The sequence below is a fragment of the Patiria miniata genome, unplaced genomic scaffold (assembly GCF_015706575.1).
Source record: "Patiria miniata isolate m_02_andy unplaced genomic scaffold, ASM1570657v1 HiC_scaffold_29, whole genome shotgun sequence".
Lineage (NCBI taxonomy): Eukaryota > Metazoa > Echinodermata > Asteroidea > Valvatida > Asterinidae > Patiria > Patiria miniata.
The window spans coordinates 9,480,046-9,535,543 of record NW_024037068.1 but is presented as its reverse complement, the minus strand read 5'-3'; the positions used below and the strand labels follow the sequence as shown (position 1 = coordinate 9,535,543).

General features: G+C 42.8%; 2 protein-coding genes and 1 long non-coding RNA gene across 4 annotated transcripts; all 3 read right to left on the bottom strand.

The window, feature by feature from the left end:
* Positions 1-29,247: 29,247 nt before the first annotated feature.
* Positions 29,248-30,034, bottom strand: LOC119735810. The gene is made up of 2 exons (XR_005272227.1): positions 29,996-30,034; positions 29,248-29,454 (listed from the first exon to the last, which is right to left on the bottom strand). It is a non-coding gene; the product is annotated as an uncharacterized LOC119735810 (long non-coding RNA).
* A 196-nt stretch (positions 30,035-30,230) lies between these two features.
* LOC119735808 (omega-amidase NIT2-like) lies at positions 30,231-48,959 on the bottom strand. 2 transcript variants are annotated; one of them, XM_038209749.1, is made up of 9 exons: positions 48,839-48,959; positions 39,224-39,342; positions 37,301-37,421; positions 35,975-36,063; positions 35,523-35,616; positions 34,290-34,364; positions 33,756-33,834; positions 32,319-32,417; positions 30,231-31,046 (listed from the first exon to the last, which is right to left on the bottom strand). In XM_038209749.1, exons 1-9 carry the CDS (start codon positions 48,858-48,860, stop codon positions 30,908-30,910), a joined length of 837 nt encoding a protein of 278 aa, XP_038065677.1. In that variant the 5' UTR covers positions 48,861-48,959; the 3' UTR covers positions 30,231-30,907. The 2 variants fall into 2 exon arrangements, with proteins under 2 accessions (XP_038065677.1, XP_038065678.1); XM_038209750.1 differs by having other exon boundaries at positions 48,848-48,959.
* Positions 48,960-51,650: 2,691 nt separating this feature from the next.
* LOC119735807 (collagen alpha-1(X) chain-like) lies at positions 51,651-53,629 on the bottom strand. Its single transcript, XM_038209748.1, has 2 exons — positions 53,396-53,629; positions 51,651-53,076 (listed from the first exon to the last, which is right to left on the bottom strand). The coding sequence occupies exons 1-2, from the start codon at positions 53,405-53,407 to the stop codon at positions 52,204-52,206; spliced, it is 885 nt and encodes a 294-aa protein (XP_038065676.1). The 5' UTR covers positions 53,408-53,629; the 3' UTR covers positions 51,651-52,203.
* Positions 53,630-55,498: the final 1,869 nt, after the last annotated feature.

Sequence of the window (55,498 nt, the reverse complement as noted above, 5' to 3'; positions counted from 1 at the left end):
TACATCATACATGCAAAATCAGCCGCAGATTTTTGGCCATATAGCCTCAATCCTGCAAAATCCTCCATTTTTCAAAGAGGATTTGGGAAGGTTGGGGCTAATCAAGTCACCACATGATATTGAACAGAGATACTTGATTTGTACACTGTATTGTAATGTAAAGAACATACTGAAATACGTAAGGATTTTTACCTAAAATATGAATAAATGAGCCCCAAACAAAATGAAATGCAGTCTTGTAGTATATTCAAATTACAGTGGAACGCCACTACACCGAACACCGCTATATCGAACATTCGGCTATTCCGAACATCATCCTTTGCTCCCGGTTTTAATGTACAAAATGTACCGAACATCCTTGTTGAAAAACAGTCAGCAGATTAGCCAAAAAAAAAAAAAAAAAATACCGGTTGTACATGTATTAAACACTGCTTAGGCCACTTTTAATTCCCGAACATCAAACCACCCATGGTTACATCGTGTTTGAATGCTGAAGAGCGATAAATGACTATTATTTCCCCCAGGAATAAATGGGAAAACCACCCGTTGCTAATGTTTTGTGACAACTCCTCGTGTGGCCGCGGGATGTGAGAAATGCCAGTTCAGTGACTTCACTATTGGTCAAAAGAGGGTACCGGCGGTTCAAAATCGCTATACCGAACGATCGTTATTACGAATATTTGCAGGGGATCCCACGATGTTCGTTATAGCGGCGTTCCACTGTAGTGGGTTTTTTTGAGCGGTGACCATTAGTGTGAAAACTCCTTATGTGAAATATGAAATAAATGAACATGATTTTTTTTTTCTTTCAATACAATTGAATTTACATAATCTGTATTCTATTTAAAAATATACATTACATTGATCAACCATTCCCTACTGTATCTTCAACGATTTGATTAAGTTTGTTGGCCTATAAACAACATTTCTTGTTCATACTGGCTTGTATAGTGGGGCAGATAGGGGAAATATTTGGGGGATCATTCTCTTTCATGATACAAGCATGGCATTTGGTACACAGTCAGAGTAGGTCTTAAGAAAGACATTTGGTTACAGGGCCATCACCGATTTGTCCTAAGAACAAAATTATAGGTAGAATAACGAGCAATTTTCAACATTTTCAAAATGGCTGCCATTGCTTGTTATTCTACCTATATATTTTTCAAAGGACAAATCTGCGATGGCCCTATAGCCAAATATCTTTCTCATGACATACTCTGACTGTGTGCCAAATTCCATGCTTGTATCATCAAAGGCACAACCCCATCACCTATCTGCCGTACTAGTACATTACATTTGAATTACCTGAACTCTTCCAAAAGCCTCAAAATTTTCTCAAAAAGTTCTGGATGACTTTGCAGAAAGGTAGAGCCCATCTATTATTAACTTTATATCCCCTTCAGTCACTCTGTGTACAAGAACACCCACTCTTGTTTTACTTTACTCTCGAGGACAATGCTTTGTGTGTCCCTTTGTCCCTGTAATATAACACTGTCCAGGACTGTTTCCAACAAATGTAGAACAAATACAGGAGTATTTTGATATTTTAAATACGCACACAACAAATGTTCGGTATCTTGTCAGCAGAAATTGCCAGTCAATTGTACATGGCTATAGAGAGCTGGATGGTTTTGTTTCAATCTCCAACAAGTTGGAAATCCGTAGGCGTAATACTCGCAGAGAAAATATGTTTACAACAAATTTTCGCTAAGTTTCTGTGTGTGTGTATTATTTTCCAGTTGACTGCCCTTTCAGGCCTTTTCACACCAGACAAATCTTGAGGAGTTAATTGACGTGGGTTGACGCCGGGTTGAAAACATACGGCGTTTCACACGTGAACATTATCAAGCCTGCACCAACCCTGCGTCAACCCTGAGATTGATTTCGCCCCGGGTTGATCCCAACCCTGCTCCAGACCAGGGTTGAGAAACACTCTCGCCAGAGTTCAAAACAGTATGGTAACCGAGGGGAAAAAAATTTGGTCTCCACATAACCAGTGCAAAAGGATATGGGTTGAAAGAGGGGTTGAAAAATGAAAACTCAACCCGGGGTGGCACTGGGTACGCCCAGGGTGGAGTTCAACCCGGGTTGAGAGGCTCTAGTGTGAATAGGGCCTAGGCCCGTGCATACCTGGAGGGCTGTACATCTATCTCAAAATTTGGGTATCTTCCCAGGGGCGGATCCAGGAACTTTTGCGGGTGGGGGGGGGGGGTGTTTTCATCAGCAAATCAATGCTGAAATGTAGACAGGTTTTGTTGTCCGGACACTTGTGGGTTAAAAGGGTACAAGTAATAAATCTGAGCAAAGTAAGAAAACTAAAATAAGTGTGACCAGGCACTTTCAGTGCTCTGCCCCTTTAAGACTAGTTTATCTCCGTGGTACAAGGAAGGCCCACTGGTTGCCCTAGCAACAGCCACCCACTGGGGTTCCTAGGCCCTGCGATGGGGTCAGTGTGGTCAAGTCTAAACTATCACCATTTCATTCTTAGCCATCAGCGTGTAAACATCCAACTATTCTCAAGCTCCAGTCATATAGTCAAGAACTCAGTGCTCTGATCCCATCCTTGTCCTGCTTTAATACCCATCAACCCTTTTTTCCTGCTGTTAAATAAACTTGTATAAAGAACCAACTTCCGGGTCACATGTGTTGTAGACAGCTAGGATACAAGTTAAACAAAAACAAAAAAGGGTGGGTGGCGTGATCGACAACACCGATGGAGGCGCTACAGGAGGAGGTAAAGTCCCTGGCAGCAAAGCTGGACGCCATATTAACTGGGAAAGGGAAGGCCAGCATGCCGAAGATACTTGTCGTGCCAAGAGGCCGGCTGACAAAACTGGCAGGGCGGCCTAAGAGCGACAAAGACCCGGAGGTACGAGAGTGGGCGGACGACATGCGCCGACTTACCAAGGACAGGAGCGCACCCTAGCATTGGTCAAACAAAGATTCTACTGGCCGGGGGTGGCTACAAATGTGGAGAAGTGGTGGAAGAAGTGGTGGAAGAAGTGCGAGTGATGCACTGTTGCCGAGGCCCCGGCTCCAAATATCAGGCCCACCATGGGAACACTTCTGGCTGAGCAATCTTGGTAATTGATTGCACTGTTCTTGCAAAAGCAACAGACGGCAGAGAGAATGTCTTGGTGATGACTGACGTGTTCAGCAAATTTTCACAGGCTATTCCATGTAGGGATCAGAAGGCGACGACCGTTGCTAGAGTCCTTGTCCAAGAGTGGTTCCAGAAGTTTGGGGTTCCACGCCGCATCCACAGTGACCAGAGGAGAAATTTTGAATCACAACTGGTAAAAGATCTATGTGGTCTATGTGGCATCGAGAAGAGCAGGACAACAGCCTATCACCCACAGGGGAACGGTCAGTGCGAGCGGTTCAACTGGACTCTCCATGACCGTCTCCGCACACTGCCACCCGAGCATAAGAGAAGATGGCCTCAACACCTTCAAGAGCTACTCTTCATGTACAACTGTACGCCACACGCATCAACCGACATGTCACCCTTCTTCATCTATATGGGACGAGAGCCAACCCTACAAATCGACCTGATGTTTGGGTTAGCAGAGCCAAAGACCAGTGTTGGAGGTCTCGAGGCCGGCCTCGGCCTCGAGGCCAGCCTCGAGGCCGATTTTCATGGCCTCGGCCTCGGCCTTGGCCTCGGAGGTGCAATGCCTCGGCCTTGGCCTTGGCCTCGGAGCCTTCCGGCCTCGGCAAATCGGTCGAGGCCGGCTCGAGGCCGCCTATTTTGATGTGTTTTCTATTCTAATTAATTTTATTTGTTTACCGTATCAAACCCGCGAGATTCTGCCGCAGTGGGTTCCGTGAAACGAACGCATACAATGTATACGCACGAATGAACTGGAAATGGTTGCATTATACGTACTCGTACTCACGTACGTAGCATCTTCGCATAGCCTGCGCTTCGGCTTTCCAAGTGCGTGCAAGCATTATAAGTGTTACCGCATGCCAGACTACATAAGTCTGGCGCCATTCCCATTTGCGTACAATAACATGTGGTAGTAGACTAGTCTGGTAGCAGTGTTGTACACAATTTTCTCGTTTCGCCTCTGTACCCCGACCTTTAAAAATAATTTGCGGCAAGGTGCGGCAAGCTTAAACATTTCTTTTTATAGGCCACTGTTTCAGTAAAAGTCTGAACTTTCTGGGTACGATCGTGTGTAGAAGTCCGTACCATTTTTTCCCCATAAAGATATGATAAACACAATTACGATTTATCAAGTAGATTTTATTTTTACACGGCAATTTCAATGAAAGTTCCGGCTCACATGGTAATGTTTGGCGCAAATGGTCAATATGGAAAGCGCGATTTCAGAATTCGTTTTTCCATCCAAATGAATGCAAAGTTCTGAATGAATGTTTTAATAATAGGAGTCAGTATTCCTCGTGGTACCAGGATACTTTTTTGTATTTTTAGAGCCATGTTGATACTTATTACATGTATAAGCACGGTTTGAAATTGACTAATTTTGCGTGGTTACAGATATACGGCCAAAACCTCTGGAATCCCTACCTCTTGCCATGATCATAAAATTCTTCGAAGCCATTGGATTCAAATCGGATGATCCGAGAATTCATGATCATTTTGATAAACTGAGTGAGTGATATAATGCACGCATGTTCCGTGTTACTTGGAGCGGGATTGGCCATTGCCAGACTTTGTCTGGTACCGCGGTATTAACGGTGATAATGCGTGGACACATCCCGTTGTACGAGCGGGATTGGAACTATGCTTTGCCCGTGCGTAACGGCGGGCCATCTGGCATTGTCTGGTCGCATCGCGGTGTTTGCTCGGGCGCGCGCCTGGACAGTGCGAAAGTCGGGGGGGGGGGGGGGTCGTAACTTTTTGGTTATGAGTGGTAAAAACCTGACTCAAAAATCAAGTTGTTGTTTATTTAATGGGGATTCCTATGATATTAAGCATTTTGAAAGGTTTTTAAAATAAGATTTATAAGACATGCTAAAAGTAAACGATGTAAATCTTACAGAATAGAAACTCAAAAGTTGGCCATTTAAATTGTTGTATCTCCAAAGGGCAAACACTTATGAGACTGATTCAAACGCCATTGATTTGTTGTGTAATTTGCTTTCAATTCAGTGATACAAAACTTGAGATTTCTTTCTTTAAAAAATTAAATTCGCCGGACTCCCTACAAGAGGAAACCCATTGCAAGCTGTAAATTTGTAAGCCAGGCACTCCAAAACTCAGTGAATTCAACTGAAAAGATGTTAAAACTCCAACATAATCTTAGCCTTGTTTTAGTGATTTATATTTTATTACGTGTTTTGATAGCTGGCCTCGGCCTCGGCCTTGGCCTCGGAGGTGGTGGCCTCGGCCTTGGCCTTGGCCTCGCGGTTGTGGCCTCGGCCTCGGCCTTGGCCTCGGAGGTTGTGGCCTCGGCCTTGGCCTCGGCCTCGGAGGTTGTGGCCTCGACTACAACACTGCCAAAGACAGCACCAGATGTAGATACTTGGGTGAAGCAACAACAGGAGAAATTGAGATACGCTGCTGCGTCGGCTCGGAAAAAGATGGAAGAGAAGAGTGCCAACAGGTGCAAGCGCAATGATGCTAAGGCCAATGATCAAGGGATCGCCATCGGTACCCGAGTTCTCCTTCAAAGTCACCCTCTTGGAAGAAACAAAATCTCAGATCATTGGAAGGCAACCCCCTTGCGTGTTGTATCACAACCCCAAAACAAGGTGAATGAGAGATTCGGCTGGCAAATGGCACTGGGCAACTGAAGAGAGGCTGTGTGCACTCGTCATGTAACCCATTGGCCTAAAGACCACCGTGCCTTTGACAAACGCACACCCGACCTCTTCAAGGTTGAGTGGGAGGGAGAAAGTATCGTAGCATTATGTAGCAAAACGTACTACTGCTTTGGGAAAACAGACAAGGTAACATGTAAAGATCGCAATAAAAGAACTTATGATACCACCAAGAGGCGCTACCTTGAAACGCTCGAGACTCAGCAGGCTGGTGAGGGGGTCAACCGGGGGCTCAGGATGCGCCAAGATGGGATGCACACCTACCAGCAAATCAAGATTGCATTCACGTACCTCTACCCCAAGAGAAAGGTTGCCGAAGATGGAGTAACGACAACCTACCTGGACCTATGATCAAAACTTTTAGGCTGCCAAGAAGAAAATGACCTGAGTGGAAGAATTTGCAAACGGCAATTTACGGCCTAGAAACTGACTGCTGAACTTAAGTCACACAGAGAAGGGTAATTCAGTAGAAACAATTAGCTGGAATTATATGTTAAACAAAAAATAAAAAAAACATAAAGTACATCCCATTAAAAACGCCTTTCAAATCATTAGCCAATTTTGTGTTTGTGGTTATTTATAGTCCAAAATAAGAGCTATTTGTTTTTTACATGTTATTTTGTAGAAAAAGGAGTTTAATTACAAAAACGTTGGGTGCTTTTTATTTTGGGGGGGGGGGGGAACTTATCAGAAATACAATGCACAAAGAAAACCTGATGTCAGATTCAAAATATTGTTTTGCTTTTGTCTTGTGTACATTTCAGGTTGGACATGAACAAGTTTCGGATAGATCACTACTTCAAAGGTTCAACTCATCCTCTTGGTATTCAGCTTTGTCATCAGACACCAGTTGAGTGATACTGGACTTAGCGACCTTCTGCTGATTCTAAGTTTGTTCCAACTACATTGTGTCCCCAAGTCAAAGTATTTATTCTACTCTACTTTTGTAGTTGATGAGGCACTACAAGTACATTTTTATTGTGATGACTGCCTTGAATATAAAGGCAAAACCCCTGATATATCACACTGTCCTGATTGCAATACGGTGTTCTCAAAATCTGAAAGTGAAAAGAAAGGAATTTTTTTCTGTACTTCCCAATTGAAGATCAGCTGAAGGATTCGTTCGAAAATCATGGTCTGGCCGAACATTTAGAAAAACCTCTTGACAGAGGGACTGTTGAAGATATATCGAATGGTCGGGCCTATAAACATTTGCAAAGAGATGGGGTGTTGGATGGCCAATATCAAGGGCGGATCCAGGGGGGCCAAAGGGGGCCATGGCCCCCCCAAAACGAAACCAATTTTTTTTTATTTTATGTGACATCGCTATAAAGGCAGGCAATGAGTACACCACCATCTTTTCCTCAAAAAACATTGGTTAAAGTGATCAGAAATTGCCTCAGATCGCACCACAGAGCATCTAGAATCCAAATTTTTGGCCCCCCCAAAATTGTGTTCTGGATCCGCCCTTGGCCAATATACATGTAACATCTCCCTCATGTGGAACTGAGATGGAGTTCCATCATTTAAAAGCTCCAAGTTTTCTTTGACCCCTGTCCAATGCATAATAAATGAACTTCCCCAAAAAGAAAGATCCGAAGATGTTATTCTTGCTGCACTTTGGTTTGGGCCAAGAAAACCAAAGACTGATACTCTGTTGTATGCTTTTGCAGCAGAAATCCAAAAGCTAGATAAAGAGAGTTCATTTTTAAACTTCAAAATCGAGTTTGTTGTTTAAAAATTAGTGCCCCCATGTAGAGTATAAAGAATACGAGATTGCACTTGGCATGCCCAGAGGGCAGTTGACACCTCAGCTGAACCTACGGCGAAATACCTGTTTGGCGACATTAGTAATGGGCAGAGTAGTGTCTTCAGCTTGTCAACCAACCGAAACATCAACCAGCATTACCCCGGATGAAGGCCTTGATGTTGACCTTGGTTCTTAGTCACCAGAAGATAGGCCACGAGTAGCCCAATTGCTACGCGAAAACCAGGACGTTTTCTCCCAACATCCAAATGACATTGGTTTCACCCAGACAGTCGAGCACGAAATCCCATTAGTTGATCCCACCCCTTTTAGGTTGCCATATCGACGCACTCCGCCGGCGCAGTTTCAAGACGTCAGACATCACATTGCAGACCTCCAGCAGTCTGGCATCATCAAACACAGTCAGAGTCTATTCGCATCGCCTATCGTTATAGTCCAGAAGAAGGATGGCAAACTCCGACTGTGTGTAGATTACAGAAAGCTCAATGCAAGAACGGTGCGGGATGCCTACCCACTCCCAAGAATTGATGAGGCATTAGATGCACTGGGCAAGGCAAAGAACTTCTCTTGTTTGGACTTGACCTCAGGGTACCGCCAAGTTAAGATGTCAGCCAAAGATCAACAGAAGACTGCATTTACCTCCCCTATGGGTCTCTTCGAGTTTACTCGAATGCCTTTTGGGCTGGCCAATGCCCCTGCCACCTTCCAGAAGCTGATGTCTACGGGGTTCGGTGACATGAATTTTGACAGTTTGCTGATTTACCTTGATGACATCATTGTTTTCAGCTCAACCCTAGTTGAGCATGTGGAGCATCTCCGCCAGGTGTTTGCCAGATTGGGCTGATTGAGCATGGGCTGAAGTTGAAGGTAGAAAAATGTCACCTTTTCCAGACCAGCGTACAGTATCTTGCCATGTTGTGTCCACCGATGGCATCACAACTGACCCAGAGAAGATTACTGCAGTCAAGGCTTGGCCAGTTCCAGGCGAATGAGACATAGCAGGATGGTCCAGTAGCCCCAGGCAGTGCAGCGGTTGTTATTTTTCGCAATACTTGTCTACTTTGATATGATCATACAAGTTTTGTGATGGGCCTAAAAAAATTATGGAAGTTCTTAAAACTGTAAACGCTGTTCTTCATGTATGTCTTTTCATCAACATGTATGTCTTTTCATCAACAATCGTCATTGTTCATATATTTCTGGTTTCTGTTTTAAGGTCATGGCGACCACCTGTCTAGCCAAGCGCGTCTCACTCTGGAAAGGCTCAAGTATTCGTGGTAGGCGAGTCGCTGACAAAGTATTTGAAGGCCAACATTCAGAGTCCATTGGTTGATATAGCTGTTCACACGCAACGCGGTGGAACAATTTCAAGCATTCGCAAGTGCTTACTTCATTCCGAGTTCCATATTCCAGAAGCCCCAGACATTGTGCTTATTCACATTGGAACAAACAATCTTGAGTATGGGTTTCTTCAAAGTAACATTGAAGAATTCAAGCTGCTTCTTGCAACACCACGTGAGGTGTTTCCCTCGGCAAAAATTGTTGTCCGTGCCATCCTACCCCGGTATGACAGCGAGGCACTAGACACATCTAGAATGCATCACAATGTAGCAATTGGCATCTTGTGTGCCAAAGTTGGTTGCAACTTTGTTGATTTTGGCGATCAGTTCAGTAGGTGGGCATACGCCTGGGATGGCCTGCATCTCAACTGGGATGGAAATGCTCTATTCGGAGAAGCTGTACAGAGATACCTCCAGAAAAAGCTAGAGGTTAAACCTAAAGCGACCCCCCTTTGTTCCACCTGAACTAAAGAAATTAGTTCATCAGTACACAAGGAAGAAGAAGGGTTCTTCACAATCGCCATCCCCAACAAAGTCAGCATCTCCACCCTCCCCATCTACTGCCACGACATGCTACGCAAACTCTTGTCCAACAGCCCAGCAACTCAACTTCCTTGCCAAGTCTGTCGTCACCGACTCCTGCCAGTCCAACTCTCGCCTCGCCACCTACTCGTTTGCCAAATACCGCCTCAACTGCTGCTAAGAAAACTCCCAACCCACAAGCCCCTCCTTCGCCAACTTCTGCCATGCAAAGGCCTTGTCTCACCTTCTGTTTTACCACCTCCAGCCTCACCATCAAATACCACGAAGTCTGTCTCATCTTCCAGGCCTTCCTCACGATCGTATGGCGAAGCGAGAAAGCTGACGCCATCATTGGCTACTGTCCGGAAGAAGCTGAATGGAATAGTCCCACATGAAATAATTCATAATCATGAAGGAAGTGACACCCACATCTGGTGACATGTAGGAGAAACTGCTTGTCCAACTGTACACAAATACTCATTAGATCGGGATATACATGTAGGTATGATTGGATTGCCATTTAATCATCCAATGTTAAATGATTTGCATTAAACGACTTATAAGACGAAGGTGTCTTCATGCATAAACCATGCTGTAGATTTACTAAGAATGACAACCGAAAGCATGGCTAGCCTTCTTGCCATGAAGGTTCTCCACATGATCTGTGCACAAATTGTCTGTATTATTACATTACCCTGTATTATTACATTATTATTTTTTTCCAGATTAAATCACTGTCTCTCTTAACGGGAGGAGAGGACCCGCCAGTTGGTTAGGTGCTTGATGAGAGCCCTGGTAAGAAGAATAAGAAGAGCAAGGATGTCAAATCAGGAGGAGAGAGAAAAAGAGAGAAAAAAATCTCGAAAAAGCAACACCTGGATGAGGCCAGTTCATGAGGTGACACCTCCAATCCACCAAGTGGCCAAAGAAGCTTGAGTACGATATCGGCATCTTCAGTGAGGTTTATCCTACACAATAATAGGGCTGATTTTAGAGCCCTTAAATATAAGAAGAAATAAGTACTTGACATTTCAATTTGCATCCTGCATGAAAACATTGCAGAACAAAAGTGTTTAAAAGTTGAAAAGTTTGCTAATTCAATAGGTAGTTTGTTGACATTAGTTGTTAGGAAAAAAGAAGAGTTGTTGAAGTTAAAGGGAATATACATCATTTGCTTTTGCTGTAATTTTCAGAAATGGATGGAAATGGGGGGTTGGAAATATATAGCAAATATAGTTACACTGACTTTTTTGAGGTTTAGGGTTCGAAAATGCTATAAAAACCAAGAAAAACAATCATTTTCCTGTAGTCTGATTCCCTGACTCCATATAAGAAGAAACAGAGCAGTTTACATACATTGGGGAATTGTAAGGTCAGGGAACCAGTCTAGCTGGCTTGTACCCGTTCATAGGTGTGTAATCGATTGCAAAAACAAGTGCGATGGTCAATTGGGGCCAGTATTTGAAAAAAAGCCAGTTTTTTTCCAACGCTGGTCGGCCGACCAGCATTGGAAATTGATACAAAAATACCACTTTTCTTGAAAATGACAGTATACCAGGTGCCATGATTTGACAGGATGCTTTACACTGTCATTCACTAACAGTCCAGCAAGGTATTTCAAACTGATTTGGTAGTTTTATTTTTTGATGTTTGCAAATGTTGTATTTTCCCTTTAACGGTTAGAAAAGAAGAGAAGTTCTAAGAAAAAAAAATAGTCTGGAAAAGGAAAGAAAAGTTAAACCAGTCTTGTCACAACAAAAAATCAAGAGACCTTATTACAGGAACCTCTCAAACAACCCTTACACAATGGATGTGTGCCACAACAGATACCACGTAATCCATGATAGCAACAAGAAGACCTGAAGATGCAGGAGGAGGTGGGACCTCTATGATGCCATGGATGACATCCTTGGGGACGACCCTGCAGTCGACCCAGTGACATTGATCACTAGTCGGAAAATCATTCCGAATTCAACAAAACTGAACACCATCTCTAATTGACGTGGGTACCAAGGGCGGATCCGGGGGGGGGGGGGGGGGCCAAAGGGGGCCATGGGCCCCCCCAAAACGAAACCAATTTTTTTTTTTATGTGACGTCGCAATAAAGGCAGGCAATGAGTACACCACCATCTTTTCCTCAAAAAACATTGGTTAAAGTGGTCAGAAATTGCCTCAGAGCATCTAGAATCCAAAAAAATGTCGGGGCCCTTAAGCGGGCCCCAAACCGTAATTTTTTGACCCACTTTTTCGGGGGAACAAAAATTTTTTTGGCCCCCCAAAAAATTGTGTTCTGGATCCGCCCTTGGTGGGTACTGGTTCACTTCATTATATTATTTTTAAAAAAAAATCTGATTAAATCACTGTCTCTCTTAGAGAGCGGAGAGGACCTACCAAAGCTGGTTAAGTGCTTGATGAGAGCCCTACTGACCAACAAGGTCATGAGTAAATTCTCCCTAACTGGGCAGAAGGGGAAAATTGCCTTTAAAGACCTAGTAGAATCCTCAGAGAAAAAATGTGATATTGCTGCCTTAATTTATCGATCTGATGTCAATAAACACAATAATTATCAAAAATATTTGTTACCGTCATTTCGTATAGATAAAAAATGCCTTAATTTATCGATCTGATGTCAATAAACACAATAATTATCAAAAATATTTGTTACCGTCATTTCGTATAGATAAAAAATGTCACGAAGTATTCATCATTTTGAGCCCGTAAAAATCCTTTTGTCTTAAAAGCATTGACGTCATGTCCCTTTTTTGCATGTCGTGCATTATGTAATTTTTAAGCATGACGTCATGGCGTGTAGTCGTGGCACGATCTGGCCTCGCGTCGCGGTAGAGTGCATGCGTTGTGCTTATGTACACACACTCAGCTCGTTGAAAAGTCTCCTTATCACGAATAAAAGTCCAAATCTGATGGGTAGTTACGATTCCGAGTCCGACTTGAGTGACGACAATATATCAAGTGATGATGGGACACCTGAGTCTGACTCCAGTTTATCGTCTGTCGACGATTTGCCAGCAACTTCCGACGGCGATGCTGAAGCTGTGGAAGTTCGCGGTGCAGAACCGTACCGATTCGAGCCGCTAGCCGACGCGGTAGACCCCGGTGAAGGCGGCGCAGACGATCGGCCAGCTGAAGACCAGGATCGTCTTTTGACGACCAACTGGTAGGGTCTAAGTTGCATGTTCCTTGCTCTGTGCATGTACTTTTCATTTTATTTGGGGTGGAATTCCAAAGGCTTTTTTTTACCTAAATGTCAGAACAATGTTCGGGGAGTACCATCGTTGCGTTGATGTCGAAGTTCTAGGACAATAGTGAAAGTTTACATTGCACTAGTGATAGCAGTGAAAGGCATGATAGGCATGCAGTGATAGGCATGATAGGTCACTGACGGGAAAAAAATAGTGATGGCCAGGATTTTCCATGGCCAGATATGGGAATCTTTCCCATCGCATTGTACAGGTGATGTTATGCATCATATGTTGTCCTTCTTATCATTCCTTTTTACTCGCTTACGCACACATAACTATTTTGTACGAAATGAAAATCACCTGAAGTGGAAAACAAACTGATTTGGTAATGGATTTTATGCGGTATTACCAAATCAAAAAAAAAAATTTAAGTGAAACTGAAAACAATATTTCGCCATGTACTTGCTATAATCTGTGAATTGCAGTAATTTATTTGAACATCAAGACAGTCTAAGGAAATTAGACAAACCACACAATACATGATTTAGGCCTGTAACTGGTGTAATATTTTTTATTAACAGTAGGCATATTCACTTGTTTTGCTACCTTGATAGGTGCATCTGTGGCCAATGTGTCATACAGCCCGTGGTCGCCAACTGCAAGTGTTGCCGAGAAATCGACAAAATAAAAGAGTAGATGGCAGCCATGGAAGAAGGCCATGAGCCGCTGCAGTGCATTACAGTGCACGAGTGGTTTGATGCCTGCTGCCTTAATCCTGCCACATTGGAGACGGCATACTGGCAGTATCGCACACAATATGGCAGAGGAGACGTCGAAGGGACACTCGATCAGTAAGTAGTTTTTTTCTATTTCACTGTCTTGATCCACTGCACCCCAATAACTCCCTATAAATATCCCCCTAGAGACAGTCTTGAGGTCATCATCGCCGATTCGTTCATCATTATTCATCATTATGGAGTTTGATTATGTATTATCCATCATTAAAGACTACACTGTGGGGAAGGCTGTTCATCTTCTTGACGAACTCCGCTGGTGTTGGATCGAGGAGGTCCGACATAGAAAACCTGTAGAACTGCTTGAAAAGCATCGATGACAGCTCAACCAGACATCGTTTACACTCCAGAGAGAAGGGCGAATTGAGCATAGACTTTGCATCTCAGTGTCAACCGCAATGCACTACGCAAGGGCCCTACTGGTACGAATGCCATGGTTATGACCACACAGTCAGTACCTGATCCACCTCAAAACAATTATGTTATCATCCAGGTGAAAGCTCGTTTGAGGCCGTATAAATTTGTCGTGTAGAATTTTGAACGAGGGAGAAGCATTTGAGAGTTTGAGTGAGAGAGACGTTACCAAGAGTTGAGTTTGATAGATTTGAGTTTGTTTGGTCGCCATCACCAGTAGCCAACAGGCTCCCTGTAACTACCCCCCCCCCCCCCCCCCCCGAGACAGTCTTGAGATCATTATTCATCATTGTGAAGTTTGATTATGTATTATCCATCATTAAAGACTACACTGTAGGGAACGCTGTTATCTACTTAATGAACTCCGCTGGTGTTGGATTGAGGAGGTACGACATAGAAAACCTGTGGAACTGCTTGAAAAGCATGGATGACAGTTCCACCAGACATCGTTTACACTCCAGAGAGAAGGGCAGATTGAGCATAGACTTCGCATCTCAGTGTCAACCGCAATGCACTACGCAAAGGCCCTACCGGTACGAATGCCATGGTTACGACCACACAGTCAGTACCTGATCCACCTCACAACAATAGAGGGCTTAGCAGCCGAGGCTGTCCGTGGCAGTTTGGTTGCCAACATGTCCATGTCAGCCTACTTGGCGTTTTGTCGTAGCGACGTTGTACATCCTTCCGTGGCAGCCCTCGAGCTACCACAAACAGTAAAGGAGTTCATTCAGTTTTACAGAATAAAAAAACAACAACTGGCCCTTTTCGGGGCCACACATTTTCAAAAAGGGGATTAAAATCTCTGTCTGATTAAGCTGTGTTTTCTTTCCTTCGGTATGTATGTATGTAATATGTATTGTCCATCATTAAAGACTACACTGTGGGGAACGCTGTTATCTACTTGACAAACTCCGCTTGTGTTGGATCGAGGAGGTACGACATAGAAAATCTGTGGAACTGCTTGAAAAGCATCGATGACAGTTCAACCAGAAATCGTTTACACTCCAGAGAGAAGGGCGAATTGAGCATAGACTTTGCATCTCAGTGTCAACCGCAATGCACTACGCAAGGGCCCTACCTGTAAGAATGCCATGGTTAAGACCACACAGTCAGTACCTGATCCACCTCACAACAATTGAGGGCTTAGCGACCGAGGCTGTCCGTGGCAGTTTGGCTGCCAACATGTCTATGTTACGCATAACCAATGAGGCAGGTGACCATGCCAGTGTAAACTTTGACACATTGGCATTTTACATCACAGAACGTCGACCACTTCAGACATACTCCGTTGTCAACAAGAAACTGACGAAAAGGCTTATACATCGTGGATATCAGCTTGTCATCCGTTTCGTCAAGGACTATGGTAATAGATTTAAACTTTGATTTAGACCTTTAATAGGTCTGTACTGTGATATGCAATTGTTCATGGGTTGGGCAGGACAACGTTTTGTGATTTGCAGATTTTGAATTGTGCTGGTTTTTAAATTGGCTTTCTTTCTTTATGTATGTATTATGTGTTATCCATCATTAAAGACTACACTGTGGGGAAAGCTGTTCATCTACTTGACGAACTCCGCCGGTGTTGGATCGAAGAGGTCCAACACAGAAAACCTGTGGAACTGCTTGAGGAGCATCGACGACAGCTCAACCAGACATCGTTTACACTCAAGAGAGAAGGGCGAATTGAGCATAGACTTCGCAATTCAGTGTCCACCGCCGTGCACTACGCAAGGGCCCTACCGGTACGAATGCCATGGTTACGACCACACAGTCAGTACCTGATCCACCTCACAACAATGGAGGGCTTAGCGACCGAGGCTGTATGTGGCAGTTTGGCTGCCAACATGTCTATGTCAGCCTACTTGGCGTTTCGTCGTAGCGATGTTGTACATCCTTCTGTGGCAGCCCTCGAGCTACCACAAACAGTAAAGGAGTTCATTCAGTTTTACTGAATAAAGGGCCAACAGGCATTGGCGTTTCTTTGTTAGCAAGGCATTGGCAGACCACCTGCTAACGCTTTTCTAGGAAGGTCACACTCATGTCCTTTGTCCCTAAGAAGAACAGAAACGTGCTGTTGCTGTTATCAATGCACCAACATCATGAAATATTATACATGTTCATGAAATGTTGATTTGAAACATTCCCAAGAGTCAGAATATCAAGTAATATTTTATAAAAATGTTTCAGTTTAAAGGCAAATCACGTATTTAAAGGTGCAGTTTTTCTGCTGTGGGATTTTTAACCCATTGACTTTGTACACGTTTTCAAGCCACCATTTTTATAACTTGGCCATCTGCCACGCTGCGATAAAAAGCTGCCTCAAGAGGGCATCAGAAACAGGACCACTATCATCCATGAACCGGCACAAACTGTCTTGGGATCGCTGACATACCTAAAGTGTCCCTTTTTCGCAACGTCTTTAGCCACTTCCCTTTCTCAGAGGCTGACAAGCTTGTCCTCCCAATCCCTCATTGCCTTCTCAATGGCCACAATTTGCTGGAAAGCGGAGACTGCGATGATCAGTTCATGGTTCTGGTAAAAGTTGGCTTCTGATTCCAAGCGGCTCCAGCCACTGAAGTCGCCGCGCATGCAGCACATCCCATTTCTGACACAACTCTGAACAATTCTGAACATTGAGCCGTCCCGATCAATGATGATTCCTACATTCCTTCATTGACCTGTGCTGCTGGCTGCCAGGGGCCGTTAAACATGCAATAAAACATGTTATTTGGGTACCTTACTAGTGTCGATCTTGTTCATGTCTATCGAACGCCTCCAACATCTAGACGAATGATGTATTCCATCTGCCAAAACATATTTCATGCCAGCAGAAGAGCGCAATTTCACTTAAATTCTCCCCACATTCAAATAAAGTATGAACATCTACATGTACTTCCTTCACAATCACTAAAGATTTCTTTTTTCTATTGTAAAAAAGAGCATGAAAATCTGCAACATGTCTTCTGCAATTGTGAAAACAAATCTCCAAACATAAGTACACTATACATGTCTATGTCAGCCTTCTTGGCGTTTTGTAGCGATGTTGTAGATCCTTCTGTGGCAGCCCTCGAGCTACCACAAACAGTAAAGGAGTTCATTCAGTTTTACTGAATAAAAAAAAAACCCGGCCCTTTTCAGGGCCACACATTTTCAAAAAAGAGATTGAAATTTGTGTCTGATTCACCTGTGTTTTCTTTTTTTTTTTTCCTTTTTGGATTTTTGGAGGGGGGTAATGGTTCACCGCAGCTAAAAATCCCGACCATCATTAGCTTTACGCTTCCATAAAAAATAAACAAATCTCTATTTGTTTTTGATAAAGTTTGTTCTCTTTTTGACACTGTTTAAGTACAGTATCCGAGAATCATTCAACAGTTTGTTTTTTCTTTTTGGCGGGCTGTACCCATGAATGCTATGTTTTTCACACCTCTGGATCCACTGCACCCCTATAACTCCCTACAGATACCCCATAGAGACAGTCTTGAGGTCATCATCGCCGATTCGTTCATCATTATTCATCATTATGGAGTTTGATTATGTATTATCCATCATTAAAGACTACACTGTGGGGAACGCTGTTCATCTACTTGAAGAACTCCGCTGGTGCTGGATCGAGGAGGTCCGACATAGAAAATCTGTAGAACTGCTTGAGGAGCATCGACGACAGTTCAACCAGTTCTCTCGGTTCAACCAGAGAGAAGGGCAGATTGAGCTCAGACTTCACATCTCAGTGTCCACTGCCATGCACTACGCAAGTGCCCTACCCGTACGAATGCCATGGTTACGACCACACAGTCAGTACCTGATCCACCTCACAACAATGGAGGGCTTAGCGGCCAAGGCTGTCCGTGGCAGTTTGGCTGCCAACATGTCTATGTCAGCCTACTTGGCGTTTCGTCGTAGCGACGTTGTATATTCTTCTGCGGCAGCCCTCGAGCTACCGCAAACAGTAAAGAGTTCATTCAGTTTTACAGAATAAAAAAAAAAACCAACCGGCCCTTTTCAGGGCCACACATTTTCAAAAAAAAAATTGAAATCTGTGTCTGATTAAGCTGTTTTCTTTCCTTCGGTATGTATGTATTATGTATTATGTATTATCCATCATTAAAGACTACACTGTGGGGAACATTGTTCATCTACTTGACGAACTCCGCCGGTGTTGGATCGAAGAGGTCCGACATAGAAAACCTGTGGAACTGCTTGAGGAGCATCGATGACAGTTCAACCAGACATCGTTTACACTCCAGAGAGAAGGGCGAATTGAGCACAGACTTCGCATCTTCAGTGTCAACCGCAATGCACTACGCAAGGGCCCTACCCATACGAATGCCATGGTTACGACCACACAGTCAGTACCTGATCCATCTCACAACAATGGAGGGCTTAGCGACCGAGGCTGTCCGTGGCAGTTTGGTTGCCAACATGTCCATGTCAGCCTACTTGGCGTTTCGTCGTAGCGATGTTGTACATCCTTCTGTGGCAGCCCTCGAGCTACCGCAAACAGTAAAGGAGTTCATTCAGTTTTACAGAATAAAAAAAAAACCAACCGGCCCTTTTCAGGGCCACACATTTTCAAAAAACAGATTGAAATCTGTGTCTGATTAAGCTGTGTTTTCTTTCCTTCGGTATGTACGTATTATGTATTATGTATTATCCATCATTAAAGACTACACTGTGGGGAACGTTGTTTATCTACTTGAAAAACTCCGCTTGTGTTGGATCGAGGAGGTACGACATAGAAAACCTGTGGAACTGCTTGAAAAGCATGGACGACAGTTCAACCAGACATTGTTTACACTCCAGAGAGAAGGGCGGATTGAGCACAGACTTTGCATCTCAGTGTCAACCGCAATGCACTACGCAAGGGCCCTACCGGTACGAATGCCATGGTTACGACCACACAGTCAGTACCTGATCAACCTCACAACAATGGAGGGCTTAGCGACCAAGGCTGTCCATGTCAGCCTACTTGGCGTTTCGTCGTAGCGACGTTGTACATCCTTCTGTGGCAGCCCTCGAGCTACCGCAAACAGTAAAGGAGTTCATTCAGTTTTACAGAATAAAAAAAAAACCAACCGGCCCTTTTCAGGGCCACACATTTTCAAAAAAGAGATTGAAATCTGTGTCTGATTAAGCTGTGTTTTCTTTCCTTCGGTATGTATGTATTATGTATTATGTTTTATCCATCATTAAAGACTACACTGTGGGGAACGTTGTTTATCTACTTGAAAAACTCCGCTGGTGTTGGATCGAGGAGGTACGACATAGAAAACCTGTGGAACTGCTTGAAAAGCATCGATGACAGTTCAACCAGAAATCGTTTACACTCCAGAGAGAAGGGCGAATTGAGCATAGACTTTGCATCTCAGTGTCAACTGCAATGCACTACGCAAGGGCCCTACCGGTACGAATGCCATGGTTACGACCACACAGTCAGTACCTGATCCACCTCACAACAATGGAGGGCTTAGCGACCGAGGTTGTCCGTGGTAGTTTGGCTGCCAACATGTCTATGTTACGCATAACCAATGAGGCAGGTGACCATGCCAGTGTAAACTTTGACACATTGGCATTTTACATCACAGAACGTCGACCACTTCAGACATACTCCGTTGTCAACAAGAAACTGACGAAAAGGCTTATACATCTTGGATATCAGCTTGTCATCCGTTTCGTCAAGGACTATGGTAATAGATTTAACTTGGATTTAGACCTTTAATAGGTCTGTACTGTGATATGCAGTTGTTCATGGGTTGGGCAGGACAACGTTTTGTGATTTGCAGATTTTGAATTGTGCTGGTTTTTAAATTGGCTTTCTTTCTTTCTGTATGTATTATGTAGTATCCATCATTAAAGACTACACTGTGGGGAAAGCTGTTCATCTACTTGACGAACTCCGCCGGTGTTGGATCGAAGAGGTCCAACACAGAAAACCTGTGGAACTGCTTGAGGAGCATCGACAACAGCTCAACCAGACATCGTTTACACTCAAGAGAGAATGGCAAATTGAGCACAGACTTCGCATCTCAGAGTCCACTGCCATGCATTACGCAAGGGCCCTACCGGTACGAATGCCATGGTTACGACCACACAGTCAGTACCTGATCCATCTCACAACAATGGAGGGCTTAGCGACCGAGGCTGTCCGTGGCAGTTTGGCTGCCAACATGTCTATGTCAGCCTACTTGGCGTTACGTCGTAACGATGTTGTACATCCTTCTGTGGCAGCCTTCGAGCTACCACGAACAGTAAAGGAGTTCATTCAGTTTTACTGAATAAAAAACCAACGGGCTAACAGGCATTGGCGTTTCTTTGTTAGCAAGGCATTGGCAGACCACCTGCTAACGCTTTTCTAGGAAGGTTACACTCGTGTCGTTGTCCCTAAGAAGAACAGAAACATGCTGTTGCTGTTATCAATGCACCAACATCATGAAATATTATACATGTTCATGAAATGTTGATTTGAAACATTTCCAAGAGTCAGAATATCAAGTAATATTTTATAAAAATGTTTCAGTTTAAAGGCAAATCACGTATTTAAAAGTGCAGTTTTTCTGCTGTGGGATTTTTAACCCATTGACTTTGTACACGTTTTCAAGCCACCATTTTTTTATAACTTGGCGATCTGCCACGCTGGGATAAAAAGCTGCCTCAAGAGGGCATCAGAAACAGGACCACTATCACCCATGAACCGGCACAAACTGTCTTGGGATCGCTGACATACCTAAAGCGTCCCTTTTACGCAACGTCTTTAGCCACTTCCCTTTCTCAGAGGCTGACAAGCTTGTCCTCCCAATCCCTCATTGCCTTCTCAATGGCCACAGTTTGCTGGAAAGCAGAGACTGCGATGATCAGTTCATGGATCTGGTAAAAGTTGGCTTCTGATTCCAAGCGGCTCCAGCCACTGAAGTCGCCGCGCATGCAGCACATCCCATTTCTGACACAACTCTGAACAATTCTGAACATTGAGCCGTCCCGATCAATGATGATTCCTACATTCCTTCATTGACCTGTGCTGCTGGCTGCCAGGGGCCGTTAAACATGCCGTTAAAACATGTTATTTGGGTACCTTACTAGTGTCGATCTTGTTCATGTCTATCGAACGCCTCCAACATCTAGACGAATGATGTATTCCATCTGCCAAAACATATTTCATGCCAGCAGAAGAGCGCAATTTCACTTAAATTCTCCCCACATTCAAATAAAGTATGAACATCTACTTCCTTTCACAATCACTAAAGATTTCTTTTTTCTATTGTAAAAAAGAGCATGAAAATATTAAAATTGTCACAATTTAATTGCCTATAAATAAACACCGGATGACGTGAGCTGTTCCCAATTGAAATTGGGAACAGCTAATGATGTCAAATCAGGAGACGGAAAGAAGAAAAAGAAGAGCAAGGATGTCAAATCAGGAGACGGAAAGAAGAAAAAGAAGAGCAAGGATGTGAAATCAGGAGAAGGAAAGAAGAAAAAGAAGAGCAAAGATGTCAAATCAGGAGACGGAGAGAAGAAAAAGGAGAGCAAGCATGTCAAATCAGGAGAGGGAGAGAAGAAAAAGAAGAGCAAGCATGTCAATCAGGAGAAGAGAAGAAAAAGAAGAGCAAGGACGTGAAATCAGGAGACAGAGAGAAGAAAAAGAGAAAAAAATGCTCGAAAAAGCAACACCTGGATGAGGCCAGTTCATGAGGTGACATCTCCAATCCATCAAGTGGCCAAAAATGCTTGAGTACCATACTGTTCTCTTCAGTGAGGTAAATCCTGTACAAGAACATGCCCCATTTTGGGAGACATTTTCAATGAAAAAATCTCGTTCCCAAACAATGACGTTTTCAAAGCTGGAAGTTTGCGAAGAGCAATAATGCCCTGCGCCCTGTTTAACACATGCCAAGAACAAGAATTAAATCCACCAAGTGGCCAAAGATGCTTGATTACCATATCGGCATCTTCAGTGAGGTTTATCCTGCACAAGCACATGTCCCATGTTAGAGACATTGTCAGTGAAAAGATCTTGTACCGGTAGGTGGAATCCACCACTTACAATAACCTGCCTCAAGCAAGAGATCGATGCGATGGGAGTAGGTGCGTCCACTTGTATTCATCAGCTCCAGCTACCTGTTCCCTTAAATACCATTGACCCCACGCCATCACGAAAAGTATTATTCAATCCATTCGATAAGTCATTTGGTGATGAGCTTTTTGGGAAGACACAGTTTCCTTGTGGGTAGAATCCACCACTTACAATAACCTGCCTCAAGCAAGAGATCGATGCGATGGGAGTAGGTGCGTCCACTTGTATTCACCAGCTCCAGCTACCTGTTCCCTTAAATACCATTGACCCCACGCCATCACGAAAAGTATTATTCGATTTATTTGATGATGAGTTTTTTGGTAAGGCATAATTTCTGTCCGATTTTTATCATTACAATGATTATGATGGACAAGAAATGGTGACATAGATTTCATACGTTAAATTTATAAGCACACAGGTAGCTAGGATGTTTGAATGAGTTGAGCTAATATAAAGCTTTTCATTGATAGATCCACAGGACTATGCGGAGCATTTGAGCATGAAGATGACGATGTGGATGCATCAGAGTTACTGACTCAAAAGATTCCTTTTGACTGCACTATCACTCCAAAAGAAGATGGAACACTTTCACTCACTCTGTAAATGATGTGTGCCATTTAACAGACATAAATGGGCATGTCAGAACACACATCATTTTACAGTAACACTTGAACCTGAAAAAAAGGGATTTGCCTCTATATTTTAAGTTTTCTTATATATTCCTGTGTTTTGAGACTTAGACCCGTGTAAACATTTTTCTATATACATTTTTCTTTATATTTGCTATATAACCAGTTAAACTTTGCACGTTTCTTGTATTAACACTTAAGAGAAAGTCCTATCGTCATGAAACTTGTACCATATCCTTGGAAACACTGTACATGCACAGTCTGGCACGTGTTATTAATTAAAAAAAAGGATAATGCGGAAAAGCCCTACATGTATGTTCTGTTGCAAACAGACATACATGTAGACCTCTAGTTTTGTGTTAACTTTTGTTTTGACATTCAGTGCAGCCACTTGTCGTGTGGCGCTTGGTTTGCACAGCAAAGACATTGAAGATGAACAATTGACCTGCAGCACAAGCTACAACAATGACCCAATGAAGTTCATCCTCCACAAGAACATGTCTCATTTTAGAGACATTGTGAATGAAAAGATCTTGCTCCCAAAGAATGACGTTTTTAAAAGCTGGAGGTTTGCGACAAGCAAAAACACCCTGTGCCTTATTTGGGAAAGTGACTGAAGAAAGCTCCAAAGTTATCTTTAGCGAACTTCGGCAAGAGTTTGGGAATGACACTAAAATTAACAATAGAGGGTGCTATAACACTATAATGGTACTTATTTACAGAAGCCAGAGTCAACTTTGGGAAATGAGGAGGGAGGACTGCCGAAGCTTGACATACCAGTACATGTAAGATCATTTAGTGGCGACTCAGGGGAGTACTGGGCATTTGTCAAGAGTTTCAAAATAAATATCAGCCAGAGAGTAACAGATGCTCGCAACAAGTTGACGTACCGGTATCTCATTCAACTCTGCAAAGGCAAGGCGAAGGCCAGAGCGCATCCAGAATTGCATAAGATACAAAATGCCTAATACTATAAACAAATCAAAGTTCCATTTCTTTATGAAGCTGGACAACACAGGGTCGACGGTGATACCAATGGTGATGTTGTGCAACTTCCTCACATCTATAAATTTGTGACTGGACTTCAGGACATGCCAGCTTAAGGGTGGAATCCACCACTTACAATAACCTTCCTCAAGCAAGAGATTGATGAGATGGGAGCTGTATTCATCAGCTCCAGCTACAAGTAACTGTTCCCTTAAAACGCTATTGACCCCATGCCATCACGAAAAGTATTATTCGATCCATTCGATAAGTCATTTGGTGATGAGCTTTTTGGAAAGGCACAGTTTTCTTGTGGGTAGAATCCACCACTTACAATAACCTGCCTCAAGCAAGAGATTGATGCGATGGGAGTAGGTGCATCCACTTGTATTCATCAACTCCAACTACCTGTTCCCTTAAATGCCATTGACCCCATGCCATCACAAAGAGTAATATTCGATTTATTTGATAAGTCATTTGGTGATGAGGTTTTTGGAAAATGCAGTTTCCTTGTGGATGTCCACCACTTATAATAATCTTCTTCCAGGAAGAGATTGATGATGTGAGTAGGTGCATCCACTTGTATTCATCAGCTCCAGCTACCTGCTCCCTTTAATGCCATTGACCCCATGCCATCACAAAGAGTACTATTCGATTTATTCGATAAGTCATTTGGTGATGAGGTTTTTGGAAATGCAGTTTCCTTGTGGATGTCCACCACTTACAATAATCTTCTTCCAGGAAGAGTTTGATGATGTGAGTAGGTGCATCCACTTGTATTCATCAGCTCCAGCTACCTGTTCCCTAATGTCATTGACCCCTTGCCATCACAAAAAGTATTATTAGATTTATTTGATAACTCATTTGGTGATGAGTTTTTTGGCAAGGCATAGTTTCTGTCCAATTTGTACCAATGCAATGATTACAATGGACAGGAAATGTTAACATAGATTTCCTAAAGTTGAAATTATTTGCACAGAGGGATCTAGGATCTAGAATTATATCACCGGCAGTCTCACGGAGCTCTGAAGCGATACCACCAGACCCTCAAGAATATGAGAGCCTACTGCGAGGATTTCCCAGAAGATTGAGACAAAGGAATCCCTTTTCTGTTGTTTGCCATGAGAGACTCAGCAAACGAGTCAACTGGTTTAACTCCGTTGGAGTTGGTCTATGGTCATGAGATAAGGGGGCTTTGAAACTCATCAAGGAGAGGTGTTTGGTAGAGGAGGATGAGACCAATCTGCTCGACTATGTGTTGAACTTCAAGGAGACGCTGTCCAAAGCCTGTTATGTGGCTCAAGGTGTCTCAACGGGTCAGGAAGACTAGAGCAGACAAGAAATCTGAAGTCCGCATCTTTAAACCTGGCGAAAAAGTGCTAGTGCTATGATGTTAGTTCAGAGTACAACAGATCAAAGAAAGAGCCAAAGAATTTGTCATGCAAACATGCTCAAAAAGAATTATTTTTATTATTTTTACTCGGCATAGGAGTGACAAATTCTCGTACCGTGGACATTCTCGGCAAAGTTTTCGCTCTACTGGAGGAGCTCAAGGAGACACAGCGTATTCAAACTGGGATGTTAGGTCCCATGCTGAGGAAGCTTATAAAGGAGGACACTGCCGTTTTCCAGTAACGGCACGGAGGATTTTACTGTGTGGTGCCGCCGGCTAGAAGTAGCCGTTAATGCCAGCCCCTCCGCAAACAAACCTGAACTAGCTTCCCTCCTCCCCGCCAAACTGAGTGGCAACGCCTTTACGCTGTGGGACAGTTTGTCCGACGACGTTAAGGCAGACTATGACACTGTCAAGTCAACATTGGCGTCAGTCTTTGTCAAACATTTATCGATACAGAAATTTCAAACGTGCGTGATAACACGGCAGTGCTTGGAGGCGTTTCCGAACTACGGAAAAATTGCCCAAGATGGCGAAAAATTTCGTCGCTTTGTGGCCGGGCTTGACCCGCATGTCCAGTTCAAAATTCATGAACAGGGCCTAAAAACATTAGATGATGCGGTTAGGTATGCTGTCCAACTTGAACGAGCTCATGAAGGCAGCAAGTTATCCCTAACCCCAGCCCCATCCTCCATTCCTACCTTGTCTAACTATCCTCCTACCCCTCCAGTTCCTACCATCCCCGCCACGCCCACCCCATCTTCAGTCACATGTAATTCCATCATTGACACCTCCCTAGCCCAACTGCTGCAACGTCTTGACAGCCGTCTTGGCGATTTACAGTATGAATTGCGTCGTGCTCATAATCGATGGAAATGTATCGTTCTCTACTCGTGTCTGTTCCCCCTAAAACTAAAGAATAAACTTGCGTTTCAATTGCAACAAATTTTTTGGAAGGTATTATGCCATGAAAATCAAATATAAAAGTGTGCCAAGTAAACTATTAAGGACTCCAGGCCTAACTCTGTCCTAGATGGGCTACGAGGCAGATATGAATATTCAGACAACATGCTCAAAATACAGCACCTTTTGCCTATTTGTCTTCAATCTGAGTGGGCAAAGAAGGCACAGACGATGACGGGAGTATGGACGGGATCCCAAGTTTGCCAATATGGCGGAGTTCCTAAAGCAGAATGCCAAGATAGCCAGCAATGTATGGTCAAAACATAGCAAGAGCACATATTCCTGTCAACCAGTCTGCAAAGCCTAAGATGAAGTCCAAGCCCACCCAGATGACCACACTTGCAACCAACATGGATGCCACTCACAGTGCTGATATTCCCCCTAAGACATCCAGACTGCTGCCTAAATGTAGATGCTGTTCAAGCAGAACGACGGTGCTGCCTTATGGGATCTAGCAAGAGACATGAGGAGTTGTGAGGTAACTCCGTCTCAGATGGGCTACGAGGCAGACATGAATAGTTTTGACAACATGATGAAGATACAGCATCTTTTGCTTATTTATCTGCAATCCGAGCGGGCAAGTGTCCATGCTGTTCTCAATCTCACTGAAGTTCTCGGACAGTTAGGTACTTGATACAGTTCAGATTGCACTGCATAACTGTTCCTTGAAAAATAGAGTGGCATTTTTTCATAATTTCATCTGTAAGCATGTCCAAAACAACAAAAGATTTCCAAACCAAAGTTCGGTGAAAGCGCCAAAAGAGGATTCCTGTATCCAGCGGCGGGGCATTGTAGTATCATCATTCCCTCTTTAAATTACGGAGGAAACGCCAGCGGCAGCAGGTCCTGCTGCACGCGGGCCGGGGAGGAGCCGTCGATGCGCAAGACCAGCAGCATCCCAAGAAGAAGAATCTTCTAAGATCACTATTTTGACGCTGGGAGGAGGCACCCGCATCTCTGACAAGTTGTAGAAGGAGAGCAGCAGGCATATAGTGCCGTCTTTCTCTATACTAGAGAATGATGTTGTCGCGGATGATAATTCCAATCTACCCAACGTTTATACAGGTACGCTTCCTTTTCCTTCTTTTGTAACCATGTCCAGGAATCAAATATAGACCAGCCCCAAAATGGTTTATTTACTGAACGTTTACTGTTTTAAAACATAGTCCTTAATTTTGTATCAATCTTCTTTTCTTTAAATGAGAAGCCAATTAAGACATGAAGACCCGCTGCGTTTTTGGATAGAAGTTGGATTTCCAACAATGTTGGTCCATTGACTTTCCATAGATTCACTTTGGTGATGCGTCCGGACAAAAACTTTCTCAGCTGGGCCCGCAGTGCAGAAGACACATTTGTGACAACAGGGTTCAAAAACTGAGAGTGAAAATTGGAGAAATTCCAAAACCATGAAAAGTCAATAAAACACTTGTGAAGAAGATCATTTGCCAACAGCAATATCTAGCACATCAGGGGCTGGCAATCCATGGAAAGGATGCCTGAGATGTTAACTTTGCAAGACTTTTTGCAGTTGCGGGCTGAAGACGAGGACAATCTGAAGAGATGGCTGTCCAGGAAGACTTCAATGACATCTGGTGAAACCCAGACATCTTGTAAAATCTTAGCCGGCCCGCTGTGCAGAAAACAGGGTTTAACAACTGAAAGGGAACATTTAGGAAATTCCAAAACCATCGCAAACGCCTGTCGTCAGGTAAATATGTTCTTGGCTTGTTTGCGTCAATGCACATCATCCAGTGCCTTAAACAATTCAACAAGGCCCTTCAGGGATCAGAGGCCACAGTTTCTGGAATGCTTGCTGCATTAAGATATTTGAGGCAGCAGAGCAGAAGCTCCAGCAGTGACAAGTGACAACTAGAACCTGTGGCTTTCCCAGGAAATGCAGAAAGCGCAAGCTCCCTAGAGACAGGATGATGGAGCTTCCAAGAGAGTGCTAAGAAAGTCCTCCACAAATACTTCTGGCCCAAGAAAAATACTGCATATCAAGCTAGCAACGTCTGTAAATGCTGGTGGTCAGATGAATGTGTTCTTGGCTTGTTTGCCTATCATCCAGCGCCTTGAAAAATTCAACGAGGCCCTTCAGAGATCAGAAGGGGCAGTTTCTGGAATGCGTGCTGCTGCAGAGGTGACCACAAAGAATATCCAAGCATTTCATTGCGACCAGAAATTTAGGGAAATATTTGAAGCAGCAGAGCAGAAGCTCCAGCAGTGCTGACTAGAACCGGTGGCTCTCTCAGGAAATTTCGTAAGAGCAAGCTCCATAAGAACAGAATGATGGAGCTTCCATGAGAATGCTAAGACAGTCCTCCACAAATACTTCTGGCCCAAGAAAAAAATACTGCATATCAAGCTAGCGGTGCTAGTAAAATGCCTGTCGTCAGGTAAATGTGGTCTTGGCTTGTTTGCGTCAATGCCTATCATCCAGTGCCTTGAAAAATTCAACGAGGCCCTTCTGGCATCAGAAGTGACAGTTTCCAAAATGCTTGCCGCTGCAGAGGTGACCACACAGAACATCCAAGCACTTCGTTGCGACCATATTTATTTAAGGAAATATTTGAGGCAGAACACTAACTACAAAGATGATGGCTCAGGGACACAATGCTATGCCAAAAGAGTACGACTAGTACCTATCTCTTAACACCCGAGCAAATAGGTATTACAAGCAGACTTTGCCTCGCCTGCTTTGCAGGGGAGGCGGCTTCACTGCCTGTCATCCGCTTCATGGGCAAGTCCCTTTGCGGGAAAATGACCACTTTACGAGTGGTCATTGTGTCAATGCATATGTGAGGCGATTAAAAAATGAGTCGTTTGTCGGGAACTTCCATTTGGAGATTCAGGCCAAAATAGGGCCACTTCATCACATCTCTTGGTGTTCCGACTTCCATAATTTTTGAACTAAAAAATGGTATCAGCATGCGGTTTTCGCATCCGTAATGCTGAGATTGTGCTCTTTTCAAAACTGTAAAAAAAAAAGACCGGGGTCGACAAACGACTCATTAATTTTAGCTTGATCGCATCACATATGTTTATTATTATATGCTGGGTTGGACGTGTCTAATTGGAGTGCACGTACAGTACAAGAATATTGACGTCGAGGATGCGCAAACCGTCCCCGCATGTACAGTACATGTACATGTAAGTGCCAAACCATTATGTTCAGCAAGCAAAATGGGGAATTAGGAAGTACCAAATATATTTTGTCACCCGTCGAAAAAAAGTTGTGACTGAAGGGGATATAATGAGGCTTTATGTCAATTCAAGTTCCATCCAAAGGGGTGTATGGGCCATTAGTTTTCAGAATGATCGTGGATTTTAAAAGTTCCTGTACAAATCCGTAAAGTTTCGCTAGTCCAAGAGTACATTTAAGTTTAAAACATAAAGGCAATTTAAATGGGAGACACTTATTAATCAGACATAGTTATAAGGCATTTAAAATTGGATATAAAAATGCACCTGAGACAATAAATTAATATAAAACTTATGATACGTACATAAGTTTAAAAGGGCAAAATTCTTTGGAAAATCCCTGAATATTTTATAGTACAGTTAATTATAATCGTCAAGCAAACTTGATTCCTTGATCTCAAGTGACAGGTCGATCCATGGCAAAATATTTTCCAAGCAAACTTGAATCCTTGATCGTGATTGGTTGATCCATGGCAACGTCATTTTTCAAGCAAACTTGAATCAGTAACGTTCGGTTTGCGGTATTATTACCGTGTGGTAATCACTACTGTCGCTCAGTAGATATTTAGTTCCGATAAGAACTTGTCCTGCTTTATATTAGGCCCCCCCAAAAAGTCTCCGGTTTCTGGTATGGAGCTTGCCCAAAAAGTGGTGCGGCGGCGCGGCTTTTTTTTCTCTTTTGTACCTGATTTTTTTTGCTTCAAATGTCGGCTGATGACTGCAAATGGTGATCGACTAAACTTAGTGCAAATGGGAGTCCAGAGAGGCCACATAAAGATTATTCTCGACCATAACCCCATCTAAAAACACGTTAAAATTGTGCAGCAGCAGGATTCCAGTCAAACCAGTGAGTTTGGGGGTTTTGAGACATCATCTTTCATTGAAAAAAAAAACTTTTCCATTTTGCCATTTTTACCAGAAACCGGAGACTTTTTTTTTTGGCCTTACCCACTTTCGCTAAGTACATTGTTGTTTTAGTTCTGATAAGAACAGTCCTGCTTTAAGTTCTAAAAGAACTTGTCTGTTGTCTCATAGTTTAGACTAGCCTGCTCTAGTCATCGTCAGGAGATGATGAACAACTTCAATGCTTGATCTTGATTGGTCAATCCATGGCAACGTTATTTCCAAGCAGACTTGAATCCTTGATATGATTGGTCGATCCACGGCAACATTATTTTCATGCAAACTTAAATGAAATATTTCTACTTCCTCGATCTTGATTGGTCGATCCATGGCAACATTGTTTTCAAGCAAATTTGAATCCTTGATTTTGATTGGTCAATCCATGGCAACATTATTTCCAAGCAAACTTGAATCCATGATCTTGATTGGTCGATCCATGGCAACAACAGTGGGATATTATCTCATATACCAGTAGTAACAGTTCATACTGCACTCCGCGTATTGTGCTATTCTAAGTTGCGCGTGCTGTTTCTGCTGCACGGACATGTAACAGGATAACCACTGAAAAGTTTGTGTGAAGCGTTCGTGTTTCATCGTTGCTGTGCGTCAAGTTTGCTTGAAGATAGATTTATCATCCCACTCGTGAAACATGTCCAAATGTAGTTCTTCTTTGTTTTATATGTTCGGCCTCATTGTATAGGTACATAAACGCACTACATTATTCCTTGTTCCACTGACGCTCGTTGGATAACTAATGTCGCCTGTCTGCCAAATTATTTCCAGGGAACACTCTTCACTCCCCATTTTAGTATTCTATTATGCAGCCTGTGTCCAAATCTTGGCAACACACACCCAACGTTCCTGACAAATTTTCAGGACAAAAGGAAATCATATCCCCATTTACCTCATCTTCACAATATATAAGGCAAAGTTTAACCTTTGACCTCATAGAGATCTGACCTCTTCTGTGACCCGACAGGAATCTGTGACCTGACCTCGTCCACGTAGCCCGGGTCGATGTCGGCGTAGACAATCTTCTCCTCGGCTTCGGCTGTGGCTATGACCTCTCCCCTGAAGCAGTCGCATTTACATTGGGTGAGATTGGGGGAAAACGAAATATCCATGAAATATTCGGCAAGGAAAAGTAGTGCTGTCCTGAACAGTGGATCATCAACCGAATATTCGGGAAAAAAAAACACTGCACGTACACACACCAACTGTGAGGTTTAAAACTTTATCTTAAAGTTGCGGCGTTTTATTGGCAGGTGCCGCTTTTTTCTGTCGACGGCAACTTTTTTGTCAACCGCGGTTCATTGTTCCCATCCTATTAGCAAGTTAAAGCCCTTGACATTTATGAATATTTACTGCAAAACACTCCATGGATCGCCGCACGCAAATTTTAACTGGCACGCAGTTGCAGCTGGTAGTTTCGATATCCAATTATTCGGTCAAACTAAGTTTCGAGTGATCAAATACTAAATTATTTGAAAATGGTCTTCCTTCAGCAAGGCATTTGAGGGTTACCAAGAGTAAAGCCCGGTTCATACTTCACGTGAAAGCGAAAGCGAAGCGAAATTCGTGACGTCAACAATACATTTGAAGCGCGTCCACCATTGTTGACGACACGAATTTCGCTTCGCACATGCTTTCGCGAAAAGTATGAACCGGGCTTTACATACATGTAGAGTCTACAATATATGCTTGTATTGGCCTACAGATATCTTAAAACACTCATTTCTTTGTTTTTGTAACAAAAAAATTGCATACGTTTAAAAACCTTTCCAGTACAAATTCAGGAATCTACCAAGATTTACAGGAATCTTGCAGAAATATAGCAAAAGATGTACAAATTCCAAAGACGCTCCATTGGAAATTTCCGGTAGTAGTTCGCTTTTTTTTATTCAGCAGGGCACACAAAAGCGTTGACACATTGCACATGCACGCACGGTTGCTTTAATTCGTTGGATCGGTGTGCAACAATCAGCTCAGTGAGAACGAGTCTCGGAAGCTGAATTCAGGCCCAATTCAAAACATGATTCAGCAACTTTTGATCCTAGAATGCTGTTTTTCTCGAAATACACAGCTGATGCTGAGCTGAAAGCTCGTCAGGTGAGTTGTTCAGCACCCTTCTTTAGATTGTGAGCATGTTTGTTGCTTCAAACGAACAAAATGCACAAATAACAAATGATGGACTGTATCTTTAAATCCGTGGCAGCTAGTGCATAGTTTTTTTGGCTGTGCACAGCCAGGTAGTAAAAATAGTGAATGCCATGGGACTCGCTCTCAGCCAATCAAGAGACAGTATCTGTGGGTGGGGTGTTATAAAACAGGTGTATTTCTTACCAGGGGCTGACGGCAGTGCTGTGTCCCCAAGCCGTGTAGGAGGCTGACGCGTCCCTTGCTGGGGATACTGTGGCAACGTATAGCTGATTATCCAAAGCCCTGGGAACAAGTATGTGAAAAAAACGGTCAAATCTAGAAGAGTGGTAATCAAGTCAATTACAGATCAAATGACAATTTATATAACAAGTCAATTCAAACTTTACATCATGAGTCAAATCACACGTCAAATCAGAAATCATTATAAGATGGAATTTTGCGTCGGGGTGATATAAATCAAATTAGGTTTTGCCCTTCACCGACGTTTTTTTTAAACACTGTATACTCAGTGTGTTACATCCTGAGTGAAAGTTGGAAAATAGTTTGTGCGGTACCCGCTGCTATGTACATCAGATTCCCAGGCCAACCGATCCCGTTAGCTCGGTGGTCGAGTGGTAAGACATCTGCACTAGAAAGCAGGGTTCGAGTCCCACCCGAGTGATTTTTTCCAACTTTCAAATCAGAAACCAACTGTAATATCAATTCACAAGTCAAATAGCAAGTCTTACGTCAAATAACAGATCAACTCTGAAGTCATACCGCAAATCAATAACAACATTTGTTTTTTTAATTGCAAGTCAAAGCACAAAGTCAAATCACAAGTCAAATAGCAAGTCTAAAGTCAACTTACAGATCAACTCTGAAGTCAAATAACGAGAATTGTTTTCAATTACAAGTAAAATCACAAGTCATATCACAAGTCAAATCACGAAGTCAAATCACAGTTCAATTTGCAAGTCGATCACAAGTTATATCACAAGTCAAATCGCAAGTCATATCACAAGTCAAACCACAAATTCAAATCACATGACATGTCAGAAGTCAAATCACAATTCAATGTGCAAGTCAACCACAAGTCATATCACAAGTCAAATCACAAGTCATATCACAAGTCAAATCACACGACATATCAGAAGTCAAATCACAATTCAATTGGCAAGTCAATCACAAGTCATATCACAAGTCAAATCACAAGTCAAACCACAAAGTCAAATCACAATTCAATTCGCAAGTCAAATCACACGACATATCAGAAGTCAAAGCACAAATTGGGTTCGCAAGTCAATCACAAGTCATATCACAGGTCAATTCACAATTCAATTCGCAAGTCAAATCACACGACATATCAGAAGTCGAATCACAATTCAATGTGCAAGTCAATCACAAGTCAAATGACAAGCAACTTGTGAGGACTTGGTTGCAACTCAAAAGAATCCAGCTAACTACTGCTTCGTGAGTGAAGTTTGAGGGTTTGTGCTTTCTTCTTAAAATTGACTGAAACATACTTTCCAAAGGAAAATGTGCACAAACCCAAACCTGTAGCCTTAAAAAGGATGCAGAAATGACTACAAAGTGTCCCCAATAATGCTTCACATAGATCTAATTTGATTTGAATATTACCTTCCTCTTTGTAGCAGTTCCCAGTGGGCGGGGCCTGTAGTCATGTTAAACGCGCCAGGGTACACCAATAGTTTACAACCTAAGACACCAAAAAAAACCACCCAACATTTCCATCAGTTTTGGAGAATTTTGTAGGAATGAGAAGTTCACCCCTTCATAATGCTGTCGTCCTTGGAAAGTTTAAAAATACTGCAAGTAAAACTTCACCCATCCCTTGACAAACTTTCTGTCCATGTTACATACATGTACATGTACGTGAGTATAAATATCTCATCAAATTTGACTGGAAAGTCTTAAATTCTTTAAAAGCACAATCCTCAACAATGGGGTGGAATGTACAAGTGGAAAATAGGACAAACAACTGGATATTATTATCCTGCTTCATTTCCCAATCCCATGTCACACTTTTGTACCCATTTACTCGAAAGGCCCCCATGTTGAAGGTTAAATGGGACACAAAGCTGCATTTTCAAGGATTGCATAAAAACATTTATATTGCATGGGCCCTATAATGACGGACAGGTCGGGACAAACCTTTCTTGTTGTAGATCTGTGCAAGCTCTGCAAACCTCATGTCGTAGCAAATACCGACGCCAATCTTGCAGTAGGCTGCACGATTCATAAAAGAAAAGGAAAGAAAACCAGACTTATGATTGTGGACAAACACAGGGCTGTTTCGACAACTTTTTGTGACACGTGGCATGTAAAATTTTTCAACTTGCCGCTAGAGGGCGCTCTAATATTTTATGACGTCACTGGTAATTTTTTTGTAAAGTACAACCTAGCCAGAGACTGACATCGTTAAAAGCAAGTACGCATCCTTTTCCACTTTCAAATGACTGAAAAAGGAAAAAAAAACAAAGGCTGGTTAGGCATGTTTGCCGAAACAGCCAAAAAGAAAGCATCAACACATTATTACAAAACAAGACGAAGCAAGTCAATTAAAGCTTGCCCAAACCCACAAACATTCAATCCAATTGATTCAGAATGGCTACCCACTGGAGTCTTTTCGTGCGTCTGGTGTACACATGGGCTAGATACAGCCCATGAACCCTAACAGAACTCAACCCATCAAACCCCAATGGCATACTTTGTTGGAATCTGTAAGTACCCCTAAACTGACTGTCTTTTACATTGGTTTGGCACACCTCTAGAATCAAAGTCAGAAATATGCCTGTACAGTTTCCCATATGGTGTTGGAATTTGCCAGGATGGGTATGGTTCCTAGTAAATCATGATAGGGAGTTAGGGGTAATCCTATACAATAACACTGCCCGGCTGTCTTCACCAGCCAACAACTAGATAGTGTGTTTGATGTTTACAATATGCACAGCATTGGGCTAAGATCAATGCTCGGTGCCTCTGTACAGTGCAACTGCACTTACTAGTAAGCAACATCGATATACATGTATCGATATTACTCCAATGTAAAACCTCAAAGGAAACTGCCTGTTCTGGACAAACTCAGTGCTGAGATTTGTTTGAAAAAGTTTGAACAATATGCTCCAGAGAAAGCTGTGCAAAATTCAGATTTAAGATTGTGTTGTTTGTTTTTAATCAAAGTGACATCTTTATGGTCTTTAACCTTTACATGGGATAGTCGATGTATCGAATATTCTTGATACTGGATTTCCGATATATCGATAATTGAAAATTCTGATATCGACCGTGCTTACTTACTGGACCGTTCGGCAATGTCAGACCAATGAGAGGAAATTTCTATGAAAGGTCTAGCAAATTACACATGGATTTTTCATCAGCACTTACGAGTGTCTATAACTGCCAGTTGGTTTCCCGGGGAGAGCACGTCCGACTCTTTGAAGGTGATGCGACCTGGAACATCAATGTCAAACAGGTGAAGCTGCAGGCAAAGAACAAAAGAAGAAAGTGAATCAAGGGAATAGAACAACAACAACATCTAACCCTAACTGCGCTAAATACCAACAAATTGCAACAGCGGTTCAAGGTTGCCGTACGGGATGTATCAAATAAAAGTGTCTTGCTTAAGGACACAAGTGTCAAGACTAGGACTCGAAGCCACACTCTGCTGATCAGAAACACCACAGAGCTTGAGTCCGGTGCTCTTAACTGCTCGGCCATGACATTCCACTAAGTTAACAATCTTAAACAAAAAGAATTTTGGCGATTTCAGGACGATGTGCCCCTTTAAGATATGATCACACTGACAGTGCAAAACTATGACAATAGGCATCATGTACCTTTCTATATTTGGCGATGTTGTTCCCTTCCGGATCAAAGACAGAACACGTGTTGTAATACTTCCCTTGCTCTTCCTCTGGTATGGAACCTATCCAAAGGATAAACAAATTCATGGCACGGCTAAGCGTCTAAATTTGGCTTTATCACAGAAAAATGTGGCTTTATCACAGAAAAATGTGGCTTTATGAAGACCAGGCTACCAGTGCAAACTATAGTGTAGTGCATATTCTACCTGTGACTGGTTACCAGTGATTTTTTTTGTGTTTTCAAATGACCACTTGAACATAAATAAAAATTGTGCCATGTTACTGGTACAGTTCGAACCCACACACCATTGTACATGAGCCAAACACCGTAACCACCGGACCATGGCGTTCTACAACTTGAACAGACATTGGAACCCATTTCCGATCGACGCCTGACGCTGGAGCAAAGACGCTGTCATGGCTGTGGCTTTGTGCACTTTCAGAATATAATTATGGTAGTTGTGTTGTCAAATGGAACACTCTTGTTGAAAGCACTTTTGCGCATGATTCCACAGCTTTTATAAGGACTAATAGCTCAAGTTCCTTCTTAACAAGTACCAAGTGGTACAACCCACGGCGGCCGGGTAGCAACAAGGCTGGGTAACGTGCACCCGGACCGTATCGGTACCTCAAGAATACAGAAAATGAAAAGGAATGGGGCGTGATCTAAGTATGCAAATTAGACGCATGCGCAACAGTGTTTGCGAAACTGGTCTTCGAATGCAAAGCTGTAATACTTGCAAAGCTGTAATACTTGAGTTGCATGAATACAATATATGGCCGAGTAAAGTGTCCACCAACCAACCAATCAATGCACCCACCCAACAACCAACCACAGGGGTGTGAGTGACCACTGATAAAAAAAAGCTGAAAACAGATGAAAAAGGTGTCAAAAAAAGCTGAACTTTGGAAATCTCCTACACTTTTGTACACAGCAAGTGAGGGGAAAAAAGCTGAAATCCAAAACCCAAAAAGCTGAAATCAGCTTTAAAGCTGAGATTTCACACCCCTGCAACCAATATACATGTATGTAAGCAGCTCAAGCCTACGGCGTGTTTCACACCTCCATGGGAAAAAAATCGGAAAAATATCAGCCATTCCCCCACCTGTTCTTCCTATTATTTTAATAAGCTCTCTGTCAATTTTCGACAAGTCCAACACGTGCAAAACCAAATTGGCAGCAACTGTAGGTTCGCGAATATTTAACTTTTGAAATTTGAATATCTGAATATTGATGAAGTCCAAGTTGGAATAATCGAATACTAAATTATTTGAAAGAATGCACGGGCCCACACTAACCTCCAATCAGGTAGACCTTGTTGTCGGCTGCAGCCTTGGCCAGGGCCTCCGTGGATTCCCCGGGCACCTTCTCTGAGTAGTCGGCGAAGTAGGAGGTGCCATACGGGCAGTTGAAACACTCCTGTGGAGGCGGGGAAAGGTGGGGCGGGACAAAGTAGGGAGGAAAAAATGCAGAATTAACCATTTGAATGTTAAATGTAGGTTTGTTGCAAAGAAAGCAGCAATCCACTGAAACTTGGTGATGATGTGCGCTCACAACTTACTTTCGGTACCGAAACTGATCAGCAGAAGAACTGCTTTGGGCAGACTAAAGATATTTACCATGTATTTGCAAGTGATGGTTGTCTTGACAATGCTACAAAAACCAAGAGTTCTAATTTCGTCACACCAAAACTTAAAATGTTACTCTTTATGTATTCACGCTATTGGCCTGTTTCTTGAGGCAAAAACTAAATGATATATTCTGCTAAAGTGGAGATTAGGTTTGGTTGATTCTGTTGGAGTGAGTACTGCACTAGTAAACTGATGATGCTTTACATGGGGTTAGGCATACCACCATGATCAGAGTCCAACTGTTTGGGTGTTGAGTTTGCCATATGGTGTTGGAATTTGCAAGAGTGAGGACGGTTCCTAGTAATTCACTCAAGGGGGTTAGGGTTACTGGACATACATGTATTGTGGTAGAATTGCGTTAGAATCGCGACAACTCAGCTTGTGAAATATTGTCCAATTACATGATACACAAATGGACGCGGAACGCGCAACATCCGAGACAAACAAAACGTAGCGTACAAAAATTCCATAGGGTTGTCTAAGGGGCGTGGCTAACTCGCAAACAACGATAGGTCAATCCTCCTACTGGGTAAATAAAAGTCAGTAAAATCACGTTATCCCTTTGTGTGAAGGGTTATGAAGTGCCATAGAGTTTAGTACTGCATATAATATAGCACAGTGGAGCTACACTAGCAAGGAAACATGACAGAATCAGCATGTGCTTGCCCTCACCTTAACCACACAAACAGAATTGTGGAGGATTTTGAAGTGTTATCCATACTCCACATCAGGGACGTATATAGTCAGGTCTATCACAAGTCCCTGCAAGTCCATCACAAGTCCTCCAGTCCCAATTCAACTCACAAGCTCTTCAAATGAGCTTTGACAAAGGCATTCCTTCGTTGTTGATCATCCACTGTTTCTTGTGATGGACTTTTGACTGGACAAGTTTCTGAATACGGAAATCGCCCCAAGCAAGGCTATAAAGGCCACTGTTGGCAAAGGGCCAGAGAGAAGACAAATATGATGAAAAGACAGGACTTGTGACTGGACTTGTGACTTGTGACTGGACTTGTGACTTGTGACTGGACTTCGGACTTGTGACTGGACTTGTGACTTGTGACTGGATTTGTGACTTGTGACTGGACTTGTGACTGGACTTATGACTTATGACTAGACTTGTGACTGGACATGTGACTGGACTTGTGACTTGTGACTGGACTTGTGACTTGTGACTGGACTTGTGACTTGTGAATGTACTTGTGACTTGTGACTGGACTTGTGACTTGTGACTGGACTTGTGACTTGTGACTGGACTTGTGACTGGACTTGTGACTTGTGACTGGACTTGTGACTGGACTTGTGATGGACTCGACTACATCTCGGCTCCACAGAATATTACCTCAAACTGTGTGCCAACTCTACGGTCAAAAGCATGGTACAAAAGACTAGGAGGGTTTAAGCATTTTCCTAAACCCTCTAAATTAATTAATAGCGCAGAAGTGTGAGGCGATTTCAGTTTTGTTGTGACAGTACTTTGAATGCGAACTCTACATCTGAAGTGATCAAAACTTTCCGTCTGCAGCTAGCTCTGTGCTCGTAACTCCAAAATGAATCTGGTTCCTTGTTTCGTTTTAAATGTTGTCTTACCGGTAATGCGACGAGCTTAGCCCCAGCGCTAGCCGCTTCCTTGATGAGCCGCACTGCCCTGGTGACATTCTCCTTCTTGTTGGCAGACACAGCCATCTGCACCAAGGCCAGCCTGAAAGCTGCAAAGATGCAGACAAATGCAGGGGGTGAATGGGGACTCATCTCAAAACAAATCTTAGAGAAGTTGAGAACAAGTTTATCTGCAATGGGCTCCATGAGCGAACAAGAAAGGCGCTTTTGAGAACCAAGTGGATTGGACAAACTGTGTGCGAGTGCTGGTTCCGCACGTGTTAACGCGAAGTATGCACGACTTACTTTACTCTGAATGTGCACAACAAAGCCATAGCGTCTTCGCGTGAGTTTCAGGCGTTGTTGTCAATGGGTTTGAATGTCTCTTCGAGTGGTCTCCCCCAACTCTCCTTTTTCTTACCATTGAGGGGTACCTGCGCCCAGAGCCCACAGGCCCATTGTAACAGGGATGTAGTTGCTGGATTCTGAACACTTTCTCCAGAATCTCCCTGAGCAATGAATTAATCGGCATTGTTTTTACACTGATTAAATTGATTGCAGGAAGATTCCAGAGAAATTGTTCAGAACACTGCAATGGGCCTAAGTACCGGTAGCTACTTTTAACTAACCCCCTATTAGGGTTCTTCAGGACTACCCTGCTGGATCCAACTTGACGTCGTTTGCAGTACCCAAAAGAATCCGACTCTGAAAATGTACATACATTTTGTATACACATTTGAACAAGGGGTTTACTGCTCAATCCAACAGGCTCCAACGGGTTTATGATATGCAGTCGAGTCTCGTTAATACTACAAGTCGATGGGCGATTTGTCCTTGGGATGAACTAGCTTACTTCGAAGTAAGCTAGTTCATCCAAAGGACAAATCGCCCATAGATGAGAGAACATGTATTATCTACAAGATAGCTTGCACTGATTGTGACAGTTCCTACGTTGGAGAAATAGGGAGAACATTAACACTAACCGCCCTGAATCCTCCAAAATCCTTTTTGCAAATTGGAGGAATTTGCAGGATTGAGGTTACACGGCAAAAGTGCGTTGCTGATTTCGGAGTACGCACTGTGTCAAGGTCTTGGGCCAGACCTTGTGTTGTTTATGCTCAGCCGTGCATAAATTTAGTCCTTGGTTATACACGACATCCTCCGCACTGCTCCAGGATGTCACTGCCTCTGCCTCAACCTATTGACAGTCATAGCCAGAGGATTTTGCAGGATTCAGGCAGTGGTCATCCCTCCATGGACCATATTCAAGAAATAACGGAGGAATTTGCAGGATTGAGGCTATATGCTATTTTTCCATGAGGCCAATTGGAGGATTTTGCAGGATTGAGGCTAAATCCTAGCAAAAAGGCCTAGGGAGTTAGGGTTAAAGGAGAGATTGAAAGAACACAAACGAGCTCTTAGACTGAACAATCCATCTCTTTCAGCAGTTGCAGAACACACCCTTAATACTGGACACAACATTGGATGGAACAATGCCCACATTATCGACTTTGAAACACATTTCTGGCCAAGAAAGGTGAAAGAATCCATCTGGATCCAAAGGATGAATCCCTCACTGGATAGGGACTCTGGTTACTCATTATCACCTACATGAGATCTACGCTCCAGTGATCTCGGGACAACAGACAGCAAGAAACTGAGTACACAATCACTTGGCTTGAGAAGTCCACAGGAGTGGATGAAAGCTTGCCTACTAATCTTCAGGTTGAAGCTTAAAAAACTACATGTTATGATCACCCCAACCGATGAAAGTTTTCTGTATAATTAATACTCAGTTGCACCGGCGAAATTTCACGGTTTTCGTCTTTTCCTTTTTTTTTTAGTACCGTACACAGACTGGCAACAAGTCTAGTAGTACATCATGGCGGCGTGGAGAATTGGCCGACTCTGTTCGTTGCTCTGGCCACTATAAGGCTAAGCACTAGTGATCATTCAGTCTCAGAATAGTTTTGCTTGACCGAACTACTTAAATTTTTTTAACACCAAATACTTCATTTTTGTGGCCGTCCATTAATAAATAGTAACGAAAATAATCCTTGTTTTACCGGCCGTGCCATGTTATGTTCGTGAACGAGACAGTACCTCACCGGATTTACAAATATGAGATACCGAAATTGAAATTCCTAGTTTCGGCGCACCGAATTTACAAATCCGTTGATTCATAGTTACGCTGCAACAATGGCCAGATTACTTAAATTTATTTTGGCATGATTTTCCGATTTTATTTTCAAGTGCAAAGTGAACCCTTTAAAAATGCCCCGAAAAATAAGAAAATAATTTTCTGACAAACATCTGGCTGGGCATGTAAGTAGAGATAATAATTGTTTATCAGAATTTATCAAGTTTACTGAGATTCTTAAATGTTAAATTGGAATTTTTCGAGATTTATTCAAGTGCGCCACGTTAGGGAACACTCCGCCAATTTGTGCCCAATTTCCGGACGCCACCGTTTTTGAATTTTGGATTAAATTTTATGAAACTGAAATTGTTTACAGAGGTTAAATAGCACGCATTAATAAGGTAAAAGTACTTGTGTTTTACTGCATGAATTTGAGGTTTGTCAACAAAGAGGTTTGGCAACACTACACGAGGAAAGTCGGGTAGGCTTCGAAGTGCGCCACGTTAGGGAACACGACTATATGCTAGTTTGCTACTGGCACAATCGCCTATGGTGGGGCTATCACGTGAAATGTCAGACAAGTCGACCGTTGAGACAACTCGACTCGGGACAGGTCGACCGTTGAGACAACTCGACCGTTGAGACAGGTCGACCGTTGAGACAGGTCGACCGTTGAGACAACTCGACTTGGGACAACTCGACCGTTGAGACTGCTCGACTTAGTGGATATGAATACACGTGGAGCAGAAAAAGTTGCACAAATCTGTGGCAATACTCGATGTACAGAGGGCGCCGCGTTGGGCCGGTGCGCCCCGCCCGGGCCGCGAGGACCGGGCCGGGCCGGGCCCGGCACGCGGGCACGTCAACCGGCGCGGCAAATGGGCGCACAGGCCCGGCAAAACGATGTCACCGTGCACGGTACGGCCACGTTGACCGACCGGGGATGAGGTAAGTGGGCAAACAGGGCTGGCGAAAACGATGTCACCGTGCACGGTACTCATGTGTCATCACTCCCGGAGCAACTATAGAATGCAGGGCCACGCCGGAGCAAGGTTTTTGCTTGGAGGCGTGGATGGATAGGAGTAATAGATATGCAAACCTGCAAAAAGTGCCAAGTACAGCGAATGCACTTGTCTTCTAAGCTTCTCATGAAGTAGCATTATTACATGATTTTTAATTTTTTGTTAAATATGGCCAAACTATACATCAAATTAAAGCTCTCGATGGGAGAAATTCAATGGTGCAAACAACATTGTCATAAGTGCTTCCGTTCAGAAGTTATGTCCTCCCAAAGACACCATACTCCTGGAACTCTTCTGGTCGTCATTCGAGTTAATGTATTTGTCAACTTAGAACCGACCATACTCTTCAGTTTGGGTTCAAATATAGTCAAACTTTACATCAAATGAAAGCTTTCGATGAGAGAAATTCAATGGTGCAAACATCATTGTCATAGGTGCTTCCGTTCAGAAGTTATCTTCCGAAACACACCATTATTACTCGTGAAACTATTCTGATTGTGTGCGTGTTTTTATTTCTGTAACCAGGGTGGAGCAGCACCTACTGAGGAGAAAGTGATGCCTCCAGATATTCCCTTTATATCATCATTCAGCATCCCAATTCCTATGACCCCCCCCCCCCCCCCCCCCCGCTTTTTCTGCATTTAGATGGAAGATGAATTTATAATGTAACCTTATTGATCTTCAATGATTAGGTCTCATTTGTGAAGATCTTCCTGCAGCTTGTGCTGGAGATCCACTCATGACCTTTTGTGATGAAGCATGAATCCAGAAAGACTAATTTATGTGTAAAATAAACAGGGAATATTGACACACCTTTTTAAGACATTTTCCTTTCCTCCAATAATTGAAAAAAAAGGAGAAAAAATCGGCCTCCAGCCCACCAGAATTATGTCTCACTGCACACTTACCACCCCTCCCCCATCAAAGGTTACAAGTCAAGTTTTGCGGCAGCAAATGGAAATGCATTATTATTGCTGATGTAATTAAATTAATCCTTTAATCATGTAAATGATGATTTTTTTATTATTATTTAATTAAAACAATAATTTTGAAATCAACTGAAATACATTTGGGCAATTCTCCATGGGAGAGCAAAAAATGTCAAAAATAAATATTTACATATTAAACCTTTTTTGTACTTTTTCCTGACCTCAATTAAATGGGGAATTCAGTTCAAAAAACGAAATTGAAAAAAAATACATATTTCTGGTCAAAACAGTGATTTTTGCAATTTATGATTAAAAACGTTCAGATTTGGTAAAAAAATAAAATTTAGTGTATGTATTACTTTCTGAATTATAGGGAAAAGATTTGATTTATTTTATGATGTTACAAGTTACTAACATTACTCAGGGTCATTAAAAAAAATTCTAAAAATATAAATATATATATATATATAGTGTAGGCCTTCATTTAAAAATGTCAAAATTAGCACGTAATTCCGTTACCGAAAAAATGGCAAAAGTTACTTATTTCACAAATTTTCTTGTTTTTTTTCTTCAAATCATGTATGTTGAGAAAAGACCCTACTGTAAACATAAATGAAAAATAAAAACTTTAAAATAGTAATTTCTTGGCATTTTTCCAAGTGGTAACGGAATTACGAAACGGTAACGGAATTACGGTAACGGAATTACGCATGCACAAAGTATGCACATTTCCTCCAGATTATGTACATGACATATTATTAAATAGGAGATTTGCTTGTAACCTTGGACAATAACTTTAAATACTAAATTACTTGTTAAATCAGTTCCCTCTTTAATTTGCTATTATATAATTAAAAATAATCAGGTGTTCCATTGATATTTTTTACTTTTACGTTTTCTTTTTTACTATTTAAAAAATGCTAATAGTTGTTTGGATGCTTAAAGGCAATATACAACATTTTCAAACATCAGAAAATAAAACTACCAAGTTTTTACAAAATACCTTACTAGGATGTTGGTAAATGACAGTCTAAAGCATCCTGTAAAATTATGGCACCTGGTGTGAAGTAATTTTCAAGAAAATGATATTTTTGTATACATTTCCAACGGTGGTCGGCCGACCACCGTTGGAAAAACCTAACTACTTTTCAACTACTGCTCCAACTTTACACTCTTTCCAGTCCAAATTTTGTTTGCTATTTGTTACATGTTCATGAACGGGTGCAGGCCAGCTACCGGTAGTCTGGTTCCCTTATCCTCCATTTTTCCGGCATCTATAAATTGATCCATTTTACCTTTAGTGGAGTCAGGGAACCAGACTACTTGAACAGTTTTGTTTTTCTTGGTTTTTCCAGCATTTTTTAACGCAAAACTTCAAACATGTCAGTGTAACAATATTTGATCTATTATACTAACCCCTCAAATAGTTCATTTCTTAAAATTACAGCAAAAGCCAATGATGTACATTCCCTTTAAATATGTGTTGCCAAAGCCGTTGTCTGGTACCCACAGAAAATATATTCCACAACAAGTATATATGAAAGTTGAGTACCAGACTGTACTTGTACTTCTACTTGGCATAACTTAACATCTTTCCTTGCTCAGAGATGCCAACCAGTGCAGTTTTATTGTATTTTCCACGATAAACTAGTGAAATACGATAATACACTTGTTCATAGTAAAATTAGATTTTCAGTAAAAAAAAATATACATATACATATTGCTTTCATTTGACCTTGACCTTTGACCTAAAAAATGAAGCCCAGACATGTTTAGGCCTACATTTACATTTTGATCTGCTAATTTTCACTTAGCTTTCCCCTTGTGGCATTTTATAAACTTCAAAAATTTGTATTGTGATGAGTTTATGTTGAATTCAATGTAAAAGTATTGCATTTACCTATCACATGTAAACCTATGGCGTAATTCCGTTACCGCCCAGGCGTAATTCCGTTACCGTGATTAAAATGCAAATTATGAAAAGAGTGATTATTTTTTCAACTTTGTTCTGCATTGTAGTTAACAACACCCCTGAACTCTACAAATAACAGGTAGTGTCCAATTTTAAAATTTCAAAACTTCAGAGAGTTTTATTAATTTATGCAAGAACTCAAATATGCTTGTCCTCCGTCCGTAATTCCGTTACCGATATTAAGCTCCGCCCCTTAAAGGGTAATCTTGTGGAATTTTTTTTTTTTAAGCGGTCAATCAATTCTATTGGGTCTTGGCTCCCTTTCCATGTTTAGATTAGTTGCCTAGCATAGAACATATTTTCTTGGGAAAGAATAATCCTTGACAAAGTGACAAAATTCCGTAATTCCGTTACCAAAGAATTGTCCATTTGGTCATGAATGGACGTTTGTACAAGTTTCATTCGTAAAAAAACACTGAGTTACTGGTGCAAACATGACAGCGCATCATCATCAACTGCGTCAAGGGCTGGCCAAACATCAGCGCGGCGATTCGACATATCATCGATGTCATTAGACTTTTAAACAAATACATTCCTACAGACCGCAAGCACACGCAGGAACAAAATCAAGATATTCTTACTCAGAAAGGAACAAGGAATTTAGTGATATAGGTTTACAGGAATCCCCCCCATGTTCTGTATCTAAATTGTGAAAAAAGTGGCAAATTTGATCAAAATTTGGCAAAATTTGGCAAAAATTACCGTAAAAACCTTATTTCTTGACCGTTTGAAACGAAACAAAAAGCATCAGCAGATTGTCCTATCCTATCTGGTCAATAGATGGCAGTATTTATTGATTTGGAAGTCAAGAGAGGGCGGTATTAATCAAAAACGGTAACCCATTTTCGAGGCATGAAAATGCCAAACTTAGTGTCAAAATGGCCGCGTTCAAGACGACCCTCCTGAAAATCACGCTCTGAAACTTCTGGTTTTGGACAAATTGAGGTATGCTTTTCCCGATCTATTGCCATATTGTAAAAGAAGACATATTTGTCGACATGTAGGAGTGATTTGAAGCTGAAATAGCTTGATGGGACACAGTAACATTCATTTGAAAAACTTCAGTTTTGTGTGTCACCAGAATAGGAAATGTCAATATCGCGGTACCTCTAACATTGCTACATGAAGGATCGGAAGGGAGGGCGTGCTTGTAAATGTGTTGGGGGCACGGTACGGATCGGAGTCGTGGAGTGGCGGAGGCGCGGAGTCGCAGAGACGCGCACCGATAGAGGGCGCAATTCTCGTATCCATTTTAAATGGGCTCGCAAATTAGGAAGGGAGGAGGGCGACAGGGCACTGTCTGGAGTGGCGGAGGCGCGGAGTCGTGGAGTCGCAGAGATGCGCACCGATAGAGGGCGCAATTCTCGGAGATATCGACTGCGGCTCCACGTATGATAGTACGACTCCACGATCAATTTTAGTAGGTCGACTGCGGCTCCACGCCTCCACGCAGCCATCGGAGGCGCGGATGTAGAGTAAAGTGGGTAATCCTTACTTTTAGGACACCTCTATTTTTTACAAGTTCTGTTCAAAACCGACAGTACCAAAGTGACTTTTGCAGGCTAAAGCAGTCTTTTTTCTTCATATAAACTCATGTTAGTTGTAGTTTTGAAAGCACTTTCGAAGAAAATGGGACTTTTCTACCTTTTTTCGCAGTCAGACGTGCATGTTCTAGTTCTCACACGCGTGAAAGCCCTACATAATGAAAGCCCGATGCTGATTGGCTGCTAAAAAAATTAATTATTCTGGTTCCCAGACCAAAAGATTCTGACTACTCCAGGATCTTTTGGTCTGGAAACCAGACTAAGAATAAATAAGTTAGTCTGGTTCTCAGACCAAAAGATTCTGACTATTCCTGAATCTTTTGGTCTGTGAACCAGACTAGAAATAAATAAGATGTTTATTTTTTATCAGCCAATCAGCATCTAGCTTTCATCGCATCGAGCTTTCACATTTGCCATCTTGGTTTTTGAGTCTGTTTTCTGGTTGTCATTGTCGTCTTTTCCCCCTGAATTTCCCTCATAAATCAAATTCAAAGCCCTGCCCTCTTTCCACAAAATTAATCCTGCTGATATTCAAGAAGGTGTCATTGCCAATTGGGTACAACTATAGAATGCAGGGCCACTTCACTCTACATCCGCGCCTCCGTACGGCTGCGTGGAGGCGTGGAACCGCAGTCGACCTACCTCCGAAAATCGATCGTGGAGTCGTGGAGCCGCAGAGAATTGCGCCCTCTATCGGTGCGTGTCTCTCCGACTCCGCGACTCCGCGCCTCCGCCACCAGTGTATAGTGCCCCGCGTCACGCAGAGAATTGCGCCCTCTATCGGTGCGTGTCTCTGCGACTCCGCGACTCCGCGCCTCCGCCACCAGTGTATAGTGCCCCGCGTCATGCAGAGAATTGCGCCCTCTATCGGTGCGCGTCTCTGCGACTCCGCGACTCCGCGCCTCCGCCACTAACACTCCAGTGTATAGTGCCCCGCGATTCTGCGACTCCAAGACTCCGCGCCTCCGCCGCTCCAGACAGTGCCCCGTCGCCCTCCTCCCTTCCTAATTGGCCCGCCCATTTAAAGCGATTCTGCGACTCCAAGACTCCGCGCCTCCGCCGCTCCAGACAGTGCCCTGTCGCCCTCCTCCCTTCCTAATTGGCCCGCCCATTTAAAATGGATATGGATGCTTCGTTCTCAAAAAAATTCCGCCGAGAATTGCGCCCTCTATCGGCGCGAGTCTCTGCGACTCGACTCCGCGACTCCGCGCCTCCGCCACTAGCCACTCCAGTGCCCCGCGTCTCCGCGATTCTGCGACTCCAAGACTCCGCGCCTCCGCCGCTCCAGACAGTGCCCCCAAAACATTTACAAGCACGCCCTCCCTTCCGATCCTTCATGAGAAGCTTAGAAGACAAGTGCAGTGCATTCCTTCGCTGTACTTAGCACTTTTTTGCAGGTTTGCATATCTATTACTCCTATTCCATCCACGCCTCCAGGCAAAATAAAAAACCTTGCTTCGGCGTGGCCCTGCATTCTATAGTTGCTCCGCCAATTGTTCAGATGTGCCAAGAAGTATCAGAATGTCAATTTTGAGTGTCATTTAGTCAGCTGTTTTGGTGAGTCTTTCCCTTCCTATATAGGAACGGGGTCCTAAAAGTAAGGATTACCGTAAAGTGGCCCTGCATTCTATAGTTGTACCTCACTTCCAAACGGCGATCAGCCGCCGTCAAAATCCCCGTACCGGTACTATCCCCGAAACTTGGCCCAAAACATGCGCGGCGGCTTGTCTCAACGGTCGACTTGTCTTTCCATTTATCGCACATACGGTCGAGTTGTCTCAACGGTCGAGTTGTCTCAACGGTCGACTTGTCCCGAGTCGAGTTGTCTCAACGGTCGACTTGTCCCGAGTCGAGTTGTCTCAACGGTCGACTTGTCATGCTTGTCTGACCCCCATCACGTGCAGGTAATGCTGCACGCGAATCTTTCCAAACTACTGTACTGACTAACGTAACGACAACGTTACAACTTATCAAACTTTGTAGGCCTGCAATGTCTTACCATGCTTACCGTTTGTTGTCATTTTTGTAGCTCCTAGAGTCTAGAGTTTTAGAAGAATATCAAGGTCGAAAACGTTGCGTTGGTCCTCGACGTCGACTGGTGTATGTCATGTATGTCATGCGGTGCATGTGCCACGTTATTATAGGACGCCCTCTAAAACTAAAACTTCAGACAACACAGCGCCCTCTATCATGTGTTGGGACAAAACATGATTGTTATGTAATTAACGTGCGTGCGGTATCTGGCATCGAATTATTATTTATGATGGAAGCGTGTTGGGAATTTTTATAAATAGTTGACAGGAGATACCGAATAGAGAAAATGGTAATCGTGTAGTTTAGGTCACCTTTTAAATTTTACAACTTCTCTTCATAAATCGAAACCCGCTTCCGGGGATCCGGCCCGGGGCCTCTTCCCACAAAGTTAAAGGGAAAATACAACATTTGCAAACATCAAAAAATAAAACTACCAAATCATTTTGAAATACCTTGCTGGACTGTTAGTGAATGACAGTGTAAAGCATCCTGTAAAATCATGGCACCTGGTATACTGTCATTTTCAAGAAAAGTGGTATTTTTGTATCGCTGATCGGCCGATCAGCGTTGGAAACAACTGGCTTTTTTTCAAATACTGGCCCCAATTGACCATCACACTTGTTTGCAATCGATTACAAACCTATGAACGGGTACGAGCCAGCTAGACTGGTTCCCTGACCTTACAATTCCCCAATGTATTTTAAAGGCTCTGTTTCTTCTTATATGGAGTCAGGGAACCAGACTACAGGAAAATGATCGTTTTTCTTGGTTTTTATAGCATTTTCAAACACAAAACCTCACAAAAGTCAGTGTAACTATATTTGCTATATATTTCCAACCCCCCAATTCCATCCATTTATGAAAATTACAGCAAAAGCAAATGATGTATATTCCCTTTAAGCTAGCTGATATTCAACATGGCATCTCAGCAAACTATTTAGGTGATTCCAAACACATTAAGTGAGTTTTTCTGCTTGTAATCATATCCAAATGTTTAGGTATCAACTTCTTAAGTTCCAAACATAAAATGAAAAGATTTCTTATATGGGGAACAGGGTCCCAAACTACACCATTACAAGAAAATGACCGTCATGGGCGTCGCGGTGGGGGGGGGGGGGGGGGGGGGGGGGGGGGGGGGGGGGGGTTAGGGGGCGCCGTTGTCCCTGCCCCGGCCTCCCTGGGAAAGCAAAAAAAAAAAAAAAGGAAAAAGAGTTGTGAAGTCATATTTGCTATTAAGTTAATTCACATTAAACAAAATGGGCACCTGCAGGGGTGTCAATGGGGTGTGGGCAGGGCATATGTCCCGCGCCCACCCTCCTAAAATGATAAATTGAGAATATGATAAAAAGTACTAGGATTTGGGGGGAATATTTGCTATCCCCCCCAAAAAAATCCTGGCAACGCCCATGGACACCATAATCATAAGTAGGGTATACTGTACATATGCAGGGGCCCGAAACATCAGCTGTTTAAAATAATCAGTGGTCAGACGGACTCGTTCAGTTGCCATTCGCTTAGTGGCAGAAAAAAAAACCTGTGCATATCATTTAGTTTATTGAACAGGTCAGCAGCTCAAACTATAATAGAGGAGATCTCGTACATGTCCTGCCATTAATTAATAATACGGAGGAAAAAACTGTATCACCATTATTTTGTTTATAACAATTGATATAACGAACTAGACCAAGTTGCTCGTAAAGTAGTGGCTTGGAATACCCTGCGCTCTAGGTTCATGTCATGGGAGATTCACCTCTCGTGTCATGATCGGAGCCGAGCCAGCGTTCAGTTTCTTCAATCTGAGTGACTATAGGCCAACACAATATACTTTTCCATTCCATGGCAAACCTTTATTTGTTGTACATGCAGATATAACATTTAAGCAATCAAAGCTTTCCACGACAATAATTTTCCTTAGGCTCTGTATAAAAACCATTATGCATCGACATGCAAAGACTAGTATAGACATGTTTCCTAAAAAGCGCAAATGTTGATTTTTTTTCCGGTCAATTATTTTCAAGCCACATCATGCTCTGAGCACATTAGTAAAATAAGGTATAGTTAAAGAATATAGATGAACTATTAATCAAATCTAAACCAATAACTCAGGCTCATTAGAATTATTAATCAAACATTGCTCAACCTTTTAATGAAATAAGAAAATAATTTTCTGACAAACATCTGGCTCGGGTATGTAAGTAGAGATAATAATGATTTATCAGAATTTATCAAGTTCACAGAAATTCTTGAATGTTAATTTGGATATTTTCCGAGATTATTTAAGTGCACCACGTTGGGGAACACTCGGCCAATTTGTGCCCATTTTCCGGACGCCACCGTTTTTGAATTTCCGATTAAATTTTATGAAACCGAAATTGTTCACAGAGGTTAAATAGCAAGCATTCATAAGGTAAAAGTACTAGTATTTTACTGCACATAAACCAAACCTGTAACCTGTAACCCCGTGAGACTTAATCTGTTTCCAAATAATTATTCAATAAAAATGTCTTTTTTTGCGTGCTTTTTTTTAAGGGCGTTGCCAATGAGTTCCACAGCTTAGGACCCTCATACTTAACTGTTTTTGTAGCAAGCTTGGTGCGTGCAAAGGAACGATGAAATTCACTCAACTGTCATGTAAAATGGTGATGAATTTTGTCATTTTGTTTTATAGCATCAGGTGCTTTATATTATGACCCCAATGAAAATGTTCATATGATTTCGGCAAAAAATACATTAAAGAGAATATTGTCACCTATATTGCATTTAGGTCTGGCCTTGGAACATAATTACATGTATTGAAGATAAAGTAGATATAATAATATAAAAGCAACACCACCACCAACTCTACCTCGGTCTCTGTTCTTCATACACAAGTACGTATCTTCATTATTAATTCATACAGGAATTTGCATTTAGCCTGCTGATCTCAATCAAGCCAATAACAGAAAATTATGCTTTAAAGAGTGGAGAAGAACTTTCAAATTATCAATATTTTTGGCTAAGCTTCTCATATTTAAATGCAAAAGCGCGAAATCCCTGTACATACACACATTCAGTATGTACGCGCATTATTTTACGGCACTGAAGTGGCACGGATGGCACTTATTTCGCTTCGGGAACGATGTTCACAAAGTGAAGAAATTCAGGACTGGTTTTGATGGAGTGGGTGTTATGGATACCGACTTGAGCCAAGTCTATAACCATTCGACAAAATATCTGACACGATTGTCCCACGATAACACGAATACCCTAGCTAGCTAAATCAAATTAACTCATCTGAATAAAGTGATGGAGTCTGCTGTGTTGGATGTACTATGTGTTGCTGTGAGTTGGTTACATCGCTTGGATCAGATATCCGGAGAAGCAAGAATCCTTATAGCCAGTGATACTTGTTCCACTACCGCTCCGATTGAATAGGCGAACCGTATCCCCGCTGGCCATAACCAGGACCACTGAATTTGTGGACTGGTGGTAAAAGCCCGGATGGCCATCTAGGACATATAAAATGTCTTCATCGTTCATAACCAACCTAAGATTCGGCCGGGGTCCTGCTGATGGACGGCCCAAAATGGACACGCTGAAGAAGTACACACCTGCTAAGTTGCATGTGAATACTCCGGTCTCCGGATCGTACGCGCCTCCGATGTTCGTCTTGACCCTGTCGAAGATGATGACATCTCCGTGATTTCCTGTAAAATGAGTGTTTAAGAAGGCGCTGAAAGCGACGATAGGGGGCGTCAGATAGGTGGCGTCTCCCAGCTCCCCCTTCAGACCGCGATCACCCATATCTCCTTTGGGTCCAGGGAGACCCAAGCCAGGCTGACCCTTTCCTCCATTCTCCCCCTTCTCTCCGCTAGGACCTGCCGGCCCAAGCTTCCCTGGCTGACCAACGAGTCCCTGAACCCCCGGCTCTCCTTGCTCCCCCTTCTGACCGTGATCACCCATGTCTCCCTTGGGTCCAGGAAGATCCGAGCCAGGCTCACCCTTTTGACCTCTTGACCCATGGAGGCCGTGATTTCCGGGCACACCTGGAATCCCAGCCGAGCCAGCTGGTCCCGCGGGACCCTGGAAGCAAGCGCTGCAACACGATCCTTTAGGACATGCCGCTGACGTCTCGGAATCGCTGGGTTGTGCAAGGCAGGGACGATAGACGGCCCACAATAGCAGAAACGCGGACAGAAATAAAGCGACAAATCTCACCATCACCTGTAACAAGAAGAATACCATGTCATAAATATTTCATATACGTTAACGTGGAAGGTTAGGCCTAGCTACAGAAAATCTGCTCCCCTTTTTCCGTTTGTGACGCTTAATAGAACTAAAATCACTTCTAGCGATTTTCCAGAGCAAAAGTTGCTCATTATTAAAATGAGCAGGCGTTCAGCACGGCTGATGCGTCAATTTACATGATGTCTACCACAGGATAAACTGTCTAGAAAATCACAAAGTTTCTGCATCCTAGTGTGTAAGTTATTTCTCATGCTATAGGCCTACTGCTTGTAAATTTCCAATTTTATAAACTTACCTGTGATGCCATTCCGACTTGTCATTCAATACTGCACTGAAACTGTTCAGACCTCTGACAAGTAACTGCAGTTTTTCAAAACGGTGACCGCTCTGCTGAATGTGATCACTAGTGTGACGCAACAGACGATCGAATCTAGGACTTGGTATCAAGTTGATTTCCACAGAACCAACTGAATTCGGGGACCAAACTCCGGGCTTGTATAAGTACAACCGACCAATGGCAATATCAGAAAATGACATCATTCAACAGAAATACCACAACTGCCCTGACAACCAACCAATGAAATCTCATCGTACTGACACGACTTACAGTCTTATACTGCGCACTGGTACTGATTATATGGGACAGTGAATGTTTCTTTGTCATTCAGCTCTCTACAAGTGACAGGCCCCTTGCTCCAGGTTTCATCCAATCACAGGTTTTCATTGAGCATCACGTGCTTCCACGGCATGCCTATATGAAGGGCAGGAGAACATTATTGAAAAGTTCACAAATCATTATAAAGCATTTTAATGCGAGTGAGTTTTGTCCTGTTTGCTCAAAAGGTCTACAATTTCGCTTCAACTATACTTGAAGGCTAATGAAGCGTGTATTACAGGCATTGAAATAATTCTCCAAAAGCGAGCTTTTGCTTTTAGTTTTTTTTTTAAAATGAGCTTGACTGGTGTTTTGGTTATGATTACATTGACTTATGATTAAACTGAGTTAATGACTTACCATCACTATTTATCAAATAGGGTTTTGCCCTTCACCGACGTATAAACACTGTATACTCAGTGCGTTACCTCCCGAGTGAAAGTTGGGAAAAAATCACTCGGGTGGGACTCGAACCCACGACCTCCTGCTTTCTGGTGCAGATGTCTTACCACTCGACCAACGAGCTTTATATTATTACCTTATTTATTTATAATCATCTGTTGCTGAGGGTGGCTTCAGTACTGTCTTTAAAAACCAAAGTTAGATGGAATACACTCATATCAGCCAGCAAAATGAGAGTTTTCCACCGGGTTGCTCCCCTAATCACTCGAAAGATATCTAAGAAATACCGGTACAAGGGACTTTATTTTTCCTGGGTTTCTCAAACTTCCGGAAACACACAAATGCACTGATTCACTGCCGCGAAACCAAGTCAACATTTTGTTGAGGGAAGAAACAGGAAACATATGGCCCGATCCCCTCAGTCGACATCAACATGAAACGTTGAGCCTTTGCCAAACAGGTGCGCAGTCGTTGAAGGCAAATGTTCATATACCATAATGGTGGCGGAAGAACATTTCAATTCAAACGATGATTCAAGCTGAACATTGTAGAAGTGTTTGTCGATCTTGAGTGCAGAGGGAGCGATTATGCTGGCAAACTGCTAGGGGCCAACTTTTTAAACAATGTATCGTGAGCATGAGCAAGAAATCCAATTTAGCTACAGTTTCCTGGGTCCGACACCACTCTTCAATTATTTTTAAAGGGACCCATAAACATATTTGCCAACCCCTCAGGGTTGGTAGTGTATAAATTGACCAGCTGTGTTCAGACCTATTTGGGCACCCTGCCAATTCTACCAGGAAGGCCCCCTTCAATGGCGAACGCATTGCGCTTGCTATTGTTCAGAAGAATCCGTCACCAGGGAAGGTGCTTTGTGTACCATAGAGTGCGTTCGAGAGGCTCACCCGGATCGACTGGGGTTAGTCCCATGCCTTTCGATTGGCTCTGGCGTCATTCTCAGGGCTCACTTTAGCCTTTAGTCAAGGCCCACGCGTCTTTACCCGGACACGTGACGCGCCCCGGATGCTGGCACGTAAAAAGACTATCCAGCGGGGTAGTCTTTTACGTGCCAGCATCCGGGGCGCGTCACATGTCCGGATCAAGACGCGTGAGCCTTGACTAAAGGCTAGGCTCACCTGCGTCAGCCACCACAGTGCTCGTGGAGCAGCTGCAGAATCAGTGGTGGAAATACGTACGCGCATGTGTTGTTTATTCCAAGAAACGGACAGATATGGCGGCCATACAGCGGAAAGATCACGTGGACCCCAAAATCAACTTTACTTAAAGTCTAAATAAATAATTATGTTTAACAACACATTTTAGTCAATAAAGTTTCATTGC

Excerpts from the sequence above, each read along its gene's own strand:
- LOC119735808 (XM_038209749.1), bottom strand. The coding sequence starts at position 48,860 with ATGACAACAAACGGTAAGCATG. Across the intron at positions 37,422-39,223 it reads CTAAGCTCGTCGCATTACCG|GAGTGTTTCAACTGCCCGTA; the intron begins GTAAGACAACAT and ends CCGCCTCCACAG. Across the intron at positions 36,064-37,300 it reads CAAGGTCTACCTGATTGGAG|GTTCCATACCAGAGGAAGAG; the intron begins GTTAGTGTGGGC and ends TCCTTTGGATAG.